The sequence below is a fragment of the Lagenorhynchus albirostris genome, chromosome 15, assembly GCF_949774975.1.
Source record: "Lagenorhynchus albirostris chromosome 15, mLagAlb1.1, whole genome shotgun sequence".
Lineage (NCBI taxonomy): Eukaryota > Metazoa > Chordata > Mammalia > Artiodactyla > Delphinidae > Lagenorhynchus > Lagenorhynchus albirostris.
This window is the reverse complement of record NC_083109.1, coordinates 72673969-72729901: the sequence shown is the minus strand read 5'-3', so window position 1 is coordinate 72729901 and position 55933 is coordinate 72673969. Positions and strand designations below refer to the sequence as shown.

At 49.0% G+C, this 55933-nt stretch overlaps 3 protein-coding genes across 3 annotated transcripts in view; 1 reads left to right on the top strand and 2 right to left on the bottom strand.

The window, feature by feature from the left end:
* The first annotated feature begins 2653 nt into the window (after positions 1–2653).
* On the top strand, positions 2654–3311 carry LOC132505101 (cytochrome c oxidase subunit 6A2, mitochondrial). Its single transcript, XM_060122989.1, has 3 exons — positions 2654–2813; positions 2963–3099; positions 3184–3311. Exons 1-3 carry the CDS (start codon positions 2741–2743, stop codon positions 3265–3267), a joined length of 294 nt encoding a protein of 97 aa, XP_059978972.1. The 5' UTR covers positions 2654–2740; the 3' UTR covers positions 3268–3311.
* A 966-nt stretch (positions 3312–4277) lies between these two features.
* On the bottom strand, positions 4278–26971 carry LOC132506288 (integrin alpha-D-like). The gene is given in 30 exon segments (XM_060124814.1): positions 4278–4643; positions 5103–5213; positions 5477–5578; positions 5701–5814; positions 6008–6085; positions 6193–6278; positions 6449–6534; positions 9162–9245; positions 9354–9433; positions 9546–9659; positions 11491–11632; positions 11868–11926; positions 12891–13048; positions 13051–13121; positions 13241–13371; positions 14056–14265; positions 14354–14494; positions 14645–14787; positions 14898–15027; positions 16312–16385; positions 16589–16736; positions 16836–16906; positions 16909–16949; positions 19355–19500; positions 20260–20393; positions 23589–23697; positions 23822–23892; positions 24028–24132; positions 26148–26252; positions 26962–26971. Coding segments are annotated over 30 exon segments (3168 nt in total). The 3' UTR covers positions 4278–4529.
* Positions 26972–39381: 12410 nt separating this feature from the next.
* The window catches only part of ITGAX (integrin subunit alpha X), an 18942-nt gene continuing 2390 nt past the window's right edge, over positions 39382–55933 (bottom strand). Inside the window, exons 6-30 of the mRNA XM_060122995.1 lie at positions 54864–54994; positions 54586–54731; positions 54185–54338; positions 53730–53880; positions 53453–53526; positions 53158–53287; positions 52905–53047; positions 52614–52754; positions 52316–52525; positions 50016–50146; positions 49726–49883; positions 49429–49583; positions 48583–48714; positions 48421–48494; positions 48062–48203; positions 45111–45227; positions 44937–45016; positions 44763–44846; positions 42640–42718; positions 42422–42529; positions 42228–42311; positions 41911–42024; positions 41687–41788; positions 41308–41418; positions 39382–40761 (exon numbers count right to left, since the gene is read on the bottom strand). Coding sequence (XP_059978978.1) covers positions 40663–40761; positions 41308–41418; positions 41687–41788; positions 41911–42024; positions 42228–42311; positions 42422–42529; positions 42640–42718; positions 44763–44846; positions 44937–45016; positions 45111–45227; positions 48062–48203; positions 48421–48494; positions 48583–48714; positions 49429–49583; positions 49726–49883; positions 50016–50146; positions 52316–52525; positions 52614–52754; positions 52905–53047; positions 53158–53287; positions 53453–53526; positions 53730–53880; positions 54185–54338; positions 54586–54731; positions 54864–54994 — 3050 coding nt within the window. The 3' untranslated portion in view covers positions 39382–40662. The remainder of the gene's footprint in view (positions 40762–41307; positions 41419–41686; positions 41789–41910; positions 42025–42227; positions 42312–42421; positions 42530–42639; positions 42719–44762; positions 44847–44936; positions 45017–45110; positions 45228–48061; positions 48204–48420; positions 48495–48582; positions 48715–49428; positions 49584–49725; positions 49884–50015; positions 50147–52315; positions 52526–52613; positions 52755–52904; positions 53048–53157; positions 53288–53452; positions 53527–53729; positions 53881–54184; positions 54339–54585; positions 54732–54863; positions 54995–55933) is intronic.

Genomic DNA, 55933 nt, shown 5'->3' with positions numbered 1-55933 from the left:
ACATTTAGATGAAAATTTACAATAGGCAAAACTAATTTATAGGGGCAGAAAGCAGATATCAGTGATTATCTGGGGCTGGGTGGGAGAGGGAGTGGCTGACTGCACAGGGGCATGAAAGAACTTTGAGGGGTGATGGAAATGTTCTATACCTTGATTGTGTTGGTGGTTATGCCAGTGTATACATTTATCAATATGGGCTCATCAGATTTTCAGCAGGAGGGGTACTTGGGCAGGTGCACCACAAGAGGGCAACAGCAGCAGAGGATGCTGGCAACCCTCAGGCCATCGACCAAGTACCAGCTCTTAGTGGGAACTTCCAAGCTGAGGCTAGGGATGGGAATCCCCAAGGAATTTTTGGTGATGACCAGCAAAACTGAGTGGAGAGAGGGGCGCCTAGAACCTTTTCAGGTAAAAATACCCCCTTCATTTTTGTTTTCTCCAAGAGCCATAATCATTCAGTAGGGAGGGGGCTTGAGGGGACTGTGTGTGGACAAAGAAGCCAAGTAACTTGAACTGGAATAAGGTCCCATCTTCTCAGCAGCAATTCCAAAATACAACTGGGAAAAAGCAACTGTAGGAAGAATTCTGTTATAGCTCAGTGAGGGCGTGGGAATAATTTAGCAACACTATATAACATTTAACTGTTCAACAAGGTTACTAAAAACAAAACAAAACAAAAAGCTGAAAAAAGACGAGGAGAACCAGTTTAGACCCATCAGGAGGAACAGGTGTGGAGACCCTTCTTGAAAATATACCTTCCTCATTTTTCTTTCATATATTTAGATTAGGTATCAATACATAAAACTTATTTTTCTTTTATATATTAAATTCATGTCAGGTACCTCAGCTCTTGATCAAAGCTGGGGGCATCCTGTTGGACTGTAGCTCTGAAAAGGTGTTTCTATAGCATTATCCAAAGTAACACGGTCCAAACATTCATTAAATACACATTTTTAGAGCACCCACTTCATGCCAGGTTCTGTGCTGGTGCTGAGGACAGAACCACGGACAAGGCAGACGTCAGCCCTGCCCTGTCTTGCAGTTTTCTAGAGCCTCTAGGGTTCACACAGCCCTGCATATTCTTTCTTCTTTTTCCTCCAAGTAGCCTGATTTTTCAGACTGAAATAACATACTTAGCAGTAGACACTTGTCAAGTTTGTGGCTGTCCAGCATCTTTGGAGTACTCGTCCTACATTTTCTCCAAGATACAATTCCTAACCTCCTGAAGGCAGAAGCCAGAACTAGGTTTCCCAGCCTTTCCCGAAGCTATGGCACAGGCAATGACCTAGGTGTGGCCAGTTGGTGCCCACGTGATTCCTTGATCGAGAAGAGAGCAACTGAAGGATGCAAGTTTCATGAAGAATCCGTTTTCAAGAGGGGATGAGGGTGGAAGAATCTAACTTTTGATGAAATAAAATTTTTAAGGCGGGACAAGGAAAGTTTTAAGCATAAAATTCTCTGCCCGTTTGAGCCACTACCCCCTCCCCTTTAGTGTGCATTGTGTATCTGCCTTATACATTAACTAGATACCCTTAGAAGACACGGGAATGCCTACTCACTCCCCTCCACCCTCCCAAAAAAGCAATTTCCTCCTGGTGCCGGCAGGGTAATCCCTTGGAGATAACATTCCTTTCTCAATCCTGTAAGGGGTCACAATAGCCCACTACATGCCTTGTTGGAGTATGTAAACTGTCAGTATGTTACATTGATGTACACCCTTTGTCTCAAAAACTTACATAACTGTATCTCGACCTCTAACGGGTGGAACAATCCTCAGAGCTTTCTGAAAGACTGTCTCCCAGGTTATAACCCTCAGGTCGCCTCCAATAAAATTTTCCATTTCTTTTTTTTTTAATTAATTAATTAATCTATTTATTAATTTATTTATTTAGGCTGCTCCGGGTCTTAGTTGTGGTATGCGGGCTCTCAGTGGCAGCATGCATGCGGGATCTAGTTCCCCGACCAGCGGTGGAACCCAGGCCCTCTGCATTGGGAGCGGGGAGTCTTACCCACTGGACCACCAGGGAAGTCCCTATGTCTTTCTTAGATTGACTACTGATTCAATTTTGGTGACACTTTCCATGGCAGCATTGATGACATTTTTGGCACTCAGTGTCCAGCAGTGTGAACTGTCTCTGCACAGCTGGCCCACAGAATGGTTTGTTTCTGGCGGTACCAGAGATACCGCGAGCTACCTAAGATTCACAATTGCGTATCTTTTTAAAGCTAGTTAAAGGGAGTTCTGCTCTTTGCAAAGAACTGTGACTAATACGTATCCTGAGCTCCTGTTCCATGCCAGACTCTAGGCTGGCACAGTCCTCTGTTGCTTTACCTAAACTTCATAAAGATCATTTAAGGTACAAATTATTATACAGTTTACACCTGAAAAAAACCTGAGCTTCAAAAGGACACAATTCATTCTACAAATATTTATTAAAGGCCTGCTGTGTGCCAGCCACTGGGAATACAGTAGTGAACAAAATATTTCCCCACAACTATAAAAAGAATGGCATATTGTATTTTAAATGTCCCCTTACCAAAATAAGAGGCACAGTACAGCAGCTGTCTGGAGAGAAAGACCTCCAGGCAGGCCTCGTTTTAAATATAGAAACCCCCTAAAAATAGCCACCCACGTTACAGACTCAACAGGTGATTGGCCGGAACAGAGGGGTGGGGAACCGAGGCCTCAGTGAAGGAGAAGGAAAGGACGGTGCCGCTGTCCCCAGCTTCTCTCACTGACATGGCTCTGCCTCTGAGGTCCTTGGGTCGGGGCTTGGCCACTGCGGCCAAGGGAGACCACGGAGGGACAGGAGGTGAGTTGCAGCCAGGGCCTGACCCTGTGGCTTCCTGACCTTGTCCATCTGTCCCCCACTCCTGCCTCTGGGACGTTCCAGGGTCCTGGCGACGCCTCTCCCTCCCGCCCAGTCCGTCTCTCTCTGAGCCCTGCCTTTCCCCGCTGCAGCCCGCACCTGGCGCCTCCTGACCTTCGTGCTGGCGCTCCCGAGCGTGGCCCTCTGCACCCTCAACTCCTGGCTCCACTCGGGCCACCACGAGCGCCCAGAGTTCATCCCCTACCATCACCTCCGGATCCGCTCCAAGGTACACTGGCCCGCGCGGGCGCGAGGGAGGGGGTGCGGGGGACCCCCAGGCTGACGCCTCGCTCCCCCCTCCCTCTCTCCACAGCCCTACTCCTGGGGAGACGGCAACCACACTCTTTTCCACAATCCCCGTGTCAACCCTCTGCCCACGGGCTACGAAAAGCCTTGAGGCCTTGGCCGATTCCCCCAGACGCAATAAAAGTGTGGAAGCCGTGTGTGGCCGCGGGCTCCATGGGGACCACGGGGCGGGGCGTCCATGGCTAGAGCTGGGCTTGTGCGCAAAGTGCAGTGGGCGCTCCACGTGCCCTTCCGGAGACCTTGACTTGGGAGGGACTCGAGGGAACAGCCTCGATGGACAGGTAGGAGATGGCCCCTCCTCTCTCACCTATTAATAATTAGGGCTCTAGGCTGTAAAGGGCTTTAATATACACTGACTTCTCACAGTAACTCTGGGAGCAAGGTCTAAATTTGGTTCCACCTTCTCCAGAGGAGGAATTTGAGATTCTCAGAGATTAAATGACTTAAATTCAGGCAGCTCGTCGGAGGCCCGGTGGAGACTCAGGGCTGCAGATCCTGAGGTACCACTCTTTTCCTGACACACATTCAGGGCCTCTGTGATTTCCCGCTGTCTAGAGACAATTGTGATTTCAAACACAGGATCTACAGCCCTCTGTGTAGATCTTCATGACCTAATTCTGGATTTGGAATATTTTGGTCATTCGCTATGACCACCTTTAATGGGTCTTCTGTATTAGTTGGGGGAAATTAGATGTTCCCTTTCTGGAAGCCTGGTTCTCCTAGTTTTGGGGGACCCCATTCAAGGGGGATGTTGGTTCAGACAAGCTCTGGATATTTCATTCACCTCCTAGGACAGTCAGCTCACTTGCCATTACCAAGGAGCCTGACACCTAAGCTGAAACCCATGACCAACACACAAACACACACACACACACACACACACACACACACACACACACACACACACACACACACACACACACACAGAACTTATTTTGCCCTCCTCTCCTGAAACTACTCATGGCACCATTAAGAAAAGATGCTCACAGGCCCCAGTCACCTGAGAAAGAGAGAACATTTTCTGTACCCACAAGCAGCCCCTCCCCCCTTACTAGAACAGCATTCAGGTCCCTAGATTAGAGCTCTTTCATACAAGGAAACTGTGTTATAAACATCCTCATTTAATGTGACAGTTCTTATACATATGAGAATTCATGCTGGCATCATGCCCGCTTCTGTAAAAAGTGGGTCATCGCTGAAGTCTGGTAGATATGTAAAAACATAAAAACCTTTCGATGCCTTGGGAAGATGACTTAGCACCTGGCAAGTTGCTCAGGCCAGTCCAGATCTACACAGAAGTTACTCCCATGGAAGTCAGCCCATGGGGGTACAGCTAAATGGGAAAGTGGATTCTTAGGACAAAGGCTGATTGGGGGCCTCACAGCTGAGATACTCCCCGTTGAACGTGACAGTGTCTTCAGGGTTGTCACCCATCATTTCTTTGTATTGATGTTTGAAGAAGCAACACTGTGAGGGGAAATAAATCCGAATATCTGGATCAGAGGGCAGGGTAGGAGGTTGGGAGTAGGAAGAAGCTGAGACAGAAGAGGGAAGCCCAACTGACTTGTGTTTGTGTGCCACAACACCTATGTGGGCAACAGCTATCACGCACCGAGTGACTCTCTGCCCAGCTCAGTAGCCGCACCCGCCATCCACAGCAGAAAAGCAAAGATTCTGCATACCCTGGCCTCACGTCTGTCTCATTTCAGTCACTCTATGATGTAGGCATTATTTCATTTCGAAAGTGTTGAAAGGGCCTCAGGGAGGTTGAGCAACTTGCCTGACATTATACAGCGAGTCAGAGAGAAAATGTGTACCTGGACCTGCCTGACTTCACTGTCTGAGTTCTCCTTGCTATACCCTCCTGTCTGTGGGAGGGCTGGGGTTGGGTGCTGGTGGTGTCAAGAGTGTGATGAAAGCACTCACCTTGTACAGTGTAGCTGTGATGAGAGCCAGCAGCAGCAGCCCTCCCACAGAGCTGCTCACAATGAGGGGGATGGGGTTATAGACCTCATACTCTTCTAGCACCATCTCCACCTGATTTGGGGATCAGAAAGTATCAGGCCTCTTGCTGTTCCAGACTCCTCCCAGTTTCCCAATCTTTAACTCCCTCCCTTTCTTCATCAGTCTCTGCTCCAAGGGGTGAGATACAGAAGCACTCATGGGCTTAGGAACAGTTGCCTGACTAGGGACCTCCATCCTTCCTCCCTCCAGGCTTGCAAGCCCCCCACCCAGCATCACAGATTTAGCATCAGGAGCTCTCTGATCAGCCTGGTCACTGCCTACCACATGGTCACTACCTGGGCTCTCAAAAATGCCTCCTGTCCTTGAAGCTGGGAATACATGGATCTGTTGAAAATGATTTCAGCCACACTCACGACACATGTCTTCTTCTGCAAAGTCTACAAAAAAGAAGGGGAGGGCTGGGAACTAGCTCTGGGGAGGGCTTGGGGTTAGAGAAACACCCTGGCTTGAGGTGGGCACAGACATATCAGGCCCCACCTGAGTCTGGGAAGGGACACACCTGGCTGGCCCAACCGAAGCTGAGGTTGCCCTTCAGAATAAAGTCAAGTTCCTCCTGGACGCCAAAGGAGGGGATGTCACAGCAGAACCTCAGGCAGGCAGCAGTGGAGCAGTCCTGGGGACAGGAGAGGAATGAAACTGAGGCGGGTCTTCACTTAAGGAGGAACCACAAGAGAAAATGAAATCTATCACATTTGGGGTGGGGAATAGATGGACAATCACAGAACGTAAACATGGTGAAACAGCTAGCAGTACATTTCCCTGGATCCCCCAGCTCCTAGCTCGTTCTGCAGTGGGATCCTTCTCACCAGCACGAGACTGCTTGGAATCTGGGTCTGGAAGTCAGGTTGCTGGGGAGGTTCCCTCTCTGACACACAGGGGAGACTCTAGGAAGAGAGGGGAATGGCCATAGAAGGATCCACAGTCCACTGGTGAGAGGGTATGAGGCACCGTGGGATCAGACCCTGGAGAGTGACAAAAGGCAGGCAGGCACCTGTGAAGGGGCCACCATAGCCACATCCCACACAGCCACACCTTTCAGCAGGACTGGGACCCAGAGATGAATGCTGATGGCCAGATCTCACTCAGGTTACTCACCTGCAGAAGGTAGAGACAAAACATTACTGTGGTCCCTGGAGCATCCCAAATCCCCTGCCACCTTTCCTGGCTTCAGCCCTCGACTCCTCTCCATCCTTGCCCACCAGCTTCCTACGTTCACATGGGAGGGACAGACGTGGGTATTCCCTGGCCTCTCCCACGATATCGATGCTCGGCCTCTTTTCTGCTCTTCTGGTCAGAAGCTGAAAAACTGAAGTACTTGGTGGATTCTTCCTGCCTGGAGAGAGAGAGGGCTTGTTGGTGAAGAACACCCCTGGGACCATCCTCAGTTGCACGCCAGCCTGCTGCTGAGGCCTCTGTTGGGCCCAGCAGATGACCCAGGGGAGCGATGACGGTCCCCCTGTGACTGTGCAGCCTCAGCTTCAGCTCCTCTCCTTCGTGGCCTTTTCCCCCGTCCCCCAGAACTGCTAGCTTGTCCCTTGAGACCCCGGCCCTTTCCTCTCCCCATGACCTTGCTCAAGCTCTTTTTCTTCCTGCTTGGAATGTCCTTACCCACTCCCCTTCTGGAAATTTTCACTTAAAGGCCCAACTTGAACATGACCTCTCGTGATGTCTGAACATTTCCCATGGGAAAAGGCGTTCCCATTGCTTTCTCTACTAGGTACACGGTTGGCCTCCCGTAATGCTTGCAGAGGCAGCTGCCAGAGCAAATAACCCTAAGGGGACTTGAGGGAACCAAGGCCTGGAGATGGGGTGCAAGCCCTTCCATGATGGGAATGAAGAAAATAGATCCGGCTCTCCTGGGGCAGTTAAGTAATTGGGAGGAAAGATGGTGTGTGGACACAAGCCCACAGAGTGGACATAAATGTTCCAGGCTGTAGGTGGCTTTCTTTCCATCCATCCATCCATCCATGGCCTCCTTTAGTCAACATTCATCATCTGCTAGGCTGTGTGCTTGACTCTGGAGATTCAACAGTTAACAAGCCATAATCCCTGCCTTCCCAGGGTTTAACATCTAAGGGCTCGGTGGAATCAGGCAAACAAGCAGAGGGACCTGCAGGTTTCACCAGCAACTAGTGTGCAGAAGCCAGGCCAGCCCTACAGAAACTCCATGGGACCCGCAGTTTTCCCACAGATGTGACTGTCAGCTTGGTGATTAAGCACATAGGCCAGACCACCTGGGTTCACATCTCAGGTCCACCGCTTCCTACCTGAGTAACTTAAGGCAAATTCCTTAACCTCTCTGGGCCCCTGTAGTTTTTTCCTCTTGGAAATGGAGATGCTAACAATAATGCCTGTAACAGACTTGTGATGAGGTTTGTAGCAGTGCCGTGAATGTTAAAATCTATTTTTCCACTTAGTATACTAGGCTTCCTCGCCGCTCCCCACCCTACCCCTTTCTCTCTCTGCTTCAGTTTTCCCACCTTAAAATCTTCCAGTTCTAAACCTCTTTTCAAATTTGAGTAAATCACTCAGCTTCTCCAATCCTTGGAGAGGCATGTAGTATATATGGCCATGGGCACAGCTCTGGAGCCAAACCACCTGGGTTTGATTCCTGGTTCTGCCACTTACCAGCTGAATGACAGGGGTAAAAACCTCTGGATTTCCTTGTTGGCAAAAAGGTGTATAACAATAACTATATCGGGACCTCCCTGGTGGCGCAATGGTTAAGAATCTGCCTGCCAGTGCAGAGGACACGGGTTCGAGCCCTGGTCCAGGAGGATCCCACATGCCGTGGAGCAGTTAAGCCCGTGCACCACAACTACTGAGCCAGCGCTCTAGAGCCTGCGAGCCACCACTACTGAGCCCAGGAGCCACAACAACTGAGCCCACGTGCCACAGCTACTGAAGCCAGCGAGCCTGGGGCCTGTGCTCCGCAACGTTAGAAGCCACCACAATGAGAAGCCCGCGCACTGCAACGAAGAGTAGCCCCCGCTCGCCGCAACTAGAGGGAGCCCGTGCGCAGCAACGAAGATCCAACGCAGCCAAAAATAAATAAATAAATAAATGAATTTACAATAGCTATATCACAGAGCTAATAGAGTGGTTAAATAAATGTAAATACATGTAAAGTACTTAAAACAAGGCCTGGCATATCGTAAGTATATATGACTGTAAGCTCTTATTGTAAATTTCAGTGTTTTCCCGTGGATAGAAGGGGAAATTCACACATGGAATTTGGAAGGGCAATGACACTGCCTGAACCCCCTCTCTAGTTCCCCTAAAAATTGGCACAGCAGCAGCAGCAGCAAACTCTGTCCCATGGCAATATTATAAGCTTCTGATCAACTCTAAAGCCTCTGGAATTCAGCCAGGTGGGTGGGGCTCCTTGTCCTGCTCCCAGCCTGGCCCCTTCCCCAACCTTTAGAACCCAGAGCAGCAGCCCTACACTTGCCTTTCCTGTGGCCTGCTCAGCCCTGGGCTCTTAAAAACCGTCCCAACAGTTTCTCACATCTCTGCTGTCCTCTGAGTTTTGTGAAAACCTGACCTTCTCTTCACCCTGTGTGGTGACAGACCATATCCTGTTGGGCACAAGCTCCCCACTTCAGAGTGCTCAGAAAAGCCTCAGTCTTAATCTAGTAGCTTCAATTCAGCGTATTCGTGTTTAGCACAAAGGCTGGAACTGGCTTCATGTTAAAGGAAGCCTGCATCTTGGAGAGAGAGAAGAGGATACACAGTGGTGGCAAGGTATGTGTGTCCCACCAGCAGGTCAGTTCGTCAGAGAAGAACCAAGAATTGTGGGATATGGTGCTATGGTATAAATATATGGCTGGTCACAAGAATCGCCATGTGGGGCATCAGAGTGGCTAGCTTAGATACCCATCCTCAAAAGAGCAGGCTGGACTGCAGGGCGAGGTACTAGGCTTGGAGGAAGGTCCAAGGGGAGGGCCAGGAATTAAGTACCTGCTGATCACTGTGTAGACAGCATATTTCACTGGGAGCTCCAGCTGGAAGGTAGTGTTGTTGGATGTAGGCTTATTATTTTCACTAGAGGGAGAGAGGGGTGAGTGGTTGGGAAGGAATCCAGGAGAGGAGTTTCTGGCTGGGACATGAAAAAGGAGAGCGAGGGACACACCATATGTGGCCGGGGCTCACCTGCTTGCATTGGCCCTCAAAAGCAACTTATCTCCCAGGGTGGCCTTGTAGGAGACATCAAATGTGACTATGAAGGTGCCCTGAGGGAGGAAGAAAGAAGGGTTGGGGATAGGGAAGGCCATGGTGGAGTGAGGGAAGGAAATGGGCCAGGACGAGGGAGAAGAGTGATGAGGACTGGGAGGAAGCTCTGACCTTAGTGCCCCCTTGGAAGATGGGGTGGTTGATGCTACAGCTGCTGCTCCTCAGGCCCTCATTCCCAGTGGGCACTGCCTCACATGCCAGGTGCAGGGGTCGCTGATGGGGTTGCTTCCAGAGGAGGAGAAAGAATTTTTAAAAATTTACCCACATGTATATATGGGCTTGATGTATAACAGTGGTGGCATTGCAAAGCAGTAGGGGAAATGACAAGTTTTCAGTAAATGGTCCTGGGAAAATTGGCCCATACAAAACAAACAAACAAACAAATACTGGATCCCTACCTCACTCCATATATTAGAATAAATCCTGGCTGGATTAAAGACTCAAATGTGAAAAGGCAAAATTAGAAATCTTTTAGAAGATAATATAAGGGAATGTCTTTATATATAACCTTGGAGTAGGGATATATTTCTTAAACATGAAACACACATAAAACACTAAATACAAAGGAAATTTTTGATAAAAATCAACCACAACCAAATTAAGACCATCTATTTATTAAAAGATGCTATAAAGAGACTGAAAAGACAAGCAGTAGGAATGGAAAAGATATTTGAACACATATAACTGGAAGAGGACGAGTAACCAGAATATGCAAAGAGCTCTTACAACTCAATGAGAAAAAGATGGACAACTCAGTAGAAAAATAAGAAAAAGAGTTGGACAAGCACTTCCTAAAAGAAGAAATCCAAACAACCAAGAAGTCCAAATGAAAAGTTGCTCAACCTCATTAGAGAAATACAAATTAAAACTGCAAAGAAATATAGCTACTCACCCACCAGATCAACAAAAATTTTAAAGTCTGACAATGCCAAGTGTCAGGGTAGATGTAAAGCCACAGGAATTCTCATACATTGTTGATGGAAGTGTAAATAGGTGAAAATGGTTTGGCTTTACTTATTAAAATTGAAGAGACACATAGCCAATGATCCAACAATTCCACATGTGGTATATACTTTCCAAATATTTTGTGTAGGGGCACCAGGATACATGTTCAAGAATAGTCATGGCCAAAATCAGAAACAACTCAAATGACCATCGATCATCGAATGGGTAAATAAATTGTGATTTAGCCATGCAAAGGGATTCTAAATAGCAGTGAGAATATTCCATAGCCACAGGCAACAACGTGGATGAATTTCACAAGCATAACACTGAAGAAAAGAAGAAAGACACAAAAGAACATACAACATTGTTATCACTTATATTTGGAATCTAAAAAATGAAACAAACGAGTGAATATAACAAAACAGAAACAGACTCACAGATCTAGAGAATAAACTAGTGGTTACCAGTGGGGAGAGGAAGGGGGCAGGAGCAAGATACAGGTCGTGGTTTAAGAGGTACAAACTACTGTGTATAAAATAGATAAGATACAAGGATATATTATACAGCACAGGGAATATAGCCGATATTTTATAATAATTTTAAATGGAGTATAATCTATAAAATATTGAATCACTATGTCGTACACCTGAAACTAATATAAGATTGCAAATCAACTATAATTTAAAACTTGCAGGAAAAAAGGAACATACAACATGTCTCCATTCCTATAAAGTTCAAATATTGGCAAAACCCAACAGTATTGTCTAGAGATGTACTTATGGGTGGTAAAACTATAAAGAAATACAAGGAATTGATCATTGCAAAGTCAGAATAGTGATTACCTTTGGGAAGAGTGTGAGGTTAGGATGAGGGAAGGCACATAATTAAAGGGCTTCTGGAGGTGCTAGCAGTGCTTTACTGCTTGACCTGGATGTTAACTGCATACACTTTTGCTTAATAGTTAGTCATTAAACTATACATATGCCTTATGCACTTGTGTGTGTGTGTGTGTGTGTGTTTATATTTCATTATAGAAGAAATTAAGAGGAACCTATTATAAACCAGAGCAGGAGAACGGTCCCAGCCACTAGAGCCCAAGGGAGCTGCTTACCTAGATTCTTAACACTCGTCGATAGGACAGCCCTGCTGGATAGTAGAAGCTGATCACAGTTCCATAGGAATCCTCACCCTCATTCCACACGGTCACTGTCACATTGAGCTCCAGGGAGCTCCCCACCACCAGGGTCTGCAGGCTGAACAAGGAAGGACAAGACTGGGACAGAGACTCAAGGAAGTAGATTGGAATTGAATCAGGGGCAGGGGCAGGGCTGTGGGAACTCACGAGCTACAGGCTGATAACCGTCCAATCAAAAGCATTTCTTTGTTAGAAGGCGAGCCAAAGGGAAACACAAGGACTTCTCATCCTATGAGGATGGGAGACCCAAAAGCTTGAGTGTCTGGCTATGAAAGGAGATAGAGCTCACTCACCCTGAGAAGCTGAGGCTGACCCTCAGGTCCCCTTGCCCACAGTTCTTCTCAAAGGGGAGCTGCAGCAAAACAGTATATTCTCTTCCCATCCATGTCTTAATCCATCTCCAATCCCCTCATTAGGAGCACTCATCGACATTGAGTATTAGCACCCACCCTGCACCCAGCACCGTGCTAAACACTGGCAAGTAGGGCAATGAGGGAGGGGCAGTTAGAATATAAAGGGAAGATAAGACAAGATCCTTGGCTTCAAGGAACTGAAAGCTTAGCTGAGGAGTCAAATCCAAATCACACTGGAACAACCATTCAACAAACATTATAGATTTTCCATGATGGGACAGGTTCTGGGTCAGGAAAGGTGGGAACTACAGGTGAATGAGACACGGTTCTTGCACTCAAGGAACCTTCAATACCAAAGGAGCCACAGAAGTAGACACAGATTGCTATGAGTCCAGCGGGGAGGGGAAAATCCCAGACTCTGGGAATAGTGGCTAAGACCAGAAGGGAGAGGGAGGTTGGCACATTAATTAAAAAGGAGTTCCCTGGAGGTCCAGTGGTTAGGACTCTGTACTTTCTCTGCCGAGGGCCTGGGTTCAATCCCTGATGGGGGAAGTGAGATCCCACAAGCCACATGGCCAGGCCAAAAAAGAAAAGAAGTGTATGGCGTAGGGGGGAAGGGGACAAGGTGAGGCTGGAAAGGCAGAGAGGGACCAAATCATGGGGTCATTGTGGGCAAAACTTCTGGTCTTTATAAATGCAAGAAAGGGGCGGTTGAGGGGTGTTAAACAGTGTTTAGGACCAATTGCTGTAGTTCCCTGTGGAGAGTGCAGGGGGCGTGCAAGAATAGCCGTGGGCACAGCTCAGAGTGGGTGGGAAGGCGAAGCCGTGTCCTCCAGGAAGGCGGTGGAGAGAGCAGACCTCGGATGTGTCCTGGAGACAGAACCTAGAGGCCCGGGTGTGGGAAGAGGGAGGGAGGAGGACAGCTGGGTGGACATGGAGGTGAGATTTGGGTTCCTGGGCTCATTCTGTCCTGAGGATATAGGGCTGGGGGCCTCTCGGGGGCAGTGAGGGTCTGGGTCTACCAGGAGGAAACTCACCTAGCTGGTCCTGTGAGCTTTTGTGGATAGTGAGACAGACTGTGGCGTCCCCAGCTTCCAGGGCGGTGGGCAGCTCTTCCCAGCCTGGTACACAGACTTTGTCACCTCTGGGGGCGTGAATCTCATAGCCACCTCCACGTTCAGCACCGGCAGGCTCCTGAGGGTGCATGAGGGGCTGAGGGCGGGCCTCTGGGCCCCAGAAGGAGAACAAGGGAGGGGGCAGCTTAGTGAATCAGACACAAGGGGCAGGCAAGGGGGGAGTAGGGGAGTTTTCACCTGAGCAGCAGCGCGTGCCCCTGGGCCCCGACGGCCAGGTCCACCAGTCCATCCTGGGTGAGGTCCTGACCCCCGCTCAGTGAATGCCCGATATACTGGAGCCTAGGGGAGAGCTGGGAGCCTGCAATCCACTGGCCAGGGAAGGATAAAAGCAGTGCAAATCAAGGAAAGGGGATTGGAAAGGTTGGGGAAGAAAGATTTGGAAAGGACACTGAGTAGAGAAGTTGAAGAGCGGTGGGGAGGGGAGAGCAAGCAAAGTGAGGACCCCACAGTCCACAGGCAGAGAGGAGAGCACTTTGGGTCCAATGAGGACCACGAAGGTGCAGGCCAATGACAAAATCAAAGCGTAATGATGGGAGCATAATAGATTCATTTATTCATCGTTGACACGTTGATTCATAAATTACGTATGTTCATTCATAAATATTTGAGGAATGGAGTGCTTAGTGCTCTCACTGAGTTATCTTTACAAGAAGCCAATAGAATTTGCTCATCCTTTCATAGAAGGAAACCAGGGCTCACAGAGGCTAAATCGGTCACTTGCCTGAGGCCACGCAGCTCACAGGGCTGGTAGGCATTTGACCTGGGGCCTGTGATCTCTTAACTACTAAGCTGCCCACACACTCTGAAGTCTGGAGTCAAAGGAGAGAAAAGAGAATTTGTGCTTAGCTGGGCCTGGGGAAATTCAGGAAAGTAAACCACTAAACGGCGGAAGGGAATGGTCACTGCCGAGGCCGGTGACAGGAGGCGGCATCAGGTGAATCTACGACGGGGGGAGGAGGCGAACAGAAGAGGCTGAAGCAGAGGGGCCTCACCTGGCTGTGGGCGGGGCTGATGCCCAGTCCTGAGGTTCCGTGAAACAGGTAGACAGCACCCCGGTTCTCCTGCTCTCCCGGGGCCCCGATGGCCACGTCCGTCAGCCTGTCCCCGTTCACATCCCCCAGCACCGTCAGAGCTGCCCCAAAGCGGCCCCAGGGGTGGCCTGGCTCCCCTCGCAGGACAGCACCACACTGCCACTTAGCCCTCTGCAGAACACAAACAGTGTCAGGTCCCACCCCAGGCGACCCCTCCACACCCAGACCCCACCCAGCCCGGGTCTCATCAGCCACTCACCCCCCGGGGAAAGGGGCACACGGACACCTGCCCGCCCCAGCTCTGCTCATAGTAATGGGGGGCCCCGATGAGGACCAGGTCGGAGCTGCCATCTCTGTCCACGTCCACGGAGCTGAGGGAGGCCCCGAAGTAGGAGCCGATCTGGAGGGCAGAGCGTGGAGTCATCCTGCCTACCCCTGCACCCGCGCTGGGCCAGGTCCCGCCTCTCCCCGGATACCGGCCCCTCCCTGCTGGACCCCGCACCCCCTTCATCTCCCTCTCTGCCCCTGGAGACCCTCCTCCACACCCAACCTGGGTCCCTGTGACTTCAGCCTTCAGCCTCCATTGCCCGGACACCTGCATGAAGATGACAACCTTCCCGGTGTGCTGATGGCGGGGGGCCCCCAGGACCAGGCTGTGTACCCCCTTCCAAACGGCCAGCTCTGTGGAGTAACCTGAGGGGACCAGGCCTCAGCACAGAGGCTTCCACTCCCCACCCCCGGGCCCCTGCCCTTCCCAGGCAGCCCGTCTCCCGCCCGGCCCTCCGACCACAGCCTTGCCTCACCCAGGTAAGAGGCACTCATGTCCGCGTACTCCTGAGACACGTGGATGAAGGTGGGGCTCCTATTTGGGGGGTACAGGAAGGCACCTCCAGACCAGCTGAAGCTCCCCACAGCCCCCAGAACTGGTCCATCCTGGGAGGAAAGGATTCCAGGGCTGAGCAGGTGAGAAGAAGAAGACAGCCTATTCGGAAGCAATGGCTGCCACTGACTCCGCCCATCATGTGGAATTCTCTTTGCTCTTCCCTGGCTCTCACCAGCAGCCTCCGTGTCCCTGATTCCTACATGTCTCAGTCCGTCCCCACTGCCGCCATCACGGTCACCCCAGCGCCTCTCACCCACTGCCCTTCCTGCCTCCTAGCTTGCTTTCCTCTGTTTCATCCACTGCCCCAGAGTTGGGTTTCTTCCAACCCAAACGTGCAGCCACCACCCTGCTGGCAAACCAGGGAGGCTCACTGCCCACCAGCTCCTGAGGGTGGCATTTAGGATCCTTCCCAATCGAGCCTGCGCAGTGACACTCTGTTCCAAAATACACCAAGCCTCTGGCCTGGACGCTCCTCTCTCCTCTTTCTGGGACGCAGCTCCTCTCTCTGGAAGAGTCAGCCTCTAAGTCAGCTCTGCGAGGTCTTCCTCGGCTCCCTCAGGAAGGGATTGGCATTTCCTCCTCTGAATGCTTATTGCCTTTGCAAACTTTTGCTTATGGCTAATTTAGGACATACACAACAGTCGAAAGAAATGTGTAATGAATCCGTAAGAACCCGTGACCCAGCGTCAGTGATTAATTCATGACAAACCTTGTTCCACGTCTACGTCCCCCTCAATTGCCCTCAAAGTTATTCTGAAGCAAATCTCTCTGGATATTTTGAACACACATCTACTTTCAGACAATTGTCTGTCTATATTGTCACTTCTTTGGTCTGCACGGGCTGGTCTTTCCCATCTCTCCCACCCTCTCTCCGTGCTGCCCCTAGCTCACTCTGCTCCAGCTGTGCTGGCCCTTCTCTCTCTCTCGTACAGTAACCTTGTTCCTGACTCAGGACCTTTGCACTTGCTTTTTCCTCTACCTAGAGCAATCTCTCGCCATATTTTTCCAGGCCCCGCCCTTTCTCATCATTCAGCCTCAGCTGTTACTCCTTAGGCCTCCTCTGACACCTCTCTTTCTCTATCCCAATGCTTAGCACAACCTGAAAGTCTTTCGTTTGTTTGTCGTTTGTCACTGCCTCCCACTAGTTATGCGATCCAGGAGAGGAGGAACCTCCGCTATCCTGTTCTCAGTACCTACATACACTGCCTGTGTGTCTCTCCCGGACTAGATGGTGAGCTTGAGGACAGGGTCTGCGTTCTTGTTTATCCTGGTTCCCAGCTCCCAACACAGGGCTGGTGCCTGATACTCGTTAATCGAGCACACACTCCACTCACCGTTGTGAGGATGGAACTGAAGCCTCCTTGAGACATCTCATGCTGGAAGGAGCTACTTGTCTTTGACTGCGTTCCTGTGGGCAAACAGGTCAATCAGGCTCCCGGAGACCTAGAGACCATGAAGATTCAGAGCAGAAAGAGGAGAATGTGGTCTGGGGCTTGGGTTCTGGGGAACAATTTGGGGTGAGCTATGAGCAGGGATGAACCTTCAGGACTGAGGGGCACAACTGGGTCGCGACTCTTTCAATTCTGAGACCCAAGGTCACGCCCCATTTACCCTCGACTGCAAAGATCTCCTGCAGCTGCTTCTGGATGTTGCTGAGTGCCGCGAAGTTGTCCGCCTTGAACACGTGGTCCTCCGAAGGCACTGAACCAATGATGTTCAGCTCCTGCCTTGTAGTGGGATCCTGGAAAGCATCTCCCACCTGTGGCAGAGAGGCAGCTGAGGAGGAGGAGCCCGCCAGCCCTTCTGCCTGGGGGAGGTGCAGGCTGAGACAGGGGGAGCCATGAGGAAGGGGACGCACCCCAGTGGCATAGCGGACGATGCGGGCTCTGTCCGCCTGGGGGATGACGTCGCTGTATTTCAGGGAGTCTTGGCAGTTTTACGGGCCCCATTCTTACTGTGAAATAGCTCTTTCCTATCGAGGAAGAAAAAGGGGGTGACTCTACTGAGATTCTGGGAAGAAACCATTTGCAGCACTAGAAGCTCCTCTGGAAAGACTGGGGAGTCCTGGCGCCCTGAGACTCAGGTATGTTAAGACATGGATACATACTGACAATCATTAGTGAGACTGAGAACAAAGGTACTCATATTCCTTGTTCCTAAAGTTCCATCCGCTACAGAACCTCATTCCCAGGAGGCAACAAGGCAAGTTACTTCACCTCTCTGCGCCTTTGCTTCTCTCCATGCAAGATGAGAGCAATAATTGTACCATAGCTGGTCTCCAAAGATGGCCCCCAGTGAGCCACACCTGGTTCCTTTCCCGTATTGAGCCCGGCCTGTGACTCCCTTTAATCAGCAGCATGCAACAGAAGTGACCCTGTGCCAGTTATGGGCCTAAGAAACCTTGGTAGCTTTTGCACTGTGCGGAGCCCTGAGCCGCCATGAGAGAAGTCTAGCCAACCTGTTAGAGGCACCCTGTGGAGCGGCCACAGGAAGAGAGAGGCCCAGCCTCCCCAGCTGAGCCCAGCCTTCCAGCCAATCCTGCCAAGGCAGCAACCACGTGGATGAAGCTCTCATAGTCCAGCCTCAGGTGCCACGTGGCCACAGCCACGTGAGAGACCCCACCTGAGAAGAGCTGAGCCCCAGGATCATGAAAAGGAGTAACAAAAGGGGCGTTGTTTAAGCCACTAAACTTGGGAGCGGTTTGTCAGGCAGCAATAAATAACTGAGACAAATAGTATCAGGTTATTCTGAGGGTCAAATGAGGTGAAGCTTTTCCAACAGTGACTGGCCTACAGGTAAGCATTAATTCTATGGTAGCTATTACAAATGATTAAAAATGTAACATATATGTTCATGCAGTTCTACAAACTCAGAATAAACACACACAAACACACACACATATGCACCAAATAACATACACACACCAGATATAATACTGAAGCAACCTAAATGTCCCGTGTTAGGGAAGGGGTTTAGCAAATCATGACCCAGCCCCTTGGTGGAAAAGTACACAGCCACTTCAAAGGAAAACAATAAAAGCTGTAGAGAAGCGTGGAACAGGTTTATGGAACAGATGGAAAAAAATGGCAGGATGAAGATAGTTTCTGCCCTGATTGTGACTCTATAAAATATGTCTAAATAAAGACAAGGATGGAAATGACACTGTGCTTTTTGAGAGTAGGATTTATTTATTCATTTGTACTTATTCTTTCTTGTTGCCAAAATACTGCAAGATGGTTGGCTAGAGGAACTGTAGGTAATATTTCTTTTTTTTTTTTTCAAAACTTTCCTTAATGTTGTTGCCTTTTTGTCTTTTTTGTAATGAAACTTCTAAAAGAAAAAAAAAAAACACAGCAACAACCCAGTCAGTGGCAGAGCTGGGCTTGGCTCTAGGGAGCAGGGAGGTGATGGGAGAGGATGGATTTTGATGAGAACTACACCATCGCCCACTGCTGGGAGGAGCTTTAGGGACAGGGAGAGATGCCTCTCCTGTGTGACTTTCAACTCAAGAGACAGAGGCTTTCTTCCTGGTTGTCCAGTCCCAACAGGTCAGTGTTCAAGGCAGAAAAGCCACCCAAAAGTAAAGAGAGTGCCTTTGGAGAGATCATCCCTTTTTCAATATTTCTCCAGCACCATCCCCAGGGCAGTGCCCAAGGGTGTGCAGGAAGTCAAGGATCCCAGACATTCTACCCAGTTTTTTCCCATGGGAACCACACATTCCACTGTGGTCCCACAACCTAAGCCATTTTCTTCCTGGACCACCTAGCCCCCAGTTCTGGGCAGGCACATGGTACATAGAGACTTGAGTGGATGAGGGATGAGAGGATGAAGGGATGAAGGGAGCTGAGTGGGGAGAAAGGCACAAAGAAGACACTTGGAAATAATTCCTGAGTCCCTTCCAGGGAGGTAAAGAGGAGCTGAACCATTTTTTGGATAAAATCCCCAACCATTTATCTCGCACTTCTTGTGCGGAAACACCTCACCCATGTTATCTCGCTTAATCCTTCTAACCAAGTTGTGAGTTTTTCCTCATTGGACAGTTTCCTGAGACTTAGAAAGAGTCAGTAACTCCAAGGGTGGCCCAGGTAGCTAGCGGAGAGCCAGGATGGGAACCGAGAAGCAAAGCCCAGGTGGGCTCAGGGTCCAGCCAAGCCAAAGCCAGGCAAAGGGGAAACACGCTGCAGAGGAGTCCCGCCCTAGATCAGGGGATGGCAATGAGCGATGGGACCAGAAACACTCCAGGGAGGACTCTGCCTGCAGCCCCCTCGCTCCCCTGTGAGCCCCTTTCCCCAGAGCCTCCCTCAGCCTCTAAGAAGGGCTGTGCAGACCCAGCAGTAGGTAGCAGCTCATTCACAGGCGGCATGGGGCGGAGCTTACACCACTGTCTGGGTGCCTGTGGCTGTGAACGTCAGGCCACTCAGTTGGACGATGGGATCCACCAGGCTCTGAGGGCTCCGGCTGGTCTGAAATTGGCTGAAGGTGAAGTGGGTCTTCACAAGGTTTGAGTATTGCATCAGCAAGAACTGCGAAGGCCAAGAAGAGGGCCCTGGGGCTCAGGAGTTGTTTTTTAGGAAGTTTTTTATTTTGGAATAATTTTGTATTTGCAAACCATGCTCCATGTGATTTTGAGGCCCGACAAATATATACTGAGACCCAGAAAAAAATAAATGGCCCCAAAAGAAAACTGGAAAATCAAAACCAAATAATGTTTCTTTCATAGTTTACAAAGAATAGCCTTGCCAACCACAATATTTGTTAAACTTAGGTTTTTTTAAAAAATTTATGATACATGAAATCAATTTTTAGGTTATATTTCCTTGCTTCTTAAGAATTTGTATATATATATATATATATATATATATATATATATATATATACACATACACACACACACACTGGTTACTGGGAAGTAAAATAATAAGATAAAGAAATTGTGAGTTACATGGAAAACATAATAAAGAAATCATCATTTGGCCAAGTTACCTTCAGTCAAATATCACAGTAAGTTGATTTGATAATCCTTTCAATGTATTTAAACAGCAAAAACGTTGTATTTCCTGTGGCATGCAGGGACATAGTACATGTGATGGGGGTACCTCCTCAGGTTAGGGCTCAAATCGGCCCTGCACTGGGACCATACCTTGACCTTGGACCCTGGCCTCCTCATGGCACAAGTCCACTGAGCCAGTCCCCAGCAATGCCAGGCCCTCTCCCAGGTTGGCCTTCCCAGAGGTAGACCCTCCCTGATCCCAATCCCCAGGCCTCGGGGGCCCAGCCTTCACCAGTGTGTGGGTGCCCTTGAACTGGTCCATCACAGCTCTGACAAAGTTCTTCATCCGTTTAAAGTCATTTCGGTCAATGCTGCCAGAGCCGTCAATCAGGAAGACAACATCTATCTCTTGATTTGGACACTCTGCAGAGAGGGAGGGAGGAATCAGAAATGCATGGGCAGGTCCCAGCCACTTCCTGGGACCCAGAAACCCTTTCTGCTCCACAGAGCCAGGGGGCCATCCTTGGCGTAGGGATGCCAAGGCCCCCTGGCCCACACAGTTTCTGACACCCTCCAATGAGGAGGTCCAAATCTGTTGCCCAAGCCCCTTCTCCCTTCAGCAGAATCCCTGTTGCTCCCCTCCTTCCACAAGGCCTACAAAAGGGGAGGAAGAAGTAGAGGGTGGGGCCCGGGTGGGTTCCTAACTCATTTAGTCAACGAATATTTATTGAATACACCACCAGGGATACTGTGGGGCTCAGTGGAAGGCAATTTAGTGAAGCGGTTCAGAATGTGCATCCTGGAACCAGCATGCCTGGGCTCGAATCCCACCTCTTCCCACCTCTTAGTGGTGAATGCAGGCAAGTTACATAACTTCACTGGGCTTCAGTTTTCCCCATCTGTAAAATGGGTGATAGTAGTGCCTACCTCATGGGATTATTGCAAAGATAAAAAGAATGAATATGTACATAAAGTGCTTAAGACAGGGCCTGGCACCCCATGAGGGGTAGCTGTTATCACCATCATCACCACATGCCAGGCATTGTTCTAGGCCCAAGGACACACCTGCAGCGGATGCTAAGGTGTGCCACCAAGACCTGCCCCCCACCAGGATGGAGGCGCTCATTCCCAGCTGCAGGAAGTTGGCTGTTGATGGCTTCCAGCAGAGTTCCTCCCTAAGTGTCACCCCACTCAAAAGGGAGGTGCCTTGCCCAAGGTCACCTCCTGCTCCTGCAGGCAACCCATATCCAGCCATGCTCTGAGCTCCCCGTGGGGCAGCTGAGGCCTCTCACAGTGCACCCTCTCCATCTGCCAAGTCCTGCTCCCCTCACACTCTCATAAGGGTTGCTCCCGAGAACATTCCCAGGTGAGCCTCTAAGTCTATCTCTGGGGAAACCTGATTGAAGACCATAGCTTTAAAAAAGATCTCGTGGGCTTCCCTGGTGGCACAGTGGTTGAGAGTCCACCTGCCAATGCAGGGGACACGGATTCATGCCCTGGTCCGGGAAGATCCCACATGCCGCGGAGCGGCTGGGCCCGTGAGCCATGGCCGCTGAGCCTGCGCGTCCAGAGCCTGTGCTCCGCAACGGGAGAAGCCACAGAAGTGAGAGGCCCGCATACGGCAAAAAACAAAACAAAAAGATCTCGTCCCTGCCCTTGTGGAGTCCACACCGTAATGGAAAGACACATCATACGTAAATGAACAAATAAAACATTTCAGGTTTTCCCCAGACTTACATAGGGGCTTGTGGCCTGCGTGCAAAACCCGGTTGATGCCTCCACCAGCACCCCACATCCTGTGTTGGTCCCAGGGTGCTGGGAGATCAGACCACCACAGCTATGAGGTGTGATGCTGAGCTGTGATACCCTGCCTCAGGGCACTGAAGCAGAATGCCTTCTCCCATCTCCTCACTCCTCACCCATCCAACCTACTCAACCAACATCACCAGTGCCCAGAAGAAATGGAAGATCACTTCCCTCCCTGCTTCCTTGAAGACCAGGAAATCCAGCCACCGACACAGCAGGCCAAGAAGCCCTCAGGTGCTCCCCTTCTCACCCTTGATCTGTCCCCGACAGCTGGGTAGCTGGCGTTCCCTGCCACCACGTCTTGTACTTGGGCCCACATTTTTAGCTGCATCACAAAACCACCCCCACATGCTCTCTCAGACTAGGCCTGGGGGCAGCACCCTTGCAATGTTACTTCTGTTTCTTGCTTCTTTTATTGCATCCACTGGGCTTCCCATAGCAGGCAGCTGGCTGTAGCTGAATGGCCTTCTGAAAAAGAACTGAGCCAATCAGGCAAGGTTGGCTCAAGCTCTGGGCTCTGCCACTTCCTAAAGTGGAAACTCACCTCTCTGAGCCTCAGTTTTCTCTATCAAATGGGGATCATCCTGGCCTCCACAAGGATCTTGAGAGGATGCTATAAGGTGATGCACACCCGGAACCCAGTACCCAGTACTGCCTGGCACACAGTTTTGCCAAATCTATTCAAACCTGCCTCGTCTGGACCAGTTTTACACATCTGTGTCCCATTTCCATCAAGCATCCCACCTCATGAGCCCCAGAAACATCTAGGAAAAGACATTTACCATCTAGTAAATGTCTGGCTGCACAGACATCCCAGGTGGGGCCTGGTACCCACAAGAGTCTTTTCCACTCTCTCTGTCCCCTCTATAGACTCTGCTCTCACAATTTGATCTGGGGCCTCTTTCTGCTGCTGTTTCGCTTTCTGCTAAAAGCCCACCAAGGCTGGCATCATGGTTTCTCTGGTTCACATCATGCCTTGAGTGGTCCCTGGATCTCATTTGGGGCCCACTATTCCCTCTGATGCCACAGATGGGGCAGTTCATCTGTATCTTCCTCCTAGATGGAACGCATGGTCTTCAGCTAGAAAATCAGTCATGATGGCGATCACACACATGTGCCAGAAAGGAGTCTAAGCATTTTATGTGTATTACGTTTTCTAATCCTAATAGCCACCTTGATCATTAAGCTCCATTTTACCAATGAGGAAACTAAGGCCCAGGGAAAGAAGCCACTTGCCCAAGGACACAGAAGATGAACTTGTAAAGACAGACTCTCAGAGAGAAGCCACGGCAGGGCCCCCAGTCACCATTCTCTGTGGATGACATCAGTGCTGCAAAACTGTGCCTCACACTCCCCATGGCTGGGTCATTTGCTCCCCTTGGAAGGGGAGGAGTGAGTCTGGGGGGGGTCCTGGCAGTTCAGCAGTGAATGACCCAGGACTGCTTCCCTCTTGGATTCTTGGATCTATCGTCCTCACCACACATTTTCACCCCCCCCCAAGGCCCTTCCTCTGGAAACCAGGAGGCATCCCTGCACCTGTTGGCAAATGTAGGGCCCTCATGCCTCCTGCAAGAGCTGGACTCCCTCCTGCCCCATCAGAGCCATTACCGCTTGGCCGGCTTAGGGCTCCTGCCATGAGCTACCCCTCCTGCCAGGCCAGACCATGCTCCCAGCCCCTCCTGTGCTTGCTGAGGCCTCTGGGAAGGGACCTGCACACAGGAGGCCCAAGAGGCCGAGACCCAGGCTTCATGCTCTGCACACATGAGCAGAGCCAGCACGTGCTCCACGTGGAACTGCTGTCTCTAGGGGACCTTAGGGTGGCGGGGACTGTCCAGGTGATCTGCAGGTGGGAGCCCAGCAGGAGGCAAGCGCCTTTTGCATACATGTTCTCCCCACAGGCTCTGTGCATGGTTGGGCCACAGGCCTGGGAACAGAGGCCTGTGTGGGCGAGGGGGCCCCCAGACGCTTCCCCTCCTTCTCGCGCAGCCCCAGCCTCCTCTGGCCCCTGTTCATCCCTTGAGACCCTCCTGGGACCCAGAAACACTCACCAGCAGCCAGGAGAGATCGGTGGAGGCCACCAGGGACAGGCCCAAGGACGTGTTCACGGCCTCTGGGGGTGCTGAGAGGACAGACACACAGGGTCACACTCAAGGGCACACCCTCGTTTGGGGGGACAGTCCGAGCTGGAGGCTGAGGAGGGGGCGGTCCGGTGTAGGAGGGTTGAAGGCCCTGATTCCTGGGGCGAGTCACTCACTATTCAGCAAGATGGGCCAACACAAGCCGGTGGCAGCCAGGCAGTCGTACAAACGTCCTGTTTTGTTGACTGCGACCACCTCCAGGGGGGCTCCCACCACGAGTCCGGAGGCACAACCAGGACAGACAGGGGTTGGGGCACAAGGCGCTTCGGGTGAAGAAGTGTCACGGGGAAGTGAGACTTCGTGAGGGGAGCTCTTGGCTTCGGCCACATGTGAGGCTATTAAAAATCAAGGCCCAAGTCTAACCCACGTATGCTGAAAGGCCGCTGGGCTTTTTGTTTATTTGTTTGTGTATGTGTGTGTGTATACATAAATATATGTGTGTTTGTGTATGCAAATGGTTTGTGTGTGTGTGTATGTGTGTGTGTGTGTGTGTGTGTGTGTGTGTGTGTGTATTTTAACATTCACCCAAAATAATACTATTCAGAACAAAAACAGCATTTCCCAGCCACAGGTCAGAGCGATTTGTTTCCTAGGAGCCGTCATTCGGAGCCACCCAAGAAATAAGTCGCCTCAAATAGAGAAAACGGAAAAATGTCCCAAAGCCATAAGCTTTTGAAACCAAATAGATAATTCTGTAATTAATTGGACAATTTAAATATAAGATAAACCATTTAAATTGGACCATTTTAAGCAGCTGTATCTGAAGTCACATCTATGTCTGCAGTCCTATAAATGCAACCATTTATTTGCAAAATTCCTTGAGAGGAGAGAATTTTTTAATTTGGAAAAATGTTCTCACTACCAACAACCTCGCTACTCAGATGAGGAAACTAGACAAATACTAGTGTACTTTAACTAATTAGCCAAGCAATTCTTGTTAAATTGTCATTTAACAAGATTCCTTCTAGAGAGCCATTTCTTTATGGAAACCTGAAATCCCTGTTTGTCTAAGGCTTGAGGATGAAACTGAATCAGATGCTGGAGATGCAGCCGTTTGGGACCTGCTGGTACAAATGTGTGAATCAACTTTTAGTCTTAGACCATTGATCTGCATGTCTTCCTTCACCCCAACCCATTCCTTAGACGTGGGCTCAGTCTTCCCGTATTTGGGTAACAACTCAGCAGAAACGAGGAAAAACAGTAACTTCGTAGCAATCAGAATATCATCCAATATATATTATTTACTTTACTGTAAATACTGGTGAACAGCAGTCAATCAAGAGTTTTATATTCATTTTTTTAAAAAAATAGGGCCCCAACACAAATTGGTGGTGATGGTAAGTGGGACAGAGGCTCTCTTTGGATTTGTTCAGTGTTGTGTGATCAGGAGAGTCCCAAGGGAACCCACGTGAGAGGGGGCTGGAGAGGTTCTACATCCTGATGTAGGTGGTGTTTACCTGGGTACACACATATGAAAAATTCATTGAGTTGGATTTGGGATTTGTGCATTTCAGTCTCTGTGTTATATTTCAACACAAACAAACAAAGAAAAAAAAAACTCTGGCTCCTGGCACTTGCTTCCACATTCCCAGCCTGCCAGCAGGGTGAGGAAGGAGGAGGGATGTACATTTAGAACTCAGTGACCTCTGTGTGCTCCCTCTTGGCCAAGTGAACTGTCCTGTGCTCTCAGGCTCTTTGTCAATGCCACCTCCTCTGTGAAGTTTTCCTGGAATTCCCTCCTGGGTTTGAGGTCTCCCTTCTTCTGCCTCCCAGACTTTGGTTATTCTTGCATCACACTGTGACTTCAACTCCTTGGGTCCCTGTCTCTGGGACCCAAGAATGTGCACTTCTGGAGGGAGGGCAGGTACATAATTTGCTGGTCCCAGTGCAAAATAAAAATGCAGGGTCTCTTGTCATTGGAAAAAAGTGTTTCCCCCTTTCTTCTGCAGTGCCTCCCTCTCTGCCTGTCCTGGTGTTTCCTATTTGCTATTTGGTGTCACACTCCTTCATGCATGGGGATCCTCACAGGGCCAGCACAGACTCTTAAGGACTGGGCAGGCTGGGCACGGCTGACCCTGTCCTTGCCCAGCTCATGCCAGGGGTCAGTAGTCAGTGGTGTCATGTACAGGCTCCTCGCCCATGCTGCCCTTCCTCCAGGGAACCTCCTGGGCTGCCACATGCAGCCACCTCCCTGCAGGCCAAGGGGGTGGAGCTGGGGAAGTGGGCGGAGCCTACCTAGATCTGCCAAACTGGACCACGCTCTGCCCAAAGCCGGCTCCATCCTCTTGGAAGACCATGGGCTCCTCCACATCCAAATTGAATCCATGATAAGAAGCCAGGACTGAGGAATTTGGGAAGGGGAGGTGAAAGGGACAGTCAGAGAAGCCCCTTCTCCTCTGGACCCCTGACTTCTTGGGATCTTGATACCCACCCTGCATAGCCTTGGTTCCCCATCTGCCCGGGAGAAGGGCATTCTTTCCTTCTTTGTTTCCTGGTTGCCTTCTGTGTGGCTCCCATCTCTTACCCTCCATCAAAAATAGTCAAATCACAATGCAACGGGCAACAATCCAGAGAAATGCCCCGTCATGGGCACTTCAAATACATCCACAATCTGAAATTAGGCCAGTCACCTCCTGATAGCTTAGATCAGGAATGTCCTTTAAAGATAAAGTGACCGTACATTTACTGTCTAAACTGGGACGTTCTGAGAGTGGAAGGGGCACCATTAATAATTACACCAGGGATATTGGGACTGCCCCCAGGTCATCCACTTAAAAACTGTTGTGCCCCATCTTCTCGTTATGCAGAGACCCTGAGATCCAGATTGGGGAACAGACTTAGAATTCTGAGATTAATTATTTGTCATTATGTGTTCTCCATGTCCCCGTCCCTGGTGCCAGGCTCTAGGAGGGCAAGGACTACTACATCTCTCTTGTCTTGGTGCCTGGGACAGTGCCTGGCCCTTAGCAGGGGACATGTATTTGCTGACTGACCCAGAACTGCACAGCAAGTCACTGGCACAGCCAGGAGTCAAATTCACTCTCACCAACCTTGACTCATCGACGTCCCCCTTCCCAAAGGCTAAGCTAGAAAGCCTCAGGGAAGACCCCCTACATTTCAAGGGCTTTTTCCAACCCGCCCCGCATTTGTCAACCCCAAACACAATCCATTGCTTGGAACTGGGATGTTCAGAATCATTAATTGGTGTCAGGAGTGGGGTATGCTAGAAAGGCCCTGGCTCATGGTAACAGGTGGTTTAAGAAGAAAAAGGTAAAAGGGCAGGGAAAGACAAACCCTTGATCCCTGGATGGCATTCATCCTATGAAACTACAACTATGCTGCAATCTGTTACTAAAGGTAAAATTTACTAAATAAAGTTTAGAAATAATAGTAGCCCGACTCCCAGGGAGTTGGCTCTTGGATCCATAAGGAAATGCAAAATAATAAGCATGCTAAACATACAGCCCCTTGATGATTATTATCCATAATAGCTAAAATGAAATTAAAAGAAAGTGTGGGTTGGGCCTTGATGCTAAACCAACCTCAGATTTAGGTGAGTCTGAGCTATGGCCACTAGCCTCAAAGACATACCTCTAGGAAAAAATTGTGCAAGATGTTAAGAACAACAGGCCCGGGGAATTCCCTGGAGGTCCAGTAGTTAAAATTCCGTGCATTCACAGCAGGGGGCGCAGGGTCGATCCCTGGTTGGGGAAATAAGATCCCATCTGTATCTCCCAGGCCATTGCTAAATGGGGTGTAACATTTCAGACTGCTGGATTCGTCGTCAAAAACTCTGATCTGTCCATTATGCTAGAGAACCCCTGGTCCCTTTCCCTGTCTCTGGTTAACAACACAAGTTTGGAGAACTTTGCATTCAGGCTTTATGCAAATAAAGGGACACAAAACAAGGGTCATAAAAAATTAAAAATTGAATTAAAAATAAAAGGAATAAAACTGCCTGTATTGTCTACATACCCCTAACATTTTGTTGGCCTTCATGACTGTCACATTTCCAGTTCTGAGCCATAGATGCAAATGGAAATTATCAGGAGGCATTCATGATTCAAAATTAGCTCCCTTTACTAGATTCCTACTTCCCTGGTTATGCATAAATGCAAATGAGGAACCTCTCCTTAACTACTGAAAATATTACAGAATCTGCTGCAATAGCAATAGCTGCCCAATAAAAATTCTTATACTTTCTGGCCAAAGTTGTGGAGGGTTTTTTCCCCAAAGTTGTTCTTGGTAATAGGATAGCCCTTGATTACCTTTTAGCTGAGGAATGAAGTATGTGTTCCATGGCCAACACCACCTGTTGCACCTGGATTGACACTTCTGGGAACGTTGACACCCAATTACATAAGATCACTGAGCAAGCCACTTGGCTTAAAAAGATGACTCCTTCAGCAGGGTCATCTTTGACTTATTTGACTTTGATTGGTTTGGGTCTTAGGAACCATAGTCCAAAGTGCCCTCCAGACACTGGGGATCATCCTGCTTATTTATAATCTTAACGCTCTCCGAGGTGCATTGTATTCTCTCAAAAGCTTTAAGTGCATGGTTACAGCTGCTAACCACCAAGCAAATGATCTCCCTAAGACTGGAACATCTAAAAAGGAAGAAAGAGAATGACTGACCTAAAGATTGTAAACTTGAAGCTGTGACCTGTAAATATCACAGGGATTAAGCAAAACTGTTATGATCTATGGACACTACACAAAGGACTGACAAAAATTGGAGAACTTCAGAGCAGTAGCTGAGAGTGGCACTAATGCCTTAAAATTTTTATCACATCTTTCAGCTAAGCATAGAGTCTGATCAAAAGGGGAGAATCATTAAAAAGGAACAACAGGACCAAAATGGAGTCACTTGTGCTAAGCCCCACATCAACAAACCAAGACTTGATACCTAACCTAATAACAGTTTCAACATTTCCCAGAACGTAGTTTTAACCAGTCGGTCTGGAATTTTCTGGTCAGCACCAGTGAGGTACCACACGGGCCATTCCCATCCCCCAGAGGAAGACGAGGTAATCCACTCTCTGCCTAGAAAAGCCTTCCTTTTAGTACAGCTTCTCAGAGCTCCTCTCTACTTGCTAGATGGGATGTTGCCCAAATCATGAATGGTTCAGTAAAGACAATTAGATCTTTAAAACTTATTCAGTTGAGGGACTTCCCTGGTGGTCCAGTGGTTAAGACTCTGCACTCCCAATGCTGGGGGGCTCAGGTTCAATCTCTTGGTCAGGGAACAAGATCCCATGTGCTGCAACTAAGACCTGGTACAGCCAAATAAATATTTTAAAATAAATAAATAATAAAATTTATTCAGCTGAAAAAAATTTTTTTAAACAAGGGACAACAGAAAGTACCTCTAAGATCCCTGATCATGAAGAAGGTAGTCAATGTGAAGGAAGGGCAAAACCAAGCAACTATTAAAACCAGGGGGTAGAGTGTGAAGGAGTTGTTTCATTTTGTGAATTGATATTATAAAATGGATTGTGAGAGTAATTAATTTGGGGACTGGTCACTGGTTGAGTGCTGCAGAGTAGAAGAGCATGTCTGGGTTGATACAGGACACACAGCTCACTATAGAACAATCACAGATGGCTATATGCGATCCAGACACACACGAGGTTATTCCTGAGGGCTCAGCCAGCCTAGTGGACTGGAGAAAACATCTGTTAACCCTGAGAAGGGAGATTGCCCATCACCCGCTATGAATGCCAAGTGGAACACCCCAAGTGAAGCAGCTGATATGCTTCGTATGTAAGCCATGTGGGACGGGCTTTGTGATGACTGAGATATTTACCTGATGAATATGCCTATTACCCAGGACATGGTAAATGCTGTGGTTAAGGGGTCCCCTTTCACATAGGCACCCCATATAACTCTATTTTTGCAAAACCAAAGAACAGTGCAGGAAGCTTTATCGAATTTCCTGTCTCAGCTTCCCCTTATAGGTCTTACAGATGTAACCAAGCAAAGGGCTCATGTACCCAAGCGCAGAAAGCCAAACTATGACAGCAGGTGTTTGCAGCAAGGTAAGGATTTACCGCAGGGTGCCAAGAAAGGGAAAGGGAGACAAGCCTCAGATCCACTCCAACTTGATCTTTGAACTAAAGGTCTTTTGGGGTTTTTTTAAGGTGAGGAACAAAGAGGTTGGGATTAATCATTTCTTATGACATTTCTTAATCATAGTTTTGGAAGTCAAGATGTCTCTGATGTATGATTCTCTGACCAGGTGGTCCATGGCTTGGGAGTCTGTGAGCTTATTTTACCTCGAAGAAACAACCTGAGTCTGTACGTTAATGATGATATCTATAAGAGCAATTTTAGTACATTAAAGACTTTATCGACAACAGCAAAATTTTAGTCATCTGACTCTGGTTGGCTAGTGTTCAGTTAGCACAGAATTGAGGTTAGAGGGGACAAGAAGGGGAATAAAGTTTTGCATAAAGGGATTAATCATGAACTCGGTAAGGGAACTTGGTTTTAGGAGAACTCAGTTTCACAGGTGGTAATAAAAACATTAAGTTAATTAACAAGAGAATGCAAAGAGGCCGAGGGGAGACTCAAAGGACTTCCCAACAGAGTGGAAATTTTTGAATGGTTATTAAGAAATAAGGTGAATAAGCAAATATTGATAGGAACAAAACAAAGAGGAAACAGAAAGAGGAGAGTCATGAGACCCGTCCCAGCAGGAGGGAAATTTTTAGATGATTTTGGAGAAATTGAAAAAGTCAGCAGCTATATTTGTCTAGAAACATTAAACATAATTTTTTCCATTTGTACAGGGTTAATGCACTGTATTAAATAGGTAACGTCTTATCTACATGGGTTTGATGACAGAAACTAATAAAGTATTCTCTAAATAATGAAAAAAAAAAAAGAAAAGTAAAGGTCAGAATGCAGAAATTACAGTGAGAAACCTGACCAGTCATCGTTTGGGACAGTGGTTAGATTAATCAGGTTAAAGATTGGCAAAAGCGCCTTGCTTCAGTCCCTCACTGGTGACCAAAAGACTTTGGCACAAGAGTGGGCAAAGTGGTCAGAGGGTGGAGAAAAGTTTCTAGGACTCCTTGATACAGAAGCCACACCTATTGGTGAAGCCCCTACATGGGCAACAATTAGATCGAGAGAATGTAAACATGTAATGATTGATAGGATTATGAAAGTTGGAATGCTTAAACAGGTTATACGTAAAGAATTTGTGTCTCCTTTTATGGGAATGGATATTATCTTTGGCTGTGGAACACTTCCCCTACCCAGTATTGCAAACCAAAGCCTCTGGATGAAGTCCTAATGGAGGCTACAGTTAGAAATGTAAGGTAAAAGTTTGTAGGAAGATTGATATGTTCCAACAGTCTTTATAGTGGTTGCATTTCTTTTACTTGGTTGTATTATGAGGGTGGACATCTACTCTCACAGGGGAATATTTCCCCTACGTAGTAGGGTGTAAAACAGAAGGCATGTAAATCCGCCCTTCCAGCAATGCTAATTGGACATGCTAAATGGGAATCAGGAAGATTCCCTGAGCTCACACATTGTAGAATAGAAGCTGGAGTGTTGGTGCGGACAAATTCTCCCTGTGATAGCCCTATGTGAGATAGCCCTGCATGGAGCACAGACTGGGACATATGGCAAAGCCTACGAGCAATGCCTACTGGGACTTAGGACTGGAGAGTTGAAACACTCTAATGAAGATGGCGGTGCCCAAAAGAGTTCCATAGTAAAATGGAAATTGCTTATATAGGGTCTTATTTTGGGGAGAATGCAAGGAGGACATAGATACCAGCAGGGAGCCTTTTCCCCGCTAAGACTGACTCTGGGACTGTGTGAGGAGTTGATGGATTCTATTGTCGCTTGGTCAGTGCCCTATAAACAACTCTCCTCTGACAGACAAAGAGCTACTTGGTTTGTAGATGGCAGTTCCAAGGTAAATGGACAACATTCTGATTGGAAGGTCACCAATCTGATTGAAGGAGGTAAAAAGAGATCAGCCTGGTGTGCTGAATTGCATGCTGTTTTCCTAGCGGTGATGGAAGAGTTGAACAGTGGTAAAAGCCCCTACGTTTGGGTTTTTAATGACTCATGCGCAGCGGCCAATGCCCAGTCCATTTGGTCAGGTGGGAGGTTAATGGAAACCTGACCTGTTAAAGGGATGTCCATAAGGGGCGCAACCCTATGGAAATCCGAGGAGTGCATTAAATTAAGACATGTCTATGCCCATCAGAACTCCCTTCCAGGTTTGGAAAGTGACTAGAATTAACAAGCAGACATTCCCACATGCTCTCTCTTTTTCTTTTTTTTAATATATTTATTTATGGCTGCATTGGGTCTTTGTTGCTGTGCTTGGACTTTCTCTCGTTGCGGCGAGCAGGGGTTACCCTTCGTTGCAGTGTATGGGCTTCTCATTGCGGTGGCTTCTCTTGTTGCAGAGCACAGGCTCTAGGCACGTGGGCTTCAGTAGTTGTGGCACACAGGCTTTAGAGCACAGGCTCAGTAGTTGTGGCACACAGGCTTAGTTGCTGTGCAGCATGTGGGATCTTCCCAGACCAGGGCTCGAACACATATCCCCTGCATTGGCAGGTGGATTCTTAACCACTGCTCCGCCAGAGCATTCTTAACCACATGCTCTCTTGAGATGGCCCCTTGGGTCCAGAAATGAGGGGACATGGGGGCACTGCAGCAATGCAGAGATGGGCTGAATCTAGACATGTTCCTTTTGCACCTGTTCAATAACAAAAATTCAAACAAGTAAATTTTAAAGATCTAATTGGCTTTATAAAATGATTCATGAATTGGGCAGTATCTCATCTAGCAATAGAAAGGAGCTCCATCAACCTGCAGGAAACAAAAGGTCTTTAAAGGTAGAGAGGGAGCAGAGAAAAGGAAATTATCAGCAACGCAAGCATTGTTTTAGGCAAGGTCATCCTTCTAAGCGGGAATGGAAGGGGTTTATCAGCAGATTTCTTCCTTGTGCTGCCCAGGAAATTCCAGGTTTGCTGGCTAAAGGTTGCATTCCTGGGGAAGATTGAAACTGTAATTAGTTATGTATTGAGTCTTGGTTTGCTGACATGGGAATCTAACAAATGTTACTCCATTTGGGGACCACTGTCTCCTTTTTATCACACTCTCTAAGGTACAAAATGTCATTAGGAACTGTACTGTCTTCCAGCAAAAGAGACAGAGACTGCAGGTGGTTAGAGACTGCAGATTCCCTGGTGGGAAGGCCCTTAACATAGCTGTCAAGTCAGACTGATTCTCCTAGCCCTGGGGGTTGCAGATGGATCCTGACAGGAATAGACACTGACTCTGGAATGGGCTTTGCTTACTTGGTGGTAGATGCAAATGCTTAGAGCATGACGAAAGAACTGGAAGAGAAGATATTATACCAATATGGATGGCTAACCATCATTTCTTCAGACCAAGGAACTCACTCTAGAGCCTATAATGTCCAACAACGGGCAGAGAGATGTCCTCCTTGGAGCACTAGTTTGATAGAGAATTGGAACTGACAGTTAAAGCACTGATTGTCTAAAACAGAGTGGGGGTGGGGATAAAGGCATGAAAACTGGCTTACATGCCTTCACAAGTGTGTACTCATATCCAACACAAAACCGAGTGGGGCTAAAAGAGTGTCCCTACTGGATAGATTTCTCCATTTTTTTGGTGGACCTGTTACAGAACTGAACTTGAGTCTGCTCACCCGCTACACAGCAAAGCCAGCCTACTGGTTATGGTGAAGGAATATTGCAGGGCACCAAACAAGGAGAATGGGCTGCTCATGCTCAAAAGACCTGAGCTCCCCAGTGGCTTTCAGGGAAGGGTTTTTAAAGGTAACACTTGGCGTAAGGGGTGCAGCTCCTGCACTTTCTTCTGATTGGTTGGTGGTGAGGTAACAGGGTGATGTTTCTGGAATCTTAATCATCAACCCTCTGGTTGCAGTCAGTCTGGGATCTATGTGCTTGTAGTCAGCATGTAGTTAGCATCCTCCACCTGAGTAAGAGTCTTAGTTTCTGCAGAACAAATCAAAGACATGTGTCAGATCATTATGTATGTTCCTTGAGGAGGAACTAGGACTCTGTTTTATCACTGAACTATTGTTTAAGCTATTGTTACTTTTCTTGCTTGACTACTTTTCCTTTGTAGCTGCATTCCCTCACTTCCCTAATTAGCTTGAGTCTGCTCTTTGAAGCTCAGGGAAATCTTAGGAGACAAAAGCTTTCTTTCTACAAACAAGAAATGAGGGACTCCGAGGGGCTTTTGTACTTGGGAAGGTCCCCCAGGGTCCTGCCTGGTTTCAGATCTGGGGAAGGGAGGTTAGGGAAGGTGCTGTTATTCTCTCTTCCTTGCATCACTTCAACTTTTTTTTCTTTCCTCCCCTTCTTGATGCAGTGGTTATAAGACCAGGGCTGCAACTACAAAGGCAGGAAATGGGGGTGATTCCTAAGCAAGAAACTCTGACTGTGTTTTTAACCTTTATGTTGGAATTCCTAAGGGCCTGATGGGGCAAGACATACCTTCACCCCATCTGACAAAATTGGGGCTAACAATAAATACAGCTATATTGCCTGGTGGTAAAGATAGCCCACCAGTTCTGCGCCTGTGTAACCTTATGTTTTCTGAATAGAAGTGGATTGAAGGGGAGGCATTTGCTACACCAGTGCTGCTGCCTGCAATCTAGACCAGCACAGTGGCCAAACTTAATGTCTCTTCCAAAGGAGGAAACGTTTGGGTATAAAAGGAGAGAAGGAAAAATAGTAGTTCCGGGTAAAGGAATGAATAAATGGGTTATGTAACAAGGGAAATCTAATATTACATTAACACCTCCAAAGGGGCTCAGAGCAAGAGATGATGTTGTCTCTTAGCTCAATTATACCAAAGGCCTGAAAGGGTGAAGCCACGTGTTGCTGACTCCACTTCTGCTTTTGGAGCCTCACAATGTTAAATGGAAGCCTGAGAACCTGAGTGGCCTCACCCTGATAGGCTTTTTCATACCATAGGACGATGGACTGGATTGTTACCAGTAGCTGATAGTTATTAATAGGGATTCTAGTAATATACCAGTACTTCTGACTTTTCTGGTTGTTTTACTATAAGAGAGCCATGTTGGAAGACCAGCAGTTGGACTGCGATATTATGATTTACAATAAGAAATATATATTTGGTCATGGCCCCTGGCACAGAGCTTCTAAAACTCTTGGAATTCAGTGATGCGAGTGGCAGAGGTATCTTTTGTTATGTTAATGAGGTGACTTTTGGAAAGCACCTAAGGATGGGGGCTGGTTGCCAGTAGAGTGGACCAAATGATTACAGGGTTGGAATTTTCAGCCCCACCGAGAGGGGAGAGGGGCTGGAGATTGAGTTCAATCACCACTGGCCAATGATTTAATCTACATGCCCATGTAATGAAGCCTCTACAAAAATTCAAAAGGACGGAATTTGGAGAGCATCCGGGTTGGTGAACACGTGGAGATTTGGGTAGACTGATGCACTCAGAGAGGTCGAACACTGTACCCTTTCCCCAAACCTTGCCCTCTCTTCCATCTGGCTGTTGCTGAGTTACATCCTTTTATATTAAACCAGTAATCCAATGAGTGAAATGTTTCTCTGAATTCTGTGAGCCACTCTAGCAAAATTAAGCAAACCTCAGGAGGGGGGATGGTGGGACCGTCTAATCTACAGCCAGCTGGTCAGACGCACAGGTGATAGCCTGGATTTGCAATCAGTGTCTGAAGTGATGGCGAGGAGCAGACTTGTAGGACTGAGCCCTTCACCTTGTGGAATCTGATGCTCTCTCTGGGTAGTGTCAGAATTGAGTTAAATTGCAGGACACCCAGCTGGTTCCGAGAATTGCTTGGTGATATGGAAAACCACACACACACACACACACACACACACACACACACAAACACACACACACACATACACACATGCACGCACACCATTCAAACTGGGGTGCTCAGAACTGTCAAAGCTATACTTAAAAAATAATTAAACAAGGGTGTGCCTGCCCCCCCCATGGATGCCACAACTGTCAGACTTTGGGGGCCCAGCCTAGGGCAGTGCTGCAGGGCCGCTGATCCCTAGTGCTCTTATTGACTGTATGTATGGACCACCCACCCTCCAGCCCAGGGCTGCTCAGGCCTGGTTGCCTTCATGGAGGAATCCTCCCCAGGAGGGCAGAGATGGGTGCTGGAACCTTAATTCCTCAGCCTCCTGGGATTCGGCCAGCCAATGCTCTCTGTCTCAAATACTGTGCTGTGAGTTGTTTCAATAAAGAGCCCCCAGGGCTGAAAAAAATAATTAAACAACACATTTAATATTCTCTTCAAATCAGTGTGAGGGAGGATATTTTTACAGCCTTTCACCAGAATGATCTGTGCTTGCCTCAGTAACAGAGGCATGGACACAGGTCCCCACAGCTTAATTTCTGCATCCGGTGGGTGTTTTTCTTCTTCTCCTACTATTTATTTTGATTGAACAAGAAAATCCTAATTCAAAACTATAGGTCAATAGAATGGCTGCATGTGTTGACAGCTGTGCATGATAATTCTAGATTTCTAGATAAAACATGAACACCTAAAGTCATGAAAAAGTCTCTCAGATGACTTTATTTTTACTTTATTTTTTATTTATTTATTTTGGCTGTGCCGGGTCTTAGTTGTGGCACATGGGAGCTAGTTCCCCAACCAGGGATTGAACCTGGGTCCCCTGCATTGGGCATGTGGAGCCTTACTCACTGCACCACCAGGGAAGTCTCTCTCAGATGACTTTTAGAGTTTCATCAGGTGCTAAGTTGATGAACATTCCAAAGAGGGGAGCTTGAGTGTTGGGATTTAGGAAGAGTAGCACTGGATTCCTAGCTCTGTCTTTGATTGCATTTCCTCAGACTCTGTGCTCTGCTACAGCGTTAAGATGTAGTTTTGAATCATGTCTACCACGGTATTATTTGTTATTTGTTTTTCTCTGATGAGTAAAGAACATCTTGAAGTTGGGGCAAACACAAAAGTTCGTAACACAATTTGGTCTTAAGAAATCCCAGTGGCTTTTCCTTCACCTTGAAAATTGTGATATTTTGGCCTTAGACAGGTTTAAGCTATTTAAGATACTAAATAATATATTGCTGAAATGTGAAACTTGAACAAACCACTTGAAATTTTAAAACTGGGTTTATGTTCATCATCAGAGTCTGATAAAAATTCTCTGTCTCATTAGCCGTTTAAAGATCGCATGGAATTACAATGGAATGTTACTGTACAATAAAAAGGAATGAAATATTGGTACCCACAACAATATGGCTGAACCTCAAAATCATTATCCTGAGAGAAAGAAGCCTAACAAAAAGTAGCAAATCCTGTATGATTCCATTTACAGAAAATCTTTTAAAAATGCAAAACTAACATATAAGGACGAAAAGAAAATCAGTGGTTGCCTGAGATTAAAAAGAGGCATAAAGTTGGGAAAACTGGATCTCTACATGCAAAAGAGTAGCAAGGGCAATCCAGCATCCTTGGCAATGTACCGTCCCACTCGGGCAGTATAGCTGAAGGGTTCGTTGTTAGGGCTCATATCGGGGCTACAGCATCAGCTTCCTCATTGCCAAGGGTGTTGGCGCCCTCTGAGCCGGGACATGGAGGACAGTGAGGACTGACTCAGGCTCTTGCAGGCACACCCAAATGTCTTTCCACATATCCTGACCCCACAAGTGCTTATTTATGATCATCCGCCCCTCAGCTTCCCATTTTCTAAGCTATAAGGTTAATCCCTTTAGAACAGCCCAAATGTAAGTGCAAAGTGTTAACGGCCAGAGCTCATGACTGATCACCAGGCAAACCTCTCAGCCCACTGGTGCACCCCAGCCAGACCCATCTGTATACCAGGCATCAGCAGGCATCTCCCGCACTCCCTCCTTACAGGCCACAGGGGCAGGATTAGGGGCAGGAGAATTTGGAGGACAGGGTGTCCCTCTGTTGCGGACGGGCGAGCCCTTTTCTCAACGTGAGAGTTAGCGCCAGGCAGAGGTGGGTCGATGACACATGTTGTCAACCTTCCCCGTCAATAGGAAGGGAGATTCTTACCATGATTGCTGTTCCTTCATGAGAGACTCCACTTGGACAAGTGCTGTGTGCACTGCTAGGAGCTCATGCTATATGCAGGTTTATTGGGTTTCTACACCCTTCTAGAACTGGGACCAAAATCCTAGGGGTACTCCCTCCTGTTGTCTCTGAGGCTGTGCCAAACTCATACCTCCCAGAGTCACAGACGCATCTAACTCCAATGGTAGTCCTGCTTGGGGGATGCCTAAAGCTTCAATCTGCTTCACTAGTGTCTTGCCTTCTCAAAGGCGGCTTGTTGCTCTGATCCCCTGTACCACACATGCCCTTCCTTTATCAGGCAGTATAAGGGACGGAGGCACTGTGCAGGGTGAGGAATACAAGTCCTCCGAACCCCAAATCCTACAGACACTTGTGCTTCCTTCCCATTCTTAGAGGTTGGATAGACTTGCACCTCATCCCTCACAGCTTCTGGGACAGTGTGCCCCTTCCCCCAACAAAGGAGTCCTCCAAACTTTACGGCAGTGCCTGGGCCTTAAATTCTCTGTGGGATCACCACCCATCCTCTCCCTCACACATGTTCCAGCAAAGTCTGCAGAGTGTCCTGAGCAGAGGCAAGTCTTCCTATGTTAATATTCTATCATCAGTGTAGTGGGCCCGTTTTACTAACGTGGGGAAGGAGAACAGGAACAGGTCTGGGGCTACCATCCCATGACATACGGCGGGGCTGTGCAGGTAGCCTTGGGGAGCACTAGAAAGGTTCACTGTTGCCCCTCCCACGTGAAGGCAAATTGATCTTGAGATTCAGTGGCCAAGGGTCTCCTGGACCTCTTGTGTGAAGGCCTTTTATATGCCTTTATGTACTCTGTGGGTTCCTGTTACTTGCAGCCAAAAGCAATCTTCTGTGGAGACATTAACCTCACTGCTGGTTCTGTAAGCTTCTTGGAAATTATGTGACTTGCACATGCTTTTGCTATCAAAGCAAATTTGATTTATGCCACTGGAGTTTTTCTGTCTTCTCTGTCTTCAGTGATGAAATTAATTGATTTTAGATGGGAAAGTGATATGTTGCAGTCATTCTAAGAAACCTCTGTTGCTTTATGTGAGAGGTCATTATACTTTGTTTGAAAATGACACAAAAGCTTTGATAGTTTCATGGTACGATTTGACAATGTTTCGTAATGGACAACAGCCTAGGAACAAACAGATATCTGACCCAATAAAATCCAACTTTCAGCTGGTATATTTTCTAGATAGATTTTAAATTTTTAGCTCATAATCACTCATCCCAGCATTCATGCATCCTTATACTCAATGTGCACTAGAAACTTGTTCAGTACTGATTTTGATGACATTATTCTAAGTTGCAGCAATTATGTTTTATTGATTTAATCACAACTTTTATGCTTCAATGAATAATTTTTGAGCCATTGATCCTTTTTTTTTGATTTGGAGATATAATACAGTTAGATAGCAATCCTGAAAAATGCAAATATAATGCAGGGAAGCAATAAATCATGAAGGAAAATTATGTAAAAATAGCACCTATTGCCTGCATGTTAGACAAGAGCCCCTGCAGTCCTTGGAGTCCAGGGACAAGCTTTAGGAACACAATTATTAAGGGTATAACAGGATTTCTGTGAAAGTCACCAGGTTCAGATGTGTGAGATACGTGGGTTTAAAACTGTTTCTTGCTTTTTTTTCCCTCTAAAACATAGCACTTAGGAGACCATTGGAGACGGCCAGAGGTTCGTGGAGCACCTTTTGAGAAATAATACTCTAAAGCCCAATCCTTATAAAGTCTAAATGGAGCCCAGCTTGAGGCAATTTCATTATAGTTGGTCCTTCTGAGTTCCCAAAGCTTCCAAATCCTAAAGGGTTTTGGACCCTGTGATGGATGGGGGAGATAGTTTGGGGACAGAAGGGGATACAGTTGACCATGTCACCTCAAGTCACATGGTTAACTGCCTCCCCTTCTGCTTTTCTAACTAAAACGTCCACGTGGCCCAGGCACCTCGGTCGTGGCAGCAGTGGGATCTCTCCAGGGCAGGGAATGGCCTGCTGTGTGTTGACTCCCGGGTCAGCACCGGGCACCACTTTGAGCGTTATGCTGAGATGGGCGGCATAATAATAAGAATGACCTTATTGGGGGCAGCACATCTCTGATAGAGGACTTCAAAGTGCTCTCCAATCACTAACCATAGGCAGACAATGTTCCATTCAATACATCCCAGGGTTTTTAAGAAACATCTGTGTATTGGTTCACAAGCTGAAGAGTTCAGAAGTTACACTGCGAGTAATGGGAAGCCACTGAAGATGGATGAGGATGAGAGCCTGGTTCAGAACTGTATTTTAGGAAGACCATCGATGGTTAGTGGATGAAGGGAGACTGGAGCCTGAGGCTATTGTCCATCTATTTCTAGGTAGAAATTCCAAGTCAAGTCCTCAGGAGAGGCATGTCAGGGATCCTGTCCTGGGATTTCCAGTTGGAGCCTTGACAAGACCAATGGCCCTTCCCAGGCTAGGTGCTTTGTGCAAACACACTGCATCCTCCCAAAGAGAGAAAGCAGCCTGATGCCAGCCTCCCTCAGTTGGAATGTTCTTCCCCATCAGGCCTGACTTGGGTGAAAGTAAGAAAGCCAGGGAACATCTCAGGGGAGAGCAGATCCAAAGGAGAGCAGGAGGTAGTTCCTTACTGGGCAACTTGGGGGTCTCCTGTCCCATTTTCTGGAGCAGGCTGTCCATTTGCTCCCTCCATCATTTCCTTGTACTGACGTTTGAAGAAGCCAACCTGTTGGGGATGAAGGAGAAGAAAATCAGGAAGTCCAGTGGAAGAGAGGAAAAGAGATGATGGGGAGGGGGAGCAAGCACCATTTCTGGAACCCCCCTATGTTCCAGCACTGCACTAGGAACTTTATATAAATTGTGTCGTTTAGACTTTGCCACAGTTCTGTGAGCTGGGTAGAACCACCTTCAGAATGAGAAACCGAGACCGAGCATGGACCAAGCACATGCCAATGGTCAAGGAAAGAATCAGTGGTGGTGTCAACATCAAATCCAAGGCTGTGCTCTCATGTTCTAATTTGTGTTTAAGGGAAACATGTAAAGAGGTGGAGAAGAGTGAAAAAGAAATGGAGACAGATTAGAGGAGGCTTGAGAATCAGATAGAAAGACATAGGGTCAACTGGGGACTGGTTATGTCACAGGTGGGAAGCGATCTCTTACATGCAGTGACTTAGGAAGAATGTGTGCCTGACTCCATGGTGAGTCTTTCTCACACTGTAGAAAGTGTGGTACCAAATTCTCGTGGTGTCAGGAGTGGGATGAAAACACTCACCTTGTACAGTATGGCTGTGATGAGAGCCAGCAGCAGCAGTCCTCCCACAGAGCTGCCCACAATAATGGGGGTGGGGTTATAGACCTCATACTTCTCCAGCACCAGCTCCATCTGGAGTGGAGATGACTCCATCAGAAAGTATCAGGACTCTTGCTATCCCAGACTCCTCCCAGGTCCCCTTTAACTCCCTCCCCTTCTCCATCAGGCTCTGCTCCAAGAAGTGAGATACAGAAGGATTCATGGGCTAAGGAACAATTGTCCTGCCCAGGGACCTCCATCCTTCCTCTCTCCAGGCTTGCAAGCCCCCCACTCAGCATCACAGATTTAGCATCAGGAGCTCTCTGACCAGCCTGGTCACTGTCTACCACACGGTCACTACCTGGGCTCTCAAAAATGCCTCCTGTCCTGGAAGCTGGGAATACACGGATCTGTTGAATGTGATCTCAGCTACACTCACAACCAACACCTTCTTCTGCAGTGTCTGCAAAAGAGAAGGGGAAGGCTGGGAAATAGCTCTGGGGAGGGCTCGGGGTTAGAGAAACGCCCTGGCTTGAGGTGGGCACAGACACATCAGGCCCCACCTGAGTCTGGGAGGGGACACACCTGGCTGACCCAGCCGAAGCTGAGATTGCCTTTCAGGATGAAGTCAAGTTCCTCCTGGACGCCGAAGGAGCGGATGTCACAGCGGAACCTCAGGCAGGCAGCAATAGAGCAGTCCTGGGGAAGAGAACCGGCATCAGGCCCGAGAAAGGTGGGTTTGAAGGTAGAAGACCGCATTCAACTGTCTGATTTGAGGGGAGCAGCCACATCTGAGCTCAAGCAGGCTGTTCAGCAGACATCCATCTAATGTAACATGCATTCCTGAATTAAATTCCTCTGAAGTGTGGCTTCCAGTGGGGGACAGCCCAGAGCCCTCTCACCAGGACAGGCTTCTTCTGAAAGTGGGTCAGGAAGTCGGACTCTGTGGGCACTGTTCTCTCTGAAGGGCACTGAATCGATGGGTTCTAGGAAAAGACACAGGGAGAAAGCATGTGATGGGGTCATCAGGGATTCATGAGGACCGAGGAATCCAGGGAGAGGGCATTAGTGGAGGAGCCACACAGTCTTTGAGTACCTGAGGGTGGAGGACCTCCATATCCTTCCACACGGTCAACCGATTCAGCTCCACGGGCACTGAGAAGTCAATGCTGACAGGCAGGTCCCTCTGTCCCAGGTTGTTCACCTGCACGGAGGACAGTGAGGGCAAAGGTCATGTCGAGCCCCACATCCCTCCCGAACCTCTGGCTCCTGGGCCCCTGCCCCAGCCCACTCTCCTGAGTCACCGTCACGTGCCTGGTATCTGTGCTGAGCCCCGCTGCTTTCCTCCTCCTCGGAGGCCGAGAAGTTGAGGTACTTGGTGGACTGTTCATGGCTGAGGGGAGAGGAGGCGTGGGTGGATGGGAAGTTCTGTTAGGGCCTCCTAAGGAGGCTCTGGCTGGGAGCATGACAGGACAGGTTGTCAGAGGCCCCTGGGGTGGTCTGGAATGAGGTCTGTGGCTGATCTGGGGTAATGGGAGGGTTTAGGGAGCAGGGCTGGGCTTCAAGCTGCGTGCAAGGTTCTTGCAGAGGTTGCCCACATAGGAGACCGCCAAGGCGGCTGGGCTGGGGGTGCGGTGACAGGTACTGAGAGCTCTGACCCGGGGGGAGCGGGGGCCAGGGCCTGTCCTCTCTGCGCCTGGGTTTTCCTTCCAGGCCTTCGTGGACACGGAGGATGCCGGATGGGCAGGTAGGACACAGCAAGGTTTAGGGAGACTCAGGCGGATGCTGTTGACAAGTGTCTACTGGACCTGCCCCTTCTGGTCTCCCAGATGCCTTCCCTGGGGCCCTTCTCTCCTGTTTCCTCAGCTTTTCAAGCCCGCACCCTCGACAGTGAAAGTGCAGTGTCCTAACCACTGGACCGTCGGGGAATTCCCTCCTCAGCTTTTCTAGACCTGAGGTTTGGAGGTGAGGGTGGGCCCAACACAGACTCTTCCCTGGGTCTTAGTGTAACAACACCTTGAGGCTGCCTAGGCCCCTCTGGAGACCCAGTGGCCAGCCTGGCCCCTCGCTGGGTGGCTGCTCTCACTTCTGCCCCACCCCCCTGCCCCACTCTACTCTTTGCATACCTGCCCTTTACCTGTACCATTCAAATTCTAACTCCCACTCCGACTCCAAAGTCTCATCCCTCCTCTGTGAGGGGCTCAAACACCCCAGCCTTGTCCTGGGGGCCCCTCGGAGTGCCCCGACCCACAGAATCACAACTGTAGAATACAAGTGTGGAGTCACACACACCTAGGCATGGCATGTCTTGCTGGTGGGTCCCCTGCAAGCAGGTGTGATAACCCCGGAGCTCACACCAGCAAGCAAGCTCCGAGCTGAAGGCTGCCTGGGCTGCTGAGAGCCCCCAGTGTGCAGGTGTGAAGGAGAGAGTGAAACCCTGGGCAGAAGGAGGTAATCCAAGGAGGCCCGTGGGCAGAACTAGCAGGGGAAGGTACCCGGGCTAAGCCATGTGGGCCTGTTTCACACCACGAGTGTGTGGATCTCACAAAGGCAGGGGCTTACGTCTGGTGTTGACTACACATAATAGGGGCTCAATAAATCTTTGTTGAATGACGAATGAATTTATGGAAAGTAACCACAGCACTGTGCCTGGAACATAGTAGATGCTAGGAAGGTATTTGTTGAAGGAAGGTATCTGCTCAAGCTCTCAGCTTGACTCCTTAGTGTCAAACACCGTGTGTACCCCTCCTTGGGCAGCATTTAAGCCCTTTTCCTTTCATCCAGCTTTTCCCTGATCCCCAGTCTCTGCAGCCAGCAGGTCATTTCCCCCTGTCCTTCCCAAAGGAGACTGGGAAAAAGGGGAGGGGTGGTTCTAAAAGCCCTGCAGAGTGTAAATCTCTTCCTTGTGGTGAGGAATTGTCCTGCCCAGATGCCAAGGCTAAAGCGCAATGCCATGGACACTTCAATGTTTAGCTGAAGCCTCCCCTGCCAGGAGACCCTAGTGTCCCCTCGTCCCCTTGAAAACTCAGGTAGCCTCAGGAGACAGAACCACAGGGAGGCCCCTGATGAGATTCTTCCTTGAATCAGGATAACCTTGCTCCCCAAAAAGGCTGTAAGAACCTTGAAAACAGGGTCACATCTCGTATGTCTTAGGGAACCCGGGACAATCTTGAGGCTTTTAAGAAAGGCTCCTGAGAACTGAAGCCTCTGTTAAATGTAGGATGTAGTGATAATAATATCACAATTACTATTATCGTCAATAACCCACAATGAGCACTCGATGATTGATTAGTAAGTGCTGCTAGCAGTGTCATCTACCGATTGAGAGGGTGATGATAAAACCTAAATATCACAGATGTTCAGCTGCTGCAGAGTGAGAGTTCCCCGAGCCCCACAGAGTGATGGAGGAGGAGCCCTTGGAGGTCGTGGCGTGGTACCTGCTGATCATGGTGTACACGGCGTACTTCACTGGGAGCTCCAGCCGGAAGGTGGTCTTGCTCATCTTGGGGGTGTTATTCTCACTGGAAAGGGAGGAGGATCCCAGCTGGCAAGTTCCCCAGAGGAGGAGGCTGAGCGGGACGGAGCACTGCCCTGGGCCTGGCCCAACTCACCTGCTTACATTGGCTGCAAGAAGCAGCCGGCCTCCCAGCATGGCCGTGGGGGAGACGTCAAAGGTGGCCCTGAAGGTGATCTGAGGAAGAGGTAGGAATGGGGTGTGGGGGAGGTCACCGAGGAGTAGGACGGGGCGGGGGTAGGGGAGTAGGTGGGGCAGAAGCAAGGCTCACCTGGGCGCCCTCACGGAAGATTAAGTGGTTGATGCTACAGCTGGTGCTGAGGGTGCCCTGGCTCCCGGTGGGGGCACTGTCACAGTTCAGGCGCGGGGCACGTGACTGCAGCTGGTTCTAAGGAAGCACAGATGAACCAAGGCCGGTGAGCATTTGCTAGTGTTCCAACGAGACTCCATAAACTACTGACAGTTTCCTGAATCTACCTTAAGGTTATGTTTCTTAAAAAAAAAATCTTTAAACACTATCTGGTCAAACTTCTTCCTAATGTAGAAATCCCAGATTTATTAGCATTTCTTCCTTTTTTTTTAATAACTTTTATTGGAGTATAATTGCTTTTCTTCCTTTCTATTTATGGTTCTTTTTAAAAGGTTGTACTATGAAAATTTCAAATATACTCAAAAGTGGAGAGACTAGGTAAATCTACCCAAAGTCCCCATCACGCAGCTTAAATTATCAACATTTTTCTACTCTTGTTTTATTCAGCTGTTCTCCACTCTTTTTTCTCTTTTCCTGATTAATTTAAAGCACATTCCTAACATCACATACTTTCATCTTGAAAGACTTCAGCGTGTATCACCAACAGACAAGGGTATTTTTTAACATAAGACAAGACTCAACAAATCATACTCAACAAAATCTGATCCCTAAGATCAGCTAATATCCAGGTCACGTTCTGTCTTCCTAGATGGTCTCCAAAAATGTTACATTACAGTTCATTTTTAAACGCAATATCCAACAAAGGTCCACGCATGGCATCTGGTTGATGTGTCTAGAAGTACCTCCAGCGATAGGGTGTTCACCTCCCACACAGCTGGAGTTTGCCGCTCCTAGTGTATTTCTTCATGCATTGATCAAAATATGCTCCCATTGGGAAGACTAGCCTAAGAGAGGCATGGGAGACCAACCAAACATTATGTGCAGACCTAGTTAAGATGTTGGTTCAAATAAACCAGTTAAAATATATTTTTGAGACAATTAAGGAAATTTGATTATGGTCTAAATACCAAGGAATCATTCATTTCATTGGGTGTGATAATGGCTATGGGGTCACGTAAGATGTCCCTACTGTCCATAACAGTGAAATAGGAAGGTGTGTGATGACAGGATGTCTGGGATTGGTTTTAAAATATTTGAGTAAAGGGAAAAAAAAAACAGGTGACATAAATGTGGTGAAATGTTGATCATTGTTGAATCTGGGCGATAATTTTGGGGGAGGTTTGTTGAACTACTCTCTTCTTTTGTAAATGTTTAACATAATTTTTCATAATAAAATTTTTGTTAAAAATCTGTTTCTCTTTGACTCCCTGTGGTCCTAGTTCTGTCCTCTAGAACAGGGATTGCCATATGACAGTCCAGCACCAACTTTTATAAATAAAGTTATATTGGCACACAGCCATGCTCATTCATACACATATTGTCAATGGCTGCTTTCACCTTACATCAGCAGAATTGAGAAGATGTGAAGACACTCTGTGGCCCACAAAGCTGAAATATTTACTATCTAGCCCTTTATAGATAAAGTATGCCAAGCTCTGATCTAGAGTAACCAATAAATCCAACTCCTTCCTCTACAGAGCAGTATTTTATTTTATTTTACTTACTTTTTATTTAATTTTATTTTATATTTTCCACGCTGCACAGCTTGAGGGATCTTAGTTTCCCAACCAGGGATTGAACCCGGGCCACGGCAGTGAGAGCACCGAGTCCTAACCACTGGACCACCAGGGAATTCCCCAGAACAGTGTTTTAAAGTATTTGAAGGCCGAATCATCAAAAAATCTGCAAACAATAAATGCTGGAGAGGGTGTGGAGAAAAGGGAACCCTCTTGAACTGCTGGTGGGAATGTAAATTGATACAGCCACTATGGAGAACAGTATGGAGGTTCCTTAAAAACTAAAAATAGAACTACCATATGACCCAGCAATCCCACTACTGGGCATATACCCTGAGAAAACCATAATTCAAAAAGAGTCGTGTACCACAATGTTCATTGCAGCTCTATTTACGATAGCCAGGACATGGATGCAACCTAAGTGTCCATCAACAGATGAATGGATAAAGAAGATGTGGCACGTATATACAATGGAATATTACTCAGCCATAAAAAGAAACAAAACTGAGTTATTTGCAGTGAGGTGGATGGACGTAGAGTCTGTCATACAGACTGAAGTAAGTCAGAAAGAGAAAAACAAATACTGTGTGCTAACACATATATATGGAATCTAAAAAAACAAAAAATGGTTATGAAGAACCTAGAGGCAGGACAGGAATAAAGACACAGATGTCGAAAATGGACTTGAGGACACAGAGAGGGGGAAGGGTAGGCTGGGACAAAGTGAGAGAGTGGCATGGACTTACATATATGTTACAAATTTTAAAATAGATAGCTAGTGGGAAGAAGCCACATAGCACAGGGAGATCAGCTCGGTGCTTTGTGACCACCTAGAGGGGTGGGATAGGGAGCGTGGGAGGGAGACTCAAGAGGGAGGAGATATGGGGATATATGTATATGTATAACTGATTCACTTTGTTATAAAGCAGAAACTAACACACCATTGTAAAGCAATTATACTCCAATAAAAATGTTAAAAAAAATAAAATAAAGTATTTGAAGGCCAAGGTATGTTTTCCTTTAAAAGAGGAATATTGATAGGATGTGGACTACAAAGAAATGTAAAGCAGGGTCCTTGCTCTCTTCACATTAGCAGGCTCCTGGGAACTCATTCCTGACGGTCATTCTTAAAATGCAAGCCCAGAGTTGAACACAGAATGAGCCAATGCATGCCCCAGCCAACACAACCACATCCACCCAACCATGATCAGCCCAGCCCTCTTGGTTTACAAGAGGCTGTTAAACAATGGAAGCCCTGCCTGAGCCTTGAACCCAGCACAGGAGTCTCTGCTGATCCCCTGCCATCAGCCTTTCCTTCCCCAGAGAGGACAATACCTGCCCCCCTGCCACACGTCGATAAGATAGCCCCGGTGGGTAGAAGAAGGTGATTGTGGTTCCATAGGAGTCCTCTCCATCATTCCACACTCTCACTTCCAAGTTCAGCTCCAGGTTACTCCCCACAATCAGGGTCTTCAAGCTGGGTGTTGGGGTAGAGGGGAGGAGGTGATTCTGTGACTGAGGCTGGAAATGGTGTGGGGATGAAACACAGAGTAGGAAAGCGGGGGAGAGATGGGGACAGGATGTCTGGGTCCAGAGCACTGGGTAGAGATGTTAGGGAGAGCCAGGGGCAGGAGTTCCGGGTTCCAGGAAGGGGGATGGGGGACCAGGGGAGGTCTGAGGGGCTGGACGCTCACCCTGAGACCCCAAAGGAGATGCCGAGGTCGTCCTGGCAGACGTGATCGGCACCACAGTTCTTCTCAAAGGGGAGCTGAGAGTGAAGGGAAAGCAGGGTTTTCCCCAAGATCTGGAGTCCACACCCTCCACCCACTCTGGAAGAGCCCAGCACCAGGACTCACAGAGGTCATGAAGTATCTCTGGGCATCCACTGCCAGCATAGGCTGGAGGTTTCCAAAGCCAGAGACAGGCTTGCCCACTAGGGAGAAGTTGAGACGCAAGATGATGGGGGTCACCGGGTCCTCCACACAGGCCTGGCGAACGGACATTGGAGGGAGCAGTTGGCTAAGAAATGCACCATCGCAGCCACTAGCTGGGTCCCGTCTCCTCATCCGTAAAGTGGAGTAACAGTGGTACCTACCCACCCCCCATAAATGCTCATCCACAGGATTCTGCGTGCAGAACCTCTGCTGTGGTTGTCCTTGGTCTTGAGCACCCTTCCCGCAGCCTCCCACAGGCTCACTTACTCTACTCAGGGTCTCCCCAGACTGCTCCCGGTGACCCCCCGACACCCTCTCTGTCCTCTCCCCAGCTTTTTCTCTCTTCATAGCCTGCATCTCCACCTGACATCTATTACTTAGGAATCTGGTCACTTTTGATCTTCTCCCAGAGCTCCCCCTGGGCATGATTGCTTTGTCCACTGCAGGGTCCCTGGTGACAAGGACAGGGCCTGTCTCAGAGGAGGAGTTGGATAAAGGAATCCCATCCCCATCGCCCCATGGCTCTCTGAAGCAGCCGTACTCTTCTTCCTGAAATCCAGCCGTGTAGCCTCTGGCAGATGAAGCCAACCTCATCCATCCATTCACTCACTCACTCCACCAACATGTGTCAAGTACCTCAAGTACCTCCTGCATTCCATGTGCCATGCTGGGGCGGAGCGAGGACCAGAACACACCCGTTCTTTCCCTGCCCAGTCCCCTGACAGCCTCAGAATGGCCTCTATTCCCAGGACTCTGAGGCCCCCTCACCGGCAGGAGCAACCTCACGGGCTCACAGTGCTGTGTCAGTCCCAGGTCTCGAACACGAGTCAGATTCCGAGTCCCTGTCTCCTCGAAGACAGCACGAGGACTCAGGCGGCCAGGGTCAAGGGTTAGGTCAAAGGTCACAACGCTTTGGAGGTTAGCTGTAGGGGAAAGCGGGGAATAGAAAAGGCTGAGAGAGTGAGGAACTTCCCAGCTGGGCAAGGGGCAAGGTAGGAGACAGGAGTCCTGGGCTTGGAGACTCCCAGGGTCAGGGCATCCTGGGTCAGAGGGGAAATAACTCACCCAGCCGGTTCTTGGGACTTTGAGAAACACGAAGGCAGACAACGGCCTCACCCAGAGACTGGGCGAAGGCCAGCTGCTGGTGGCATTCATACACAGACCTGGTGATCTCTGGAGGTGTGATGTGGAGGTTTGCCCACACCCTAAGCACAGGTCTGGTCCTGCGGGCAGAACACTGAGCTGAAGACAGGCCCTTGGTCCTGGGAGGACAACCTGGGAGGGCAGGTAGGGAGGCTGGTGTCCTAGGGAGACCCAGGACCACCAGGGGAGTGTCTGGGGAAGGCTCTTCTCACCTGAGCAGCAGCGCGTGCCCCCAGGCCCCCACAGCCAAGTCCACCAGTCCATCCATGGTGAGGTCCTGACCCCCGCTCAGCGACTGCCCAAAATACTGGAGGCTGGGGGAGAACTGGGCGCCTGTGACCCGCTGGCCAGAGAGGGAGAGGCAAGTCAGGTTGGGGGTGATGGAAACAAGTTGGACAGAAGAACGAGAGGAGCAGGGAGCTGGGCGTATGGGAGACAGAACGAAGGGGTGAGCAGTAAAAAGACATCTCCAAGAAGTGCCTAAAGAGAGAGGCGGGGATGGGAAAGTGGTGACTAGAGACAAGGGAAGATTCCTAGGACAGAAATGAAGAAGTGGAGATGGAAAGACTGGCCCGGTGACCTGAGTTTTGTTCACTCACTCAGCTAGTTAGTCTTGGGTTCTGACTTTGGGCCATGGGACCTTAGGCCAGGAGTCAGTCTTTCTGTGCCTGTTTCCTCATCCCTCAGCTGGGATAGTAACACCTCAGAGAATTGAATGAATTAATTCGTGGAGTTCTTAGAACCACACCTGACGTATGGTCACTAGTCAGTAACTTACTATTATGAGTATCAGGGCTCCAGCCCTACCTCCCACATTGCAGATGGTGCCAAGGCCATAGGGCCTTTAAGAGGCCAATTCCAGACTTGAAATCAGACTCTGTGACCTCATGCCCAAGACCCCTTTTTGCTCTCCGTAGCCACCCTGTCTCTTCAGAAGACAAGGTGGGACCAGGTCGGGATGGGGAGGGGCTGTGCCCATATGCAGATTCCACGCTCCTGCACCACCCACCCTGTGGGTCCCTCCCCTTTTATTTCCATGGCTCCTGTAACGACCAGTCCCTTTAAGAATATGCCCTTTAAATCTCTGGGCACTGACGGGACTGGCAGACATTGAGAGTAGTAATAATAAAATGAATGAGAAATTTACCAATTACCAAGGAAGAGGGGGTAGAAATAGTACAAACACAGCCAGACAGCCTTGTGTGCAGGAGAACTGACCTCACCACCATGTCATACCCATGTCCCTCCTCTACACCCCAGCCCCTGACAACCACTAATCTCCTTTCTGTCTTTATGAATTTACCTATTCTGGACATTTCATGTAAATAGAATCATACAATATGTGGTCCTTTGCGGCTGGCTTCTTTCATTTAGCATAATGTTTTCAAGGTTCATCCACGCTGTAGCATGTGTCAGTGTTTCGTTCCTTTCATGGCTGAATAATATTCCATTGTATGGGTATACCACATTTTATTTATCTGTTCCATCAGTTGATGGGCATTTGGGTCATTTCCACCTTTTGGTTATTATAAATAATGCTAATATAAACAATCACGTATAACTTTTTTGGTGTGGTCATGTTTTTAATTCTCTTGGGTGGAACTGCCAGGTCATACAGTAACTCTGTGTTTAACCTTTTGAGGAGCTGTTTTCCAAAGCAGCTGCATCATTTTACATTCCCACCCGCAGTGGATGAGAGTGCCGGATATTCCACACCCTCACCAACGCTTGTCATCTATCTGTCTGATTCTAGCCATCCTAGTGGATGTGAAGTGGTTTTGATTTCCTGACAACTGGTAACTAATGATGTTGAATATCTTTTCATGTGCGTATTCGTCCTTTGTATATCATCTTTGAAGAAAAGTCTTTTCAGATCCTTTCCTTATTTTTTAATTGGGGCTTCCTTAACTTTTGCCAGGGGAAGTAGCCCTCCCTTCTCAGAGAACCCTGCCCCCTTGGGTGAAAGGCTCCTGCCTATGGGCATTTGGCAGGATTACTAATGGCAGGAGAGAATAAAATCATGGCGTCCAGGGAGATGAAGGGGTGAGTGGACAGGCAGACTGAGGCCACCAGAACTAAACTGACTGGCAAAGGGGGACTCCAAGAGATGGAGCATTGGGTTAGAGTCAGGAGGTTGGAACCTCCCTCATCATCATTCTTGATCCACTATAAACCTTGGACAAGTCCAGGCACTTATCTTCTCCATGCCCCAGATTTCATCTCTAAAATGCGTTTGCTAATGCCTGGCCTATGTACAGTGTAAAACTGCTGGGGGACTAAAAGGCTTGGGTGGAGAACCCACTCAAGTATCAAGTCACCATGCAAAGCAGGGAATGGATCAATGTTTCCATTTCTCAAATTCCACAGATTTTTCTTACTGTCTACTAGGTGCTCAGTGCTGGATAAAAGAGATAAGATAAGGGAAAAAAGAATTTTCCAGGCAGCAGTGTCAAAGACAGGGAAAAGCCTGGAGGAGGTTGCTGTGGCAACAGCAACAGTAACCGGGCCTCACCTGGCTGTGGGCGGGGCTGATGCCCAGTCCTGAGGTTCCGTGAAACAGGTAGACAGCACCCTGGTTCTCCTGCTCTCCCGGGGCCCCGATGGCCACGTCCATCAGCCTGTCCCCGTTCACATCCCCCAGCACCGTCAGAGCTGCCCCAAAGCGGCCCCAGGGGTGGCCTGGCTCCCCTCGCAGGACAGCACCACACTGCCACTTAGCCCTCTGCAGAACACAAACAGTGTCAGGTCCCACCCCAGGCGACCCCTCCACACCCAGACCCCACCCAGCCCGGGTCTCATCAGCCACTCACCCCCCGGGGAAAGGGGCACACGGACACCTGCCCGCCCCGGCTCTGCTCATAGTAATGGGGGGCCCCGATGAGGACCAGGTCGGAGCTGCCATCTCTGTCCACGTCCACGGAGCTGAGGGAGGCCCCGAAGTAGGAGCCGATCTGGAGGGCAGAGCGTGGAGTCATCCTGCCTACCCCTGCACCTGCTCTGGGCCAGGTTCCGCCTCTCCCCAGATACCGGCCCCTCCCTGCTGGACCCCGCACCCCCTTCATCTCCCTCTCTGCCCCTGGAGACCCTCCTCCACACCCAACCTGGGTCCCTGTGACTTCAGCCTTCAGCCTCCATTGCCCGGACACCTGCATGAAGATGACAACCTTCCCGGTGTGCTGATGGCGGGGGGCCCCCAGGACCAGGCTGTGTACCCCCTTCCAAACGGCCAGCTCTGTGGAGTAACCTGAGGGGACCAGGCCTCAGCACAGAGGCTTCCACTCCCCACCCCTGGGCCCCTGCCCTTCCCAGGCAGCCCGTCTCCCGCCCGGCCCTCCGACCACAGCCTTGCCTCACCCAGGTAAGAGTCACTCATGTCCGCGTGCTCCTGAGACACGTGGATGAAGGTGGGGCTCCTATTTGGGGGGTACAGGAAGGCACCTCCAGACCAGCTGAAGCTCCCCACAGCCCCCAGAACTGGTCCATACTGGGAGGAAAGGATTCCAGAGCAGGTGGGAAGAAGAAGAAGACAGCCTATTCCAAAACAGTGCCTGCCGACGGTTCCACCCACTCGCCTGATACTCACTCTTGCCTTCCCTCCTCCCATCCCTGACTCACCCTACATCAGTGGCCTGAAAGGGGCCCCACTCACAGGCATGAGCACAGCACTGAAGCCCTCCTGGGACATCTCCAGTTCGAAGGAACTGCTGCTTACAGTCTGCGTACCTGGGGGAAAGCATGACACCTAGGATTCATGGGGAAAGACAGGCTTTGCCAGGTTCAGGAAGGATCTCAGCTTTAAGAGGATCTCATGTGGAGACTAATACCCAAAGGGAAAGACTGGCCCATGACACAGGAGTCCAGGTTCTAGAAGGAAAAACATTTATGGGTGAGGGCTTCTTCAGTGAGTAGTTCCATCTCTGACTTACCCTCAATGGCAAAGATCTTCTCTTTCAGTTGGTTTTGAATGTCTCTCAAAGCATCAAAGTTCTCCACTTTAAATATGTGTTCATGGGAGGGCTTCGATGCGATGTCCTTTAATTCTTGCCAGGAATGTATATTTTGAAAAGCCGATCCCACCTGTCCCCAGCAAAGACCAATTCAGTGAAAATAATCATAACTATAATATGCCTGCTGGGTGCTGGGATCTTCCAATATAACCCTGCAAGGTTAATATTATTACACCCAGTGTACAGGCAAGAAAAATGAGGCCCAGACAGCCTCATCAAGGAGCTTAGGGAAAGGATGAGGATACCCCAGGCTGAAACAGAGTTTTCATCCTGAAGTAGAAGCTGAGAGAGCTGGGGTTTCTGTCCTTGAAAGGGAAGGTGGCTTAAGAGGCCGTGAGGGGAAAAAGCAGTGGGAGGGCATCCCCACATCCTACCCCGATTGCATAGCGGATGATGCCAGCAGCCTCAGCACTGGGAATGACGTCCTTGTAATCCAGAGGGTCACGTTTTTTCTGCCCATCGGTGATGACGATGAGGATTTTGGAGGCATCTTTTCGGGCCCCATATAAGGCACTGAACAGCTGTTCTCTGTCAGAGAAGATGAGGGTCCAGAGGCCAGTGAACAGAGCTGCTGCTTAGCCTCTGATGCCTTTGTGAGAACAAGGAGATTCTGCTTCCTCTGTGATGCCCCCATCCCACCCAGAGGCCCCCGGCTTGGTGAGGAGACCACAGACTGAACTCCAGTACCCATCTCTCCCTTCCTCTTGGAGACAGATGCGGCCCAAAGGAAGACCCAGATGCTTTGGGGGAAGACCTGGGAGGAGCCAGGACTCACGTGACCATCCTGATGGCTGTGGCCGTGCGCGTGTACCCATTCAGCTTCCGTACGGAGTTCAGCAGGCTTAGTGGGTTTGAGCTGGTTGCGAAAGCTTTGAAAGTGAAGTGCACATGGAACTTGTCGGAGAACTGCACCAGGGAGAACTGGGGGAACCACACAGGGCTGGGGGCTGGGCCAAGGCACCAGGACCCTGGGGTTCCTCCCACAAGCTTCCCCTGGGGAGGGGAGGGCGAGGGGGCGGCTGCACCCTTTCCTTCCCTCCCCTGAGAGCACACCTGGGAGCTGGGACTCTGGAACTGGCTCATCATAGCCTTCACGAAGTTCAGCATTTTGGCAAAATTGGTGGAGGAGATGCTGCCTGAACCATCGATCAGGAAGGCAATGTCCTGCTCCTGCCTCGGGCACTCTGGAGAAGGAGGTGGCACCAGTCCCCCGAGGGACACTCCCAAAGCCCAGGCCTCCTGGCCACGAGAACCCACCCTCCCAGGGGCTGCCCTAATTCCTGCCTAGAGCAGGGCCCTTTGGTCTCCTGAAGTCTCTGAAGAGGACATGTCTGCGATTCAACTGCTCACACCTGGTTGATAAAAAAGTAACAATTCCTCCAATCCAGATGGTGAAAGGCTGGGGGCCCCTCCTTCCTCCTCGGCTGTCTGTGCCCCGCGCCCTGACCCTACCCCACCTTCTCCCCCAACATGACCCCCATCCAGCACTGAAAGGACCTTGCTCCAGCCCCTGGCCCGGTACATCCCCAGTTGGTCAGCACCAAACTGTACTTTTGCTAAGCATTTTTAATGTCATCCCTGGCAACAGCAGCACACTGGTCCTATGCTGTCCTCAGCTTCCATCTGGACCCCACTCTCCTCAGAGAGGAATCTGTCCTCAGAAGCGGAAGCTCTCCTGGCCCGGCTTGCTCAGGGAGATTCCTATCTAGCTCCCAGCTGCCCCCTTCTGCCTCCAAGGCTTCCCATCAGAGAGAGGGGTGTCCTGATGGTAGCCCAGGCCCCTGTGGATGAATCTAGAACCTAGGAGGTGCTGGGAGGGGCACCCCATTCAGGCCCCCAGATGTCAGTCTCCCCAATGGCCTGAGTGTGAATGTGAAACCAGGGAGGGGCCTCGGCCTGTCCCGGGGTGGGGGGTCTGAAAAGCTCACTGTTCCACCTCTTCATCCCCCTTCCCTGTCAGCACCAGGGAAGCTGGGCCCTATGCTTCAACATGCACACACACACACACATACATAACACAACACACACATATACATGTATACATACATCACACACTCATACACACACATACATACACACTGCTCAGACTGCCGGCACCCACATCACCCCTTCCCAGCCTGCTG

Coding starts and splice junctions, on each gene's coding strand:
- LOC132505101 (XM_060122989.1), top strand. CDS start 2,741: ATGGCTCTGCCTCTGAGGTCCTTGGGTCGGGGCTTGGCCACTGCGGCC. Junction 2,814..2,962: donor AGACCACGGAGGGACAGGAG/GTGAGTTGCAGC, acceptor TCCCCGCTGCAG/CCCGCACCTGGCGCCTCCTG. Junction 3,100..3,183: donor ACCTCCGGATCCGCTCCAAG/GTACACTGGCCC, acceptor CTCTCTCCACAG/CCCTACTCCTGGGGAGACGG.